The 60,948-nt window shown below is 40.7% G+C and overlaps 2 protein-coding genes across 4 annotated transcripts; both read left to right on the top strand.

Moving 5' to 3' along the window:
- The first annotated feature begins 255 nt into the window (after nt 1-255).
- On the top strand, nt 256-39,341 carry LOC115423447 (proteoglycan 4-like). Of its 3 annotated transcripts, none has more exons than XM_030140267.1 (5): nt 256-612; nt 24,375-25,071; nt 25,498-25,585; nt 38,720-38,940; nt 39,126-39,341. In XM_030140267.1, the coding sequence occupies exons 2-5, from the start codon at nt 24,465-24,467 to the stop codon at nt 39,200-39,202; spliced, it is 993 nt and encodes a 330-aa protein (XP_029996127.1). In that variant the 5' UTR covers nt 256-612; nt 24,375-24,464; the 3' UTR covers nt 39,203-39,341. The 3 variants fall into 3 exon arrangements, with proteins under 3 accessions (XP_029996127.1, XP_029996129.1, XP_029996128.1); XM_030140269.1 differs by having other exon boundaries at nt 259-612; nt 38,723-38,940; XM_030140268.1 differs by lacking the exon at nt 256-612 and adding an exon at nt 7,535-7,638.
- A 136-nt stretch (nt 39,342-39,477) lies between these two features.
- LOC115423422 (dentin sialophosphoprotein-like) lies at nt 39,478-47,393 on the top strand. Its single transcript, XM_030140216.1, has 2 exons — nt 39,478-41,970; nt 45,563-47,393. Exons 1-2 carry the CDS (start codon nt 39,912-39,914, stop codon nt 46,561-46,563), a joined length of 3,060 nt encoding a protein of 1,019 aa, XP_029996076.1. The 5' UTR covers nt 39,478-39,911; the 3' UTR covers nt 46,564-47,393.
- The last annotated feature ends 13,555 nt before the right edge of the window (nt 47,394-60,948 follow it).

The raw sequence follows: 60,948 nt of genomic DNA, 5'->3' as shown, positions 1-60,948 counted from the left end.
ACTTTTGTGTTTTGTGCATTGTGTGCCACTGATGGGCCAGTTGCTCTCTTAACCCATTTGACTGTGCTACACTGGCTGTATGTCTCTACTTTTCTGCATGTAGTGAATAATGTAATGTGGGTAATGTCATTAATGTCTCATAAGTATCATTAACCACGCATTTACTTTTATACTAGCCACGGCAGTGATGTCCTCTCTTACTGCCTACATTCCGACATTTCTCTTAGTCCGTGAAAGCGGCGCAGCGCTGTGCTCTCCTCCGCCGTCCATCCATCCGTTCACCGGTCTACCACCGTGTGTGTGTGTGTGTGTGAGAGAGAGAGAGAGTGTGTGTGTCAGAGTGTGAACTGAAGCGTCATTCTCCTCCTTTCTTCCTTTCAGGGAACGCGCATCACTTGTGAAAAACGGCGCTTTGGAAGACGCAGAAGTTTCCTCGTCTGGCCGAACGGCTCAACTCGTTTTACTTTGCCCTCCCGCGATTTCGTCCCCGGTTTCATCGAGTCCACATCTTCACTTTCTCTTTTTATCTGACTCGAGGATTCAGTCAGGGTGTACTGGCTAACACTGGGCGTAGCTGGAGAGGATTTTGCTAGCTCGCCGCTGCACTGACTGGTAAGGGCGAGATTGTTTTAGCCTTAGCTAGCATGCTAACGTCAGTTCGTGAGTAGTGTTTTGCTAATTATCGTTAATACAACTCATAATACTTGAAAAACTGACGTCATGTCTATAGACGATTACAGACTCAGTTGTTCTAAGCATGTTAATACTAAAAGTAGTTCTTCATTTTGCTACTAATCTGTATCGGAATTACGGCAGCTCTTTGTGTGAATGAATATATACGGTAAATATGCTGTAGAAAACGTCTAATGAGCGGTGTTTTAGTGTCAGCTCAGTTTTGCGGTTGTGTTTATCGTTCAGTTTGGTTCGTGGGCAGATGGGTTTGATGGGGCGGTGGCAGCCTGGAAGGCAGCTTGGAGTGCACATGTGACACGTAAAGCTAACCTAAAACAGATAAACTGGTTTTTAATTTGTCTTCCAGATCTTTTTAAGAGATTTGTCTCCCATTCTGTGGCCATTTTGTTGCCTTTTTACTCCCTAAACTTTTTTTTTTCTTATCTCTCCTCCTTCTCCATCCTCCATCGCGGATGTCCATTGTTCTATGATGGGCCAAGTGGTGCGAGCGTTTGAGAAATGCCTCATTGGCCTCAGGGGGAAATGCCGGCAATTTAATGGTAATAATTTGCTAGATGCCTTCATAGTTTTTTTTATCAGCTAGGAGAAGAACACAGTGGCATGTTAAAGCAAAAAAAAAAAAAATCTCCTTGGGCCTTGGAGGGTATTTTAGTTGAAAATATCTGTGAGAGGCTTGTGCACAGACTGTAGCTGGCATGTATCAGAGGTGATTAATGCCACCCCCCAAAAGTGATCAGCTATTGTGGTGTGAGAGTTAAGGCTGCAGGGGCCCAGAGCTGCTCCTTCGCTCAGGTCCTTTCTGGTGAGTGAGTGCAACAAGACAGATTACACTCCCCTCTGTAAGAACAATGGGGAGGAGAAAACACTGCCAGTTTTCCCAAAGCCTGGCCAAGAGCATTTAATAAACTGCAAATATGCAAGCATTTTAAAATTTTTACCCCCAGCCCACAACTCCTATTCTCTTCCCTTGAGGTCCAGTAGACAGTGGCATAAATTGTCTGAAGCTTTGTGGCGACATTGGGCATGGTTTGCTCAATAAATGTGTTGGCGACTGACCATGAGGTATTGATGTCATCCTGAGTAAATGGCATCCCAGGGCGACTGATATGAGTTCTTTTAAAGGCTCTGCCATGCAAAACTTGAGATACTCCAGGATTCTGAAGTCAGAGGTGGGCAAAGACATCAGCTTGTCCACCCCCCCCCCCCCAGCCAACCCCCTCCCGGTGTATGGATGAAAGAATGGCTGACTCACAGTGTTGGTGGATGAGGCAGGGAAATGGAGGATAGACAGACAGACAAGCCTGCAGATAGACCAGAGCCTAATGCAATCATGTGAAATTAAATTTAGCTGCCATTCAAAAGCACACTCTGTTTTTATTAACTTATTTAAGATGGCTTTAGAAAGATTATTAGTTGCAGCATGTGGATTACTGCCAGAGGCACTCTGCACAGAGAGGATTTGTCAGAAGGAATATTGGAATAAATAAATCTGATTATTGTAATGGCTGGAAAAAATATATTTTCGGAAATTGGTATCAAGACTGATTTTCTTTGTTGGAAGACATTTGGAGTTTTTGTATTGTATAAGGATACGTAGCTGACTTAAAGGGTAATTAATTAAAGGGAGGGTGAGAACATAATGGGTCAGCTAGCCCTTGAAATAAAAATGAGAACACACTGCCAATCACACTTTCATACCTAGACTTAAAAATAATCGTGCTGATCCATCCTGCTTATGTTATGCGAATACATACATTAAGAATGTCACACGTCACTTTTTAAATCAATAGTTTCTAATAATAAGCATTTTTATAAAGAAATACAATTCTAATATTGTTATTTCTCTTTAGTATGATGATAAACTGTAGCATAATAATTATGATACTAGCTTTGCGCGGGGATCATTTCTGGAAATGGTGACATGACTGCTGAGCATCAGTATGATGGGATCCGTAACTACCATGTCAAATTTGTCCACTGCCACATTTTGTGTTTTTGTTAGTTGTTATTGTTTTAGATCCACAATACTAACATTTATGAATAAGAGGATAATTAGCAGTAGTAAGTATATAAGGTTTATTACTAATAAAGTACTGGTACTGACCAAATCATCATGGGTAATGTCGCGTCCATCCACCAGCAAAGGTTTCACATACACGTGCTATTCAAAATCCAATATTTCTGAAAATATAGCTTCCACTGTCAAACAATATCAGTAGTCAGTGCACAAATGTATTAGCATTATTTCAACACAGTTCTATGCATTCTTACACTTTTTTTTTTTTTTGACAAAATGGCCACTCATTTGACCCCCTAAGTAAATTTAGCCGCTAAGCAGTTGAATTGGTTCCATAAAAGTGTCAAAGTCTTAAGGGTGATATTATCCAACAATCACATGTGTTTCAGAGGGTTATGTGATCAAGAAGCCCAACCATGAAATACAATGGCCCAGATCTGGTCCAGCTGGGGACCTGTTTTTGATGTCATTCACTTTTCCCATTCCAGTATGTATATTAAAAAGAAAAAAAAAGGCAACAAAACTGGTCAGTTTGCAGTTTATTATGGTGGGAAAAAATACCTTGCTCTTCCAATGCTGACTTAATTTCTTTAAATTATTTAATATTGGTCATAATGGCAACTATTTTCATTTTAAAGCTGCGTATGACTTTCCTCACCAATTATTCATCAGATTTGTAAAACCAAGTCATAGCCTAAGTATCACGAATCCGGAAGTCTTTCCGTGATTACGCACCTGAATCTCTTCCCTCACAGTGAACAGTTTCTAAGTGTACGCCACCATAAACAATCCATTTGTTTACAAACACAGCTGGTAGGTAATTGGAGCATTTTTGGAAATTTGTCACGATGTACATTGTGGGAACCGGAGCTCCATGATGCCGCATTATGGCCGCCTCTTGCTACTGCAGCTGCATGGAGCGCTCCTTCCCACAATGCATGTCTGAAAATGCCCAAGTGACCTACCGGCTGTGTTTTTAAACAAATGGATTCTTTACGGTGGCGTACACTCAGAAATTGTTCACCGTGAATGAAGAGATTCAGGTGTGTAGTCACAGAAAGACTTACAGATTGTTGATACTTAGGCTATGACTCGGGTTTTACAGATTTGATGAAAAATTGGTGATAGTCATATACAGCTTTAAGTCAATCTGACAACCTTTTTCTCTATTAAATCAGTAATTTTACAGAAACAAATACTTGAAGTGCATTGTAATTTCTTAGTGATATGCTTTTATTTAATTATTTATTCTTATAAACCATGAATCAGAACCCAGTTATATTTCACTGAGTCTCATATGAATCAAACCATCAAAATGATATTTTAATGGTGTTCAGACATAATTTAGATTTTCATTATTTCACCACTTAATGTTGTCAGCGGTCCATTAAATAAGTCAGACATTACTGCAAGTTCTTAACACAAGGATGAGAGCTGCTGTAATAACTCATAGATGCATAGGTACGCCGGCAGAAATTGCCATGGGATACCCTCACATGAAATGTCTTTGAGAGGCTTGTATTTTGGGGTAATTTAAATTTTAATGGCCTATTTTGCTCCCAGCTGGCCTCTCGACCCATGCCCACAGTCCTTAGAGGGGAGATGATTGTTGCATTAATAGACTTGTGTGTCAGCTTGCCCTTAGCCTCAGGAGTGGTGTTGGGGTTGGGTGTGTGACTCAGAAAAAAAAAACCTCCAGCTCTGAACTTCTCGTCAATGACGAGGGCAAGCCTTTGCCTCTGGTCATCAGGCTTTTTTCAGCCTGAACCCATGACCCTTGGTTTTCTTGGCATCATGAAAAACTACCACCATCATTTGTAGCTTTCCTTTAAGCCATGTAAACAACAGCAGCACAATAGTTTCTTGTTCTGGGATTATCAAAACCATGAACAGAAACTGGATATTTGGCCAAACCTCCCTCTCTGTTTACTGGATGATTAGGTTTCGTAAGGAAACAGGCACTATGGTAAATTAGCGCAGTAAAGAGATAAACTGTTGTCTGTACTCTGACAGATAGCGGCCTTGGGTTGACGGTGTCTGTCACAGTTGTCCATGCATGCAGTTGGCGACTGGTGGCGAGGTTTTGAGGCTGTATTTGCCAGCAGCTGCAGTAATTTGCTGTGTTTGGACACTCTGAATTCCTCTGGTGGGAGGATGGATAATGGACATGGTTCAGAGCACTGTTGCTAGGCTTCAAATCCAAAAATTTTATGGGACAAAGCGTTACGCTTGTCTGGTTGTTTGATGCAATATAGCCTTAAACACTAAAAACAAAAATTTTATGTTTCGTGTTCTACCACTTGTAACTCACAGATGCTGGTGTCAGTGCGCCCCTCTTTACATTAACACTGTTGCCCTTCAGGCAGATTTTGGTGTGATTAGGTCAGATGGACCCTCCCTGACCTCACCATAACTGTATGTGGACTGATGGGCATCTGTGCCCCATGCAGGTGCTCAAAGAATGATAGACTTATTTTACCATGGGCAGCTGAGGCCAGTTTATTCCTCTGTCATATCAGTTTCACTTTTTCAAAGTCAAAAACATTGTGGTTCCCTGTTGTAATGTTTCAGGAAAAAGTAGAAAATATCTCCTCTAAATCTAATGGCAGTACAAGTTATAGTCAGTTCTGCATTTCTGAAAAATATGAAAAAATGTTGGCGATGGGATTTTTATCAAACAACTAAGTTTGCTTATGTGTGGGGAGTATATGGGGCAGACAGACTGAATAATTGGTGCACATAGGATGTTTAAGAAGCTATTTGTCGGCAAAATATTACTCTGATAGACGCCATTGTGTAATATCAGCTCTCTCAACTAGAACTGCTTACTTTGAGGTAAAATAATAACTAAAAGAAGTAGAAGTGGGAGATTCATTGATTCAGTAGTTGGAGTTGGAGGTTCAGTGATCCAACTTTTTCTTTATTCATTTGGCTATTTCGTTGTCTTGGATGTTCAGTTCAACAGTTAGTTCAAAAATCTGAAAAAAGTACTTTTTTAACAATGCTGAATTGTTTTCACAGATATATCAGATTAGATGATTAATCTGGTATTGGCTATTTCCTGATGGTGTTGAAGAATGGGCTTTTAAAAATCCTTCTATTAGTCAATGTCTAATGTGTGTGCTGGAGTGTCTTTGAACAGAGTTATTCATATATAATGGTATGTTGTGACAAATTTATCAAAAAATTAACTGATGGATTATCTATATATTGCATATGGCCATATCACAATTTCAAAATTATTTTGTTTGATCAGCTGTAATAAATATGGTACCATCAACACATGCTTTACTGGACACGAGAATTTTCTGGCAGACTTTTGGCAGATCTGGTGTTGTGAGGCATGCAGTCTGTGATTAGAAAGCTGTAGTTAGTAGGTGCGGATCTGGTCAACCACCCAACCTGTTAGCCTTTCTGCGAGGGATCAAATTCCATCTGTAACGTGCCTTGTTCCACTTCAAACAGAAGGACATAATCCTCTTATGAACAGTCGTTCCACTTGTACTTTGCGTGTGTGTGTCCATGTCCCGTGCGAAATCTCGAGAGAGCGCAGAGGCCTGACGGGGTGTATTTGTGCCTTCCTGTCCAGATGCCCTGGCGCTGCCCTCTTGCCTCCATCTTCTGTATCTCGCTCTATCTGGTGTCATTGATCCAAAGCCACCAGCTGGTCCTGGGCTGGCCTGATCTCATTTGCCCCTAGAGAGGAGCTTGTTTGTGGGCAGACGGCCCATTATGGAGATGATCCAGCAGCTCTTCAAGTTACAAATTAGCCCTAGTTTCTCTGTTGCCTCTCTGTCGGGTCCTCAGCGTCTAGCCCTGTCTTGCTGTTTCTTGCTTACTCTGCCCCCCCAACACACACACACCTCCTTTATGGCACTCTCCTAAAACCTTGTCCCTACCATCCTCTTATCTCCCTGGGGAGACACTAACAGCATCAGAGGAACACCCGCCTGCTAATGCACTTCCTCTGTCCGTCTCTTTTCTTTTGGTCTTGCCCATCTGTGGGGGCTGGGAACCTGCCTCCCCACTTTCTCTATGTGATCAATATCCACACAGTTGCATTTTGCGCTGCCCTGCTGCTCATCCCTGCAGGCGGCGGAGCCCCAGCCAGGATGCAGTCGGGTCTACACCGTTGGGGCCTTGTTTGTAGTCAGTCCTCTGTCTGTCTACCCCTTATTGTTTGGGGCTGACAGACCCTCTAGCCCTGCCTCCCCACAGCATTGTCTAGTTTCTGGGACATACTGTGGCCTCTGTTATGGCCATGTATCCCTCCCTCATTCTTCTCATGTTTCTTGGGCATCTCTCTCTCCGAGTCTGCGCACTGTTTGAGGACATTTGAGGCTGACTGTACAGATTAGCATCTCTCTTTGTCCAGGGTTAACAAGCTCTGTCATGTGTTAATCTGGCTGTCCCCAGGGGGCCAAGTTTCTCCAAGCGTGGATGCATCATGGGAAGGACACTGTTTGTATGTATGCATCAAATTGTTGAGTGTTTGTGGGAAGAAGGGGGTGGAGTGGGGGGGCTTAGCTGTGACAAGCATCGGTATTCTTTGCCATTTGTGGCAGCTGATTTTATTCATTGTCTCATTAACGATGGTGAACTGAATTAATCAATTCTGTCTATGTTGTTTCCTAATCTCTCACAATAACAAATATCTTTTTCATTCCTGGTATGTACTTTAGTACTTTGTAATACCTCAGTGTGAGCCACCAGAGAACCCAGAGGATTAGTGCCAGTCTTCTGATCACATGTTTCAGTGATCCAGGTGTCTGTCACACAATCTGCCTGCTCTTCACACTAGATAGCAGCCAAGTAAACATAAGGAAACACACAAAAAGACAAAGTTCCTTCCTCTCAGCAGGATCAGGTTTGTTCTGGGTCGACTCTTGATGATCACAGTAGTTCACTGATCCACTGGAAATTAGTTGGTAGGGATTACTTTATATAGCACCACTGAGGAGTTCATTATCAGTCTGCAAAGAGGAGATTGGTATGATGTTTGTCGTGGCTCAGCTGTCTATAAGAAGAAAGTACATTATAATGACTAATGGGAAAAATATCTGTTGGACTTTTAATATACTGGCTCTCACTATAGCCAACATTTGATGGAAGCGTTCGTTTTTCTCCCCTTCTCTGTTGGATGCTTCCTCACTCTGCCTCCCCAACTCTTCCTCACCCTGCTTGCTCAGCCCTCCCACAGTGAGTGGGGGAATGCTGTGGAGAGCAGCAGGCTTTGTTTGGAGTTTATTTGTGTTCAAGACAGAGGCGGTTTCCTGACCTCAGGTCGGAGGTGTTTTGGGGAATGTGTGAGCTGTGATTAGTGTCATGTTGATAGAAGCCACAACAGTAGTGGGAAGCCCCAACTGAATCACACCTTTCATCCCACAAAGACATGCATCACTTCCTTTCCCTATCCATACTTCTGCACATCCATAATTACCTTTTAATATATGGATGGCTTCAACAAGGCGTCCGTGTGTTCTTTGGGCTGGCAGTGAGCCAAAGTGATATGAAGCTGAGGAAAGGCAGTGGGGTCATCTGACTAGTTACAATAATTTCCTCATGCCAATAACAACATCGACCCAATGAGAAAACTTTGTTTAGAGGTGGGCTCACTGATATTGTGCAGCCTTATTATAGAAATGGTTATATTAATTGTGGAAATATGTTGTGGTTTTGGAGTGTTTTATCATTGTCTTGGTGACAGAGCGATTAATCTACAGCAGTGTTTCCCAACCTTTTGAGCCATGGCACATATTTTACATTAGAAAAATCATAAGGCACACCACCAAACAAAAATATCACAGAAAGTATATTTATTGAAATATAATGCAAATGTAGTCCCAGTTGACACACAGAAACTTCCTCAACAGCTCCGAGTCTTTCACTTTTTTTTTGGGGGGGGGGGGACACGTCCGAGTGCATGGGAGACACTGTCACGGGGTGTTTGGAACAAGAAAGCTGAGAGGGGTGCGTCAGCGACCTTCAGACGACCCCTGGATTGAGGTCCATTGTATAATAGTATGGGAGACATATCACCCCCACCCCAACCCGATACCTGGGGTTTGCGGGTAACTTGCTAAACCACGCATCACTAGTGAGGGGGGATTTTATCAACAGAATGCACCGCATCGGGGCTGGTTCACTTTCACTTTATTTGACAAAGGGAAAGGGGAGACTGTTGTTGTAGAGTGGATCATTGGTGCGTGCTGTCATATGTATCTAGGGCTGCAGCTATCGAATATTTTAGTATTCGAGAATTCTACTGAAAATTTCTTCAATTGAGTAATTGGTTAAAACTTATTTTTGCTTGGTTACAGAGCAATTATAAATACACAAGAGGAAATAAGGTATTTCACTTAATAATGAAGGACCAGTTGGTTTCCTTTTTTTCTTTTTGATAATTTACAGTTTTGTTACATTCATATTGTGCATACGCAACAAAAATGTATTTTCTTGACTAGAAACATTTCCAGCGAGGCAATTGCAAATACAGATGAAAATAAATACAATTTAATTACTGTCAACTTAATATTTCTTGTAAGTATCAAAAATATAACACATCAATAATTTAAAAAAAAGGCATAAACATTGCCTTTTTGATGTGCAACTTAACTTTGGCAGCAGTAAGTTTCAGAATTTACAGTTTAGACATAACAGGAATGCGTTGTAGCATATAAGAACAAGAACTTTTGAATGGGAACTTGGAACGAGTCCATGCATGAACAGTTTTACACATTTCTGCTATTTTCAGGAGAATCAAGGTAATGGCCACCCCACCTTACCTGTCTCTCTCTTAACCTAGAAACCCCCCCCCCCCCCCCAACACACATGTCCAGTTAATTGAGGGTTCACTTCATTTTAGCAAAAAATAGTTGGATTTTGCAAAATTCGGCCGTGACAAGGTAGAGAAAGCTTTGAGCAAGCCGTGCACCAGTTTTGGCCGTGCTTTTGGGAATTAACCGTGCAAATCACGGGTGCACGGCTCGCTGCCTAAATCTATGCTGGTCACAATCATAATAAACTAGCCATACATTCAACAGTAGCCACAATTAAAAGAAACCTAGCCCTCCACAGGCAAACATTATGTTAGTAAGGTACATTAATGTTAATCTCATGGATTTCCCCTATGTTAATTTTATTTTATCTTGGGTCCTCCGCTCCATTCTGGGTGTCTTATGAGAAGATGCTACATCGAAGATGTGCTGTTGTGGTATGGAAGGGCCGTGTTACAATGGATACATGTCACGGTGTTTACCTTGCCGTTCAATCTGAAATGCTTCCACACTTTTGACATTTTCTGCCTTTTTTATTGTGTTTTTTGTCTTTCGTCATTGTTGTATTAACTCGCCTCTTCCATTTTCCCGCTGCTTCAACTGAACACTTCTGCATCCTCCGTCATCTTCCTTTGCGTGAGTGACGTAAGCGTGTTGTGTCGCATTAAGTAGTCCATGCAAAATGCCGTGCTTTGAGCTTTACAATTAAATTAGTGATTCCTCGAGGCAGAGAAGATTCCTCAATCATTTTTTGTAATTGAGGTACACGAATTACTTAAGGAATCATTTCACCCCTATATGTATCTATATGACACTGCTCGCTGATAGTACCAGTCAGGTGAAATTGGATTATTTTCCATGGCACACCTGATGACTTCTCGTGGCATACTTATGTGACACTGATCTACAGCACCAGTCAGTTTTATGGACTATTGTTTGAACTTGATTCACATTGGGATCATTGGTTAATATTAGGCTACATCCACAAGTGTTGTCTGTTTTATACAGTTTTACAATGAAAAAGGGTTTCCATCCACTTCCATCCACAGCTTTTGGCAACATTTCCAAAGTAATGGCAGAACATTCAAACATGCAAACATGGACATGGGATCACAAGGTACTCAAATAACCACTTACCAGTTAGTATGATAATACGTCGAATGTAGGGCTGGGTGATAAAACAATATCGATATATATTGCGAAATAACTTTTCCTCAATAGAAATGTGAGGCATGCTCAATATAATTTCAATAGCATTCATTTGTCCATGTTTTGATAGACATAAGAACAAACAGTCATAATTAAGTAGCACAGCACGGAACCAATCATGCTAGAGTCACGTCAAGTTAGGTTGATGCACACAGCATAGGTGTAAGAGCCAGCTGCAGCACACAGCTAATGTTTGGTCTGCAGCGGAGAGACTGTTCCCTCAGGAGAAAATTTGACCAAGAACTCGGGTGTCCTGGGTCGCTGAAAAGTAGGGATGTAATGATGTACTTGTTTGTACCGAACTGTTTCGGTTTGGGGTCTTCAGTACAATATGGAGGTGTACCCAGTGAATACATGTAGTGTGAAGAACGGGAGCCAGCCGCTCAAAGTGTTCAGTTTCAATTTCAGTTTATACCAGCCCATGTATATACCCCAGGCATTGTTTTGTGAGGACTGGGTATTTCTTGTAATGTCAAATTTCATAATGCATTTAGGACCCACACAGTAGTATAAAAACTTCAGTTGTAGAGTGACCTTAATTGTTCAGAATATATTATAAGTTTTTACCTCATTTATACATTTGACATTGACAAGACAATTTATTTGTCCATTTTGTTTCTGTTCTCCTGTTGAACTGGAAAGCTTACGATTTATTTTGGAATGAAGATTTCATGTATTTGGAGTTGACCAATAAATTTAATGGTCTTTTCTGTTTGTGTTCTCTTTAAAACTTGAAAGCTTTTTCCTGCTGGTCAGACTTTTAGTTTAGTTTTAAATATATGTGCCTGTTTTATTTATCTGAAACAGTTGTATGTGTTCTTCAGCACATCTGTCATGTTCAACCTCTGACAGAACTAAATCAAAAATAACCTTCTGATGTCTTCACATCTAACTTATGAGTAATGGAAAATTTAAGCTTGACAAAAATAGTGATTTGATTAATATGATACAGATCGATACGGTCTGATATGAAAAAAATCATCATGATATGATTTTTTTTCCATATCACCCAGCCCTAATCCAGCGGCTGGTTATTAGGGGCCACATCTTGTTATTTTGTTAAAATGGTCACATGAAAGAAGAGAAGGATGCATAGTAGGGTTGGGGATTTTAGTTGTAAGGCCGATAAGATACGCATCTCGACACAGCATTTCCGATCCGATATATTAAAGATACATGTGTGGCACCTCATGATACGATCCAGTTCACACCCAAATCACGATACAGAGCACATTTGGATTCAACAAATTCATTCTGTTTAAAAAAAAAATATGCAGTGCAATTCAATGAGCTTGATTATTTATTTATAAAATTAAACAATGACTTTTTACAAAGCGGCTTTTGTATAATTTCACAACACGTCCCTCACATACAGTCAGTGAAAAAATTTGAACTGTGTTTCCAAAGTCATTTCTCTGTATGTTTCTAACACTCAACTTCTTGCTCCCTTGCTGAATCAATTTGTAATGTATTTGTAATGTAGGTATACAGAAAAGGCTCTGTCACTTTAAAAGACATCTGTGCAAGGTATTCTGGGATGCGCTGTTAGATATGTATGTCACTGTTTAAGGAAGTATCTCCGGTATGTACGGCAGTATTCAATGCAGTTGATATAGTAAAAAGTACACGCTAAGAAACCACACGTCATCACCTCCCTTCTAAGTCTTGTCAGATTCAGATATAGACATTACAGTATTCATTTGGTGGCGCTTGTGCCACAGTCCATCCGCGGAGCTCAGACTTTTAAATGCAAGTAAAAATATATTCTACTGAATGAGTCGAATTTTATCAATACAAACATTCAATTACTGATGCATTGCAGTAATCATTCCAAACTTTTCATTTACTCGCAGCTTCTCTACCGGTGCACTTGGATCGTGCACGTGCGTGTTGGCGTACCTACGCATCGGATAATCTTCCCATCCCTAATGCATAGTGAATAATAGAACCAATCAGAACAGGGAATGTGGGGGTCTGGGCGTTGTTTCCATGGGGTTTCTAAACTAAAATAGTGATGGTAGTCAAGTGTTGACACTACATGTATAGCAGAAGTTACAAAAATGCATGACTGAACAGTTACAGTGTGGTCTTAGACTTCTCAATTGGTATTACTGACTGTGAGGGAAAGTTGTATATCAAGAAGTAGATTAAAAAATCACTTGGACTTTTATTGTTAACTTGATAATCAATACCAGATTTATTGATTAACTTACTCTAATGTTAGTGATTTAGAGTCATTGATGCTTTCATTATTCTTTTATTACCTTGACTTGGAAGTTAACCTAAGTTCAGTTGTTCAATTTCTAATAAAGTCAATAATGACTAATTTCCATAGTGATGTATTGTCTTAAGGGGCAGTTTACAATGCAAATAAAATCCGCTTTTTTGCTCCAGGCTATTGACATCTTCCTCAGTTAGCTCTGCTTACAAATGCTATGGCCCCAACCATTTTTTGTACTTCATGATGAATGTGAAATTGTTTCAATCTGAAACTCTTTTAATGTTGAGTTCCACCATTATCCTTTCGGTATTTTTTTTTCAAGATTCAAAGAGTTTTTATTGTCATATTTTATTGTCCTATTGTTTATTGTCAACTGGATGCACAAGACATACTGAGAAACTGTTTCTCTCTCATCTTGCTATTAAATGCCATGCAATTTGGAAAAAAGAAGTAAAAATAGAATAAGAATAAATAGGTGGTATAAAAGATAAACTATAAACAATGATATTTCTGATTATATTACCAAGTGGTGCCAGGCACAACAAACCCCGCCCCTCGCACATATTGTAGCTTATTTTGGCATCGATCCAGCTGTCATCATGTCTATGCATGTGGTGATGTCAGCATATCAGTTGCTATGTGCTAAATTTGAAGTAAATTGAAACAAAATTGATGTTTTTATAGACATGGCTCAGATGGTAGATTGGGTCGTCCAATAACCGAAGAGTTGGTGGTTCGAATCCTGCTCTATCCCAGTCATGTGCTGTTGTGTCCTTGGGCAAGACACTTCACCCTCCTTGCCTCCAGTACTATTACTCCTACTGGTGTATGAATGCCTGTGATCAGAGAGGCCGTAGGCGCAGATTGGCAGCCACGTTTTTGTCAGTCTGCCCCAGGGCAGCTGTGGCTACAAATGTAGTTTACCACCACCACAGTGTGAATGTGTGAGTGAATGAATAATGGATCCACTGTATGCGCTTTGAATATGCGTTCATAGAAAAGCTCAATATAAATCTAATTCATTATTATTATTATTACATTTGAAATTTCACCCATAATAAGTAAATGGGGGGGAAAAAAAAAAAAAAAGATTTTTAAAATTCATAAAAAATTGAAACTTTGACCTACTTCTCCCAAAATGTAATGACATCTTCTGGGTTACTGGCAATCTATAGGCTAAACCCAATTTGGTATGAATTCAACCAATGGTTTTGTTGCTACAGTGTTAACAAACAAACAAACCGAACCAAAACAATATCCCTCCCTTCGGGGGTGGGGTAATAAACTACATATGTGAAAGGCAACTGGTAGCACTTACTGTACTTGAAGTTAAGTCTGATTTTGAGTTGGATTCATATCAGCATTTTCCATAAGTTTGTGTAAGGTACAGGTGCATCAGTTTGAACCCTAGAGCTACTCATAAAGAAAGATCACCCAATAAACTAAAGAGGAAACTTGCTAAAAACATGTTTCAGGAATGAAGTACATGTATTGTCTTGGAAAAGTCATTTAGTTTTCATGCTCTCCTTGTTTGATTTGATTAACATGGCTTCACTGATGCTCAAAATGACATTGGTCCTACCTTTTAAAGCCTTCTAATAAAAGGGATACATTTCCGTCCTATTTGGCAGCTCTTTCTGTTTCAAAGTGCAGTTTTAATCTTCACTACTAATCAGTTTCCATTACTGAATCTGATGGCTGTTCCAAACCATGCTTGAATAACTGAGGACACATTTGGAATAAATTATTTTTTCCTTTTCTTTATCAGATTGATGAGCGATATGAAGCCTATGTGTCTAAGCCACCCTAATGGGAGTGTAGAGTTCACTGAGACCACTGTTGTGATTTAGAGTAGGTTGAATGAACAATCTCAGGCCCAACGTCAGCATTCAAAACTCTAATGTGCAAACTGGACATTCTTCGTCAAACAGGGATGGAACGATAGACACCCGCAAACAAAAAAGCATGCACTTTCCTGCTTATTCAGTGATTCTGAGCTCAAGTAAAAGTGCAATAAATCTAGAGCCATTCCCTTAATATAGATGACAATTAGAATATATAGGTCAATGATGTGATGTCTATATTTTCTGTCCGACTGTGTTTTTTTTTAAGGTACAAATTTAACTGTATAAAAGGATACCATGTAATCACTTTAAATATTCCAAAAAAGCATTAGCTATTTGGAGTATTTCTGTTATTTCAAGTGCTCTGAATAGTATTCTTCTTAAACGTTATTGTAGTTTCATTTGATTTACAGCAGAAATGCATTTAAAAAATTTTTTTTTACTCCATTTAAATATGTAGTTTAAAATTATGGTGATCTCATTGGCATATGAGATTATAAACAGAAAATTAATTCAGAGTTTGTTTCAAAACATTTTATTATTACTATATTAATTTTTAATGCAGGCTAATTATTTAACTTAATCACAGTCACATTGCGTGACTTTAAAGCCCCTGCTAAATCATCTATATGAATACAGTTGGTGATCATCATACATCACTGACCTATATGCATTCATGAGACACTAGTATGATTAATAATCATGTGACAAACACCAGAAAAACAGTTATGTTTGTCTTGTATGGAGAGCTACAGTGTAAACTTTGTGCATAAAGTATCAGTTTGGTTCACGGTCTGAATGTTTTAAAATCCATCCCACGATGTGTCAGAAGAAGGATGAATGGTTTATTAGCAGGGTCAAAGAGCTCAGCATCTTCTGTTTTGCTGCTTGTGAAGATAAAAGCATGTCAATTACAGGGTCAGAGGCCACTGAATGCTCGTTAAAAGCACCTTCCCAGCCAGAACCTACCCAGTAACATTCCCTCCCCACACTGCATCCATCTTCACTAGAACCTTCTATCCTCTTACAGAATACTTATGTCTTGAGTAATTCTGTCAAGCTCATGTGAGTTCATGTCAGCCTTAGCAGAGGGTTACATTGGCCACAAAAGCTCACTTTCTTTTTGCTTCTTTTCTGACGCTTCCCCTTGCCCTACCCCCACCAATGTTGCTTATGCTTCCTTCCCCCACAATCCCTCTCTTTGACTACTATTTAGAGTAGGGCCTGGGGATAGAAGAAGGCTCACATAATGTGTGTGTGTGTGTGTGTACACAGTTGTGTGCTGTGAGAGCAGGGCTGACTTTACCACAGCGATTCATGCACACTTTTGGATGGTCGGCTGGCTAAAGTGATTTCAGCCTTTGTGTAGTCTCTCGTTTCTAACTGACACTGGTCCTGATGAGACATGAACAAACACGGCAGCCTTAGAGAAGACTTGACATTAACTTAACATTTAGCCCAATAACCCCACTCTGCAGCTGCTTAATGCAAATCTGCATAATGAATTGCAGCTATCCATAGTACTGATTTCTTAAAAAGATTGTGTATTTTCCTGTGAGCACATTGGAAATTTAACCTCCTGCCGTATGCAAAACAGTCATGGTTTGTACACTCATACCCCCCGCACACACAGTAGTAGATTGTACTTGATGCAAAAAAGGGGGTCAAAGTAGCTGTATTTCTGTTTGAATATGCTGATGACCTCATTATTCAAGATGTTTGTGTCTAGACAGAAAAGCTTAGATCTCCCAGCGCTCCTGGATGCCCTCCAGTTATTGACGCTATTGGCCTAAACATTGTAGTGGTGCCTTGTAAGTGTGAAATATGCACACATTTTGTTTACTCCCCATTGTGGGTATTAGGAAGGGATGATGCCTAGGAGGATGATCTCACTGCAGAGCTGGCTTGGCCGTCATTAGCTATTGCTTGAGGCGTATTAAGTGTAATAATTATACAGTAATAACAGAAATAAATAGCATTTGTCAAAAGAGCTCAAATGACCCAAGACTTGTTCACACTGTCACATCAGTCTACATTTTACTGTTTTGATTGAGAGATCCCTAGTGACAGAAATTAGAAAAAGTGCATTCAAGGGCATGCGCCAAATCGTGGGAGTTTTAAAATTGTAAATGTGGCCAGCTCACGCATATGATGCATATGGCAACTGAAACAATGTAAACACTGCAAGCTTCACCTTTGGTCTAATATTTGTGTGGGTTTCCTGTGGCCCCATTTACTGTGTAGCTCATCACTGAGGCTTGAAGGGAATTTAGAGTGGGATGCTAGTTACATGACACTGTAGCCACATGACTTGGGCACATTATGAAGGCCAACACACATTTTTGCAAAGTCAACTACGTTCAGGAGACAGAATAAGAAATTTGCTGTGAAAATGATCCAAGGCAACTGGAATTTGAGGCATCTCCACTTCCATTCCACTTTGTCCTGTCTCCCACGTTTGTGTGTGTATGTGGTTGTGTGTGTGATGGACGCCATCCTGCTGACAGGTCTGGCCAGAAGTTCAGGTTAAGCCATTTAAACTTTGAGACTGTACACTGTGCTGAAATTAAACATGATTTGAATTGAGCCTGATGGAGCTGACATCACCATCTGTCTAGAGTCCGCTGCTGGAAATGTTTGCTTGTTCAGAGGCTATTTTGTCTCAGGTCATTGAATGTTCGTGGTCCCTAATGGGTTAAAAATGCCAGTTGGTGTATTACTGCCTGGTTTGTAGCCTAGGCAGTGTCATAGATGATGCTAGAGAGGATTTCCCAGAGCCTCCCTGTGTTAAGAAGGTTACTTCTGCTTTAATTCGTTTTTTTAAATGTAGTTTGGTCAACTTAAGGGGAAATAGACTGAGACTTGGGGAAAGTAATGTAATGTAATCCCACTGTAAGCCCCTTTGGTTGTTTAAAACCTCTTCCTCAGCTTCAGTTTAGGTGCCAGACTAGTGAACCAGCAAAACACTTAATCCTCAGTTGCTTTTGTGAAAAGTACAGTTGGACCAGAAAGCTCTATGGTCCAAGTTTGTATAATTGTATGAATGTGCAGACAGGGGTGGAAAATAGAATTTCTTACCAAAAGCTTCCATAGATAAATACAAAGAAATGATTGTAGAGGAATCTAACTTGTAAATGGAAATGGCGTGATGCAGCTTTAGGGCGTTTCACACTGCGTACCCAAGTACGTTGGACCCCAAACTCCACTTAATTTTATCAGTATCAATGCAAACATTCCATGTGCAAGTACTGTACCCAAGTCCAGCTGAGAAGGTAGTCCTGGGTACAGACTGCAGTGTCGGACTCCAGTACGGTACATTGCAGTGTGAAAGTGATCCATGCCCGAGAACGGAAGTGACTTAATCACCACAAGACCATAAATGGTGCTCCTGTTGTCTCCTGAAAAAGCCTTGGATCCTTGCGGCACGGGCTTACCTAATCGACTGAACTAGGGATGCAAATTATCGATTAATCCATTAATCATTAGTTGGATGACCTTATCGATTAACGATTAACTGATAAACGGCGATTTTCCTGAGAACCTGAATTTCTTTTTCAATACAGTCTATAAAAATAAAAGCTAAATATTATTTATATACTTCATGAAAAAAGCATGTCATATTCCTTAATGATTGATTTATTGAACCATTGGATACAGTCAGTGTTTCCTGTGGAATTCGTCTGTTGGTGTGGCGGTGTGTAATGGGGAGGTGCACGTGCGTGTGTTTCGGTCGGTGAGGGTGTGCGCGCTTGTCGGTGTGGGGGTGGGTACTCGTCCTCATGCACGCCGGGGACGTGTGTGTTGGTTGGTAACTGTGCGCATGCATGCATGACTTTCCGTTCTACTTATACTATGGGGGTGCGGGGCAGTGCAGTCGGTGAAACTTTTAGTTTATTTATCTTTTACCTACCTCCTGAAGCTTCGCAAACTTTAATTGCCCCCCCCCCCCCGCGCCTTTTCCCGTGTCCACCAGGTGACCACAGGACATAATGCTCGGCATACCTGTGGCCCAGATCAGGAGCCTGAGGGATGTTTTCAGCTTCTGTCTCACTGACCGTGGACTAGACGAACCTCCAGGGAAAACGCTCTGATACTGACCCTGCATTTGTGCTTGTATTTAGTCGGGGGTGCCCTGCTCCCACAAACAGACGGGTCGGTCTGTGTTTGGCTCCACCATGTCCATAAAGACATTCTAACACATCAACGCCATGATCTGGTTCGATGACCAGCTATCCCAGCCGTGGAGTTGCAGCGCGGACAAACCGGCAGCCTTCAGACAGGTGTGGACAGGTGGACAAGGGCACTTAACTGACAATTAATATTTAATCGAGCAAATTCTTATCGATAATTAATCGTTAATCGATTAATTGTTTACATCCCTAGACCGAACCACTCGTGATATATCGGGGACAATGAAGGTCGCTCCTCTTCACTTTGCCTCAAAACAGGCTAACAGATAAAAAGTATTGCCGCTATTGTAGACAAATGAACAGAACAGTTGCTCGTTGATGATGTCAGGGTTTGTCTTCTGACTTACAGTTTTGTCTTCTTCTGACTTCCGCGTTTGTTGGATAGCGACAGAATTCCTTCCACCCTGCCACCTACTGTTTCAACCCTGTAACACCCACTTGTACTCAGGCATGGGCCGCGGTACATGCTTGTGAACACATCTGCAGGGAATGTGTGAGCATATCCAGGTTACGGCATGGATCCAGATAGCCAGTGTGAAAATACCCTTACAGTGGTCAGTTGCATTGCCAATTAAACAGTTTCAGAGCCTCATGGCCTTCACTTCTATTTCCTGTGTGCATTTCTTTAAAATCCGTGAATAAACACAATACATGATACATGAGTCCTGAAGGATTAAAGATGACTGTATGATCCTCTCACTTGTAACAAATTTAAAAGAATATTAGGCAAGTGTTTGGTGTTCTTGGCCAAAAATCTGATAACCTTTGCTGTAAAGCAACATGCTATTAGGGCTGCCACTAGGGAATATTTTCATTTTTAAGTTTTTTTCAATTTATTGATTGTTTGGTCTATAAAATGTAAGAAGGTGGTGAAAAAAAGAATGATCAGAGCAGGACGAAGCCCAAGATCCTCAAATGCCATATTTGGTTATTTTAACGTCATAGATGAGTAAAGAAACAAAAGCATAATATTTAATGCAATTAATTTAATGATAGAATAAAAAATATTGGACTTTGGACTTAAACAGCCAATTCTCAAATGGTTAATTCAGTGGTTTACAGTTAATCGTGCAGCTCTACATGGCAGCTTCCCTACCTGTAATATTTTGCATTCAATTTTATATAGTGGCATGAAACAGCATTGCAGCATTTATCTTTATCAATTTACCATATATCTTTACATGTATGTGAAATATATATTCTCAGGATTGACAGGACGTAGCTGAAGGTGAAGGTGTGTATTTAAAAATTTAATTTATGCCTACTGAAGCTTTGATTGGCAGTCAAAATTCTGCCACTAGAAAACAATGAAACATACGAGCTGATAGTCGTACATTATGGATTCACTACCATATTAATTCATGCATGCACAGTATCAACACCTATTTGATAGCCTATTTCTTGTTTCTCAATTGTTCAACTATTTATCTGGCTAGTTGTGTTCCATCTCTAAATTTTTGATTGATGTGAAAACACTGCAGATCAAAAAATGCAAGTCAGAAAACTTGAATGACAGACAAACATTTTGGACTCAATGTTAGGTCAAATCACACAATTTAAGCCTTTGCATAATTACTAACCGATCTCTATTTGGTTTTTAGACCAGGTGAAATGAATGCTAACAGCCAAAAAAAAAGATGACATCTTTCATATGATGATATTTGGGATTTAGAGAAAATGACCTTACCACCCAAGCAAGTAGTCTTATGCACAATATTGTCCACAAAAATCCCAATATGACGTCTCTGCCAAATTGTTGAGCCTGAGTTGGTACGTTGAAGTGATTGACAATAATGGAAGGTTTTATGTATTTTTAAACCTTCAGCAATTTCTAAAGAAAGAATTGGACTTTTGCACAAGCCTTGAGAACGGGCTAATTGATAATGCTTAATGCATGCCCTTTTAACAATAACCGTCCTCAGTCTAATTAGATTCCATTATAGAGCTGTAATGTCAGTAGGAACATCAGTCAGTTGCACAGCAAGAAAACCAGAGCAGGAGAGTGCCCTTTGTGTCATCAGCTCTCCAAACTGGAGGTACTGGGATTCAATGCAAATCAAGGTAGTTTTATTATTTCAGGTGTCAAATAAACCAAAGTCATGCTTGCTACAGAAGTAAATTTCCCCACTTGGCAATTCACCCATAACACTACAGTGACCCTGACAAAGTGTGACACCGGCCGCAAAATGGCATCCTTTATTGCGGCACCACTGCCAAATGAGACATTCTATACCACTAATGATGTCTAGGGCCGGCTGAGTGAGTGGTAGAGCCCGGGAGAAGATGTGCAATCTCACAGCTGTCTGCAGGCTCGAAGGAGAAAGAAATGTTCCTCTGGCTGTGGCCATGCAAAGATTTATCACCTCTCTCTCTCTCTCTGTCTCTCTCTGTCTCTCTCTGTCTCTCTCTGTCTCTCTCTCTCTCTCTCTGTCTCTCTCTCCTCTCTCTCCTCTCTCTCTCTCTCTCTCTCTCTCTCACACACACACACAAAGCAGCAGCAGTGTAAGTTGCTCTGGAGAGGAGCTGCAAAATGAGCAGCCTTGCCAGATGCTTAGTGTACTGTGGGAAGTTTAATAATGAGAGGAGAGAATGTGATTGAACACAGGCTTATTTCCTGGTTCACTGCTTGGTCAAATTTGGTCACAGTGGTGAGACCTTATGTTAGAGCTCTTGGACTGAGGCAAACGATCAAAGAATGGATCATCATCAAAGTTTTTCTCTCCTTACTTTCTCTTTTCTTCATTCTCACTCCAGGGACCACCGTCTCAAATACTATGACTGGTGACATTTATCATATAATTGAATTCACTCTTCACATTTGTAACTCCACTGGCATTAAAACCTCTTCCAACCAAAGGGTGCGGCATGGGTCACAGCTACCCTTCCAGCTTCTTAAATCATTGTTGGTGGCAGCCTGTTGAACTAGCTGTGTGTCCCTGCTTGTATGTGTTGTTTGAGATACACACATTTTTTTTGCAGTATTTTTTTCCCCCTCTGGCCCTGCTCAGCTGCTCTGGCCATCTGTGCAAAGGAAAACAGAGAACAGAGGGATGGAAGAAGAGTGCTAGTGGTGTTGGGGGCAAGACAGAAATCAAGGAGGGGGAAATGGATAGGAGGAACAGCAGAGAATGAAAGAGGGTCTTTTGACACGTTAGGCTCAGTATAGAGGATGAGTTAAGGATGACTGATGAAGGAAAGAAAGATGTGGAAGAGTGTACAGGGACTGTTTCTGAGAAGCTAGTGGCATAAAGATGATGTCTGTCCTCTTCCAAAAAGAGGACAGGGAGTGTGTGTGTGTATGTGGGTGCGTTTAGGTCAGTGGAAACTAGGATGACTAGTGATGTCTGGATTTCAGAGTCGGACCAGCAAATATCAACCCAGTGAGCTCATGTGATGTCTTGTTTTTTCCCTGCGTCTTTTCTTTTCTCTCTCCCACTTGGTTCTGTTTCTGTTCCCATGCTCCACAGGCCAAGCCTCTTCCTCTGGGCTGGCCTCTGCATTTGCCTTGGAGTTGTCTCTGCTTAGCTCTCTTGCACAGCCGGCTCCTTGCACTGTTTGTAAACTTTGACAAGCCCATTTCCTGCTGTTCCCCCGCTTCCCGTCGGGCTTCTCTCACCAGACCAATGATGCCAGACTTGTAAAAACCTATCCATTTCCTCCCATCATTCTATTTGAGAGCAGCTGAGAGAACAGAATATGATGCATTTGTCTAATATTGACACAGATCATGTATGACAGATCCTAGTACAGCTGGTTGTCCTTTATTCAGCTTCATGTGCCTCATACTTTTCACTTTTCGTCCTCAGTGTCCCTGACTACTTCCTGTGTTTTGTCTCCCTGTCTTTTGGTTTATTCTACAAGCTTTGACCCACTTAGCACGTCCACCCGGGCCTTTATCACATCCTGAACCTACTTTTCTATTTTAATTGACTTGCCTAGTGCTGTGATGCATTGCCTAGCTCCTTGTGTGTTGCAACACTATTACAGGTAGCATGTACAGTATGATGTGTCTGCGCTGTTTGCGTGCAGAAGCTTTTTGCCCTCCTCCAAGTGTGCTATCCCAGAAAACTAGTCTTCCACACTAGTGATTCTGATGCCATTTTACACCAAGAACAAACTAAGCCAACTCATAGCAGGAACAACTCTAGCCAAGTGTGTCACTGAGGTTTTTAGTATCACAGAGGGACACATTTGCCACTGCATTTCGGTTGGCATGGAAATCAATCAAGGCTATTTGTAGAATGAGTTGTTTTTGTGGTAGATATGTCCTCCCCTACCCCGTCTTTGTGGCCCATGAGACTTTAACACACAGCTGATCATGAAATGGGTTTATCTAATTGTTTGTGCTAGTGTCAGAGCTCTAGATATATTCTCTGTAACACCTTTGGCACCAACGAGGATTTTGTTTTTCCAAATTCAATTAAATAATAGTCTAACTTCAAAACATATTGCACAAAAGAAAAAAAAACAGCAATCACTTTAGTGTTTACTGTAAACTTTGGTCCAATTTAATTCTGTTGCACTAGTTAAAATGGGATGCAGTATTGATTTTATGCCTAAACTTGGAGACGTTTCACTTTTTAAACAGCTGCCTTTGTGAGATAACTTGAGCAAAATAATCAAGGTTGTAAAAGAATGTTGAGGGACAGATTCAACTCAACATCCTTCAGTGATGCCTTCATCTGTCAAAAACAGATGTGAAAAGCCAGTCATTGCAAGACACTCTTTTCTCCTTGCTAGGCTGTTATATATTGATTTACTCACCAAATTACAGCTTTGCTGCTGGACTGTCATGAATAGACTAAATTTTTCCATAGCTGTCAAACAATGTTATCTCTCCATAATAAATTCAGAGCAACTGAAAGGTAATGCCTTTGCTTTATAGTTACTAGGTCCTGAGAGCACACATGCATTTCATGGCCTCTCCATACTGAATGCAGTGTATTGAATTTTAAATCACATCAGTAAACCTGGATTTAATAAACATGATCATTTTGTGGAATACAGCTCTATGTAAATCTTGATTTACAAATTTAAATCTAGTTTTGCTAAACTCTGACAAATTTATTTAGATTAAATTAATCTTTGTCTGTGCAGCATAGTCTAAGTTTTACATTTTCCTAGATAGAGTTCAGTTGCCTCTTGAACTGTTCTGTACATTCTCTACACCAGTAAATTTGCACTTTTTGATCCTTTTCTGCCCTACAATGCTGCCATCAATTTTGCCTCCCTGTAGTAAAAGTTGGATGTCTGCATAATACTGTTTGTGTGGGTGCTGGATGCTGAGGCAGTTGCTTTATCTGATTCCTGCAACTAACAACATTCCTTGACTTACATCTCCTGATAGGAGGGAAGGCAGACCTTTCATGTCTGGTCTTGCAGCAGACTAACTGTCTTGTACTATATGTCATTCTGTCTCTCCAGACTAGGTCTTGCTGTTTTCAGAAAGCCTCCCGACCTGTTGCCATCCTCTTCAGCCCTGCCCTGCAGAGACGGACTACCATTGAAGGGGAGATGAAGCCGGATGGGGTTGCCACGGCAGCAATGGAGCCAATGGAAACATTGGAATCCAATCCACCGAATGAAGCTGCAGGACAGGAACCCAACCAGGCAGCCAGTTCAGTGGAGGGGGAGATGTCACAGCAGCCCGTAGGAGAGACAGGCCCAGTGGAGGCCCAGCCACAAGAGGCCAAGGGAACTCCAGCTGCCAAAACAGGCAACAAGACCTCAGGAGACTCCAAAGCCAAGACAACCAACAAGACTGCAGCCAAGACAAAACCTGGCACAGCTCCGACCAAGACGACAACTGGCTCAAGGTCCAACACATCCCAGGCTCGTCCATCAAACGGTGTGTCCAAGCCCCAGACCAACGGAGTGGCCAAGAAGACCACACCTGCTTCAGACAAAAAGACCACTCCAACCACAGCCAAAAAACCAACAGGTACAACCGGAACCCCAGCATCAAAGAGCATCACAAAAGCGGCTGAGAAGAAAACCGCAGCAGCTTCACTGGCCACCAACGGTGCAAAGTCAACAACTGGAACGACCAAGAAAACGCCATCCGGCACTGCCAATGGTGTTAAAACAAGTGCAACTGCAGCTGCTGCAAAGAAGCCCCTAGGTCTGTCGAAATATTATCACAAAATAATTGTATCAGAACAAAAACACCAGTGTAGTCCTGAAAGTGGCTGCCTGATATAAACGTGCACAGAAAGTCTACAGGGAAATCTTTCACAGCTCCTGCTCTATATGGGTACTTTTCATTGTAATGTATTGGTATATGGATAAATGCACATAGGATGGAATCGGCACACATATTAGACATGGTGAGGTGAATGCAGTTAATCTAGAAATGCATTTGCCCTAGAGCCCCATGACATACTGTACTATATGACAGAAATATCTGCTTGACCTATATCTTTGACACACTGAATGTGTAGTCTATTTTGCATGATATATGCTTCTTTTCATGCACAATGACCTCATCATGATCTCATAATCCCCTATTAACCATTTCTTCTTTTCAACTTTTTCCACTCTCCTACAGCTTCCAAACCTGCCTCTGCCACACCCAGCAAGCCAAGCTCCACTGCTTCACCCAAACCTGATAAGGCCCCTGTTTCCAAGACAACTAGGTAGGTGTGACACTTGTGTGGAACTGAACCGCCACACTTTTTCAAGGGGAGTGTTGAAGTGTGTATGTAAGAGAACAAGTATGAAAGTGATTCCTGTACACCTGTAGATAACGCAGACGGTCTTCTTCACAGATGGCCTTAAGGCAAAAGAAGTCTAAGTGGATTCTTTGTGTTAAAAGCTATTCCATTGATTTGCTAATATATCCAGAAATTTCCTCCAGTAACAGTAAATACTAGAAAGTACAAATAAAAATATCAGGGAGCACGTTGTGCATCATAAAACTCATCAGTGCTAAGTGAGAAGCAGTCAATTCAAAGGGATTAATTTGGCTGTCTGTTCAAAGAGGACCCACTGTAAGAAAAAACTCCCAGGAGGAATGATGGACAATGATCCCCCACATAGAGATTTGGAGGGGCTAGGCTAAGTAGGCCAGCTACCAGCCAAAAGGAATGCCTTGCAGGGTTTCACCAGAGCAAGCATTATACAGCATTATTAATAAAACAAGTTTTGGGAGGGGAGGAGGGAATGGAATTAACTGAGCGAATGCTCTTAATATGTAATTTTCCTCTAAGCGAGCGCTCGTCAACATCTCCAGGCACCGGCATATGTTGAGAATGTGTTTGTGTGTGGAATCAGGTCAACATGTGTTCCTCACCTGAGTCACACTGTGTGCATCGTGTTAGGTCCTGAGGTGACTTGGCAACAGACCAGCAGAGGAGGCTAAAGGAGGCCTTTGTCTGAGACTGTGAGCAGATAGAGCCTAAAGGAATCAGAGCGGTCTTTTAACAGGATTCTGTTTCCCTGCCTCTTGTTCTTGTTTGTTTGTTAAAGCAATGGCTGCTTTCATCTTGTTGTGTTACCAGCATGATGTATGGCATGACATAGGGATCAGCATTTCAAGCTAAAGTGCTATTCGATATTCATTGGGAACTATTCAACCATTCCTTACCGATTTTCCCCCCAGCAGAGTTTGAGATGCCTCATTTTCAACACAGAACTTCTTAAAGGCTTTTGGGCACGAAATTTTTCTCTTCATGTAATAGCATCCAAGTTCACAGTGCCACAAACATTTTGCCAGTGTTGGGAATGACAGTTTTGCTAGATAGTTTATTTATTTATTTTTCTTTAACCTATATTTAACCAGGTAAGTTAGTTGAGAACTGATTCTTATTTACAGTAATGACCTGGCCAAGAGGCAGCACACAAACAGAATGAGTAGCAGCACAGGTTGCATGTATAAATGACAGAACAGATTAAGTACACAACAAACATCAAACCAACTAGTGGTTAGTGGTACTAACATGTTCCTTTACTACTGTTAGTGCTGGTGTAAATTGTCTGGGTATCACAAATTTTGCTGAATGTCAGTCAGGCTCTACACAAGTCCAATCCCTAGTTGGACCAGGTGTCTTGCTGGTTTCCAGTTAACAACATTAAAGAAATAATCCATTTGTGTGTTTTAATATCTAGTATCACAGTCAAAATTTATGATGAGCATTTGTGTGTGCTTCATACACTGATGCTTATAACATTTAATACTTGCATACAAAATTTGATATCAAACATTAACAAATATATAGATTTGATATTCCAAAATATGAGCTATATATATTTGACTATATATACTAATATCTGACTATATCATGTAATAATTAATTAATGCTAACTTTGGGTAATGTTGCAAAATTATGTTAACAGGCTTGTTGTATTTAAGTGTAGATAAACTTTGATGGTTTGACCACAACTACTTCAAAGCTGTCAGGAAAACATAATTTTCTACATTGGACTGCAGGAAAGTCAGGTGTCATTCACACCTGTTGGAAACACTGTAGATATCAATGCCGTGAGCACTGTAAATTATTTGGTTCTTACCAAAATAAAAAAAACTTAAATTAACTAACACTTCTAAATTACAATGGCATGTTAGGGCCACATAAGAAAATAAAAATGCTTGCCACTACAAGAATAAAGTCGTTATATTTCGAGAATAAAGTCATTATTTAACAAGACTAAAGTCATAGTTTTAAAAATCTCATTATTTAACTAGAATAAAGTCATTTTATTTCGAGAATAAAGTCATTATTTAATAAGAATCAAGTCAGAATATAATGTGAATAAAGCCGTACCCACTCATCGAATAATGTAGAACTTCGAACATTTTGTGAAGTTATACTTTCATTTGGGGTTTACACACAAAGGCCAAATACTGAGCCTATCCCCCCATCAACACATTGCTGCTTCGCTTGTTGCCTTCACTGTAAAACCAGAAAATCTGTAGAATTTTCAAAAAATTACGACTTTAATCTCATAAAAATACAACTTTATTCTCATTAAATGAGTTTTTTTTTAAAAATACAACTTTATTCTCATTAAATAATGACTTTATTCTGAAAATATAATTCTTTTTAAATAATGAGTGTTTTTTTAAAACTACGACTTTATTCTCATTAAATAATGACTTTATTCTCGAAATATAATGACTTTATTCTCGTTAAATGAGTTTTTTTTAAATTACGACTTTATTCTTGTTAAATAATGACTTTATTCTCAAAATATAATGACTTTATTCTTGCAGTGACAAGCGTTTTTTTTTTTCTTATGTGGCCCTAATACACCGTCATACTAAATCTATCTTGTTTTAAGAGTTGATTTCTTATTTTAAGTGTTCAGCTTTACGCTATAATCTTTAGTCAAGCACAACCTCATCTTTTTTGTCTCAAATAGGCAGGAAATCTTAAAATGAGGTAAATAACTGTTAAAATAAGATAATATTACATCTTTCCCCCAGAGTCTCATCAAAATAAATCTTGTTTTAAGATTCAGTAACGAAGTCAAGTTGCTAGATTCAAGTCACACAAAAAGCATCTGAAAGAAACAGTTTATTATTGCTCTGACTTCAAGCATGCACTGCAAAAAATGAATCTTAAGAAATGACCAACTAACTTTTTTTTAGCGATTTATTGTTATTTACAGACTTAAAACATGACAAAAATGATAAAACAGTTTAACATGACCCTTGACTTATTTGAAAAATGACTGAAAAATTCCTACGACCAGAAGGAATGTTGTAGAGACATGAAACCAAAGCCGAATTTTTCGTCTCATTCACTTATTTTCTGTCACTAACATGTTTGACAAACTCCATGTTCCCACAGTCACTGCTTGTTCAGTTCTGACTTTTTTTCCCCACATATTTAGGTGGCTGCATATATATATATATATATATATATATATATATATATATATGAAAAACAAAAAACAAAAAAAAAAACCTAACCCTAAAAAAAATTCTAACAAAAGGTTCTCAGCTGTTTTTTGTAGTATTAGGTGTCCTTAATAACATACTAAAAGTTTACCAAAGTTTGACCACTAGAAAGGTATGTTTTTCAAGATGGCGTCCAAGATGGGCAGGAAGGCCTTAAAATATCTTAGCTCCTTCATTATTTGACCTAGCCAAGTAATCTTGGTGTCTAACCCCATGTTTTCTGGGTCTATGAATATTTTGGACTTGTCTAAATTGCACTGACATGATTACATACTAAAATATTGAACATTTTAGATCAGTAGATGGTTTTTGGTTGCCGGTGGAGGTTTGGATCTTTATGGGTTAATAATGATAATAACAAGTTACATCATATTTTTGAGATAAGAAAAATAAATTCAGTATTTACCCATAAAAAACCAAACAGCAGCTCAGTCACCAGGGAGGAGCTTGGAGTAGAGCCACTGTTCCTCCTTACTGAGAGGGGCCAGCTGAGGTGACTCGGGCATCTATTTCAGATGATTCCTGGATGCCTCTGATGCCGATTTTTTTACAATAAAATTTTTATTTAAATCTGGAGTCATTATTTATAGGTTATTATGCTATTGTGCTATTGTTTTACTTCAGATCAAAATTTGGCTGAATATGAAACCTGAACTAAAACAAGTGTGACACCTTTGACTTTTAATAACTTTAGTATAATTTTGCAAATTCATACTGTGGGCCAAACATTTTACTAATTCCTCTAAGCCTCCCGCTAGTGTGTAGCTAATTTTCCTTTTCCCTACCTCTGGAAACTTTAATTTGAGGGGACAGGACGTTTGTTTACCCCCCGCCCCCAGACCAGATCTACCCGGTCTTGTGACAAATCCGATCCAATCTGATCGGATAGGGACATCCCTCCCCCTTATTTCAAGATTTAACAATCATAATTTAAGAAATCTTATCAAGTGAAATTATCTTGCTGCATGAACAGATAATTTCACTTGAGTACCTTTTCCTCAGATTTAGTATTTTTGTCTTGTTTTTAGACACCATTTTTTTTGCAGTGAGCCCTAATTATTCTGAGATGTACTTAATAAAACAATCATTTACAAAATACCCACCAGCGCAATTAATAGTGGAAGTAAAGCATACCTGACCATAATAACAAAGAATTGTAGTATTATGTTTTTCTTTCTAGAGCAAAGTTCGAGTTTTTCAATGGGAGGCAGTTGCAGCCAAACGCTGCAGCTCTGAGCAGTTCAAACACACACACATCCCAAAGACACACCAAATTGGTCACTTCACTCAGTGATGCAGAGCAACAAGTCTTTTATTTATTCAGGTGGAAACATGAGCAAAAAGTTAAAGTCCATCAAGTACAGGCAAAGAAGCAGTGAGAACAGTTGGATGTTTAGCCCATAGTTCATCTGACCTGTTTATGTTATGTACCACTATGCTAGCAGCCTGGAGCCTGAACATAAGTTAATTATTTAAGGTGACTGGTAGCACGATGATTGCTTCATAATGGGTCGCTTCATAAATTTATTGTGAAATGGTCAGTGTCTTCTGATCGGTCTTTCATAGATTCAGAGCCAGAGGATTTAGAGACCAAGAGGCTACAGGAAAACCACCACACTGTCCTGCATTCAGTTTGATACCTACAAATGTTGAATTGATGACCTTTTCTACAGTAAATATGTAACTATATATGATATTTGTTTCACACTTTAAAATTTTTATAAAATCTGAATCTATGGTAGTGATAATTTCAAAACAGTGATTTTGTACTTAACTAATAAAGAATATTAATTATGTAAGACTAAACTACAAATGAGAAGTTAAAACAAATAATTGTGCTCACAATTTAAACTGTGACCATAATCCTAACCTAAAAAAAAGAAGCATGGGATCGATGAGAGTAGTAGTATCGATAAAATCATAACAATACCCATCCATAGGCTTTTCCTCCATCAGAGAAGAAAAAATCAGTAGAGGACAAGAGACTCCATTTGACAATATTCATGCACTTCTCCATAATGTTTATGAAAAAAATAAAATAAAATAACCATGTTTTTTTTTTTTTTTTTTTTTTAAAGCTAACAACAAGGTGTTTCCCTTGAGGAGCCTGCAGATTTCCCCTACCCTTCCCTACCCTACCCAACCCCACCCCACCCTCCTTACTCCACCTTCCATTGGTAGCAGTTGGATCATAGAGATTATTCTGAGATTACAGCTTGAAACAATTGTTGAGGTGCTCTCATCTCATTATGAAGCATTACACAAGGACATGTTGGTAATTAACTGTGCAGCACAGAGTGTTCACTGAGCAACCTTTGTAAATAATTTGTGATTTTGTTTATAAATATAGAGAAGGTCTCCATCATGTTCATACACTGATCTGAACAGTAGCCAGGTCAGTTAAGTGAGATGAAATCCATGTGTGCCCCTGCTTTAATGATTTATTGAATTTGGGTTGTTAGTGCGTATCTGAACTAGGGATGTAAACAATTAATCGACTATCGATTAATTGTCAATAAGAATTTGCTCGATTAAATTATTAATTGTAGGTTAATTGCCATTGTCCACACCTGTCCGAAGGCTGGCGGTTTGTCCGTGCTGCGACGCTGTGGCTGGGATAGCCAGTCATTGAACCGGATCATGGCGGGGATGAGTTAGAATGTCTTTATGGACATGGAGCGAAACACAGACTGGTCCTTCTGTCTGTGGGAGCAGTGCACACCCAACTAAATACGCGTACAAATGTGGGGTTGGTATCAGATCGGAGCGTTTTCCCTGGAGGTTCGTCTAGTCCACGGTCAGTGAGACAGAAGTTGAAAACATCCACCAAGCTCCTGATTTGGGCCACAGTTATGTTGAGCATTTGCAAAGCTTCAGGAGGTAGGGAAAAGATTAATGAGCAAAAAGTTTCACTTTCATTTCTGCGTGGGGACGGACTGCACTGCTCCGTTCCCCCATAGTATTATAAGTAGGACGGAAAGTAATGCACGCACGCGCGGTTACCAACCAACACGCACGCATCCCCCGGCCGAACTGCGGCCGAGTAACCCCCAACCCCCACCACCGACGAAACGCACGCATGTGCACGCCCCCACCCACCGACAAAACGCATGCGTGCACCACCCCGTTACACACCGCCACATCAACAGATGAATTCCACAGGAACTGTATCCAGTGGTACAATAAATCAACCATTAAGAAATATGACATGCTTTTTTCATGAAGTATATAAACAATATTTAGCTTTTATTCTTATTGAGGACTTGCAGCTGACGTCACCGGTCATTTGATTGTTGTTTACACCACCATATTGGTAGGCACGCTATCTGGATCCAGAAAGTCAGAACTGTTGCTTTATATCGTGTTTTTCTTTGGACTCGTGTTTGCGTGTTTTGTTATTTGCAAGTATGTCTGCTTGTGATAAAGGCACCAAAGATGAGTTTCGGTGTTCACTAACAACAGTGATGCGTGCGTAACTCGGAGGTAAAAACACGAGTACCAGCTACCAGCCGGCTCACATCAGCCGCGTACACCTCCAGGCTCTCCCCCAGAACTTGTGAACTAGCCGATATGTTAGCTCTAAAACAGTCCATTAACTGTCTCTGTCCAAAAGCCGATCCCATCTTCTCTTTCACGGCTGCATAATTTGACTTGACCGCATCGGGAAGGCTGTCCCATAGTAGAAAAGCAGATTTGCACGGATGGGTGGGGAGTATTCTCACCAGCTCCCCGCTGAACTTACCGGTGTCATCCACTGTAGTTCCGACTGCCACTTCCAGCTGCACTATCTAGCTGAGGAAACTCTGACTGTCATTGCCGGCAAAGGGAGCAGATAGATCCACAATCACTCTCTCTCTATAGGGTTATAGGCCAGGGGAAGCCCTCCTGGTAAGTTTAAAGGGGTCTTCATCACCGTACCACATGATGACAATTCTTTATGTCCACACCACTAAGCTCAACAGACACGCAGGCTAACTATACTGAGAAGCTACGCTAATAACTATAACTAATAACTATAAACAACGGTCGGCAGAACAGAACCACCGCTGCCACCAATGGAACCAAGCGGTCTTTCTGCCTAACTTATACTTGGTGAAAGCTAAGTAATAAACGGCACACAGGAGTTTAGCAGGTCCATCGTTTAACACGCTACGAACTCGGCGTGACTTCCTCCTCCAAGACTTAATGTGTCCATACGTCACACAAAACTCATCTATTGCAATTAACCGCAACACATGTGGTTACCATGATCACACTGCTTACAGCTTTACGTTATTGTAGATCTTCACAGGAGAAAGATAAATATCACCAACAATGGGCAATTGTACGATCCAAGGAAAGCTTGCCTACCAATATGGCATCGTAAACAGAAAAGCACGTGATCATGTGACATGTGTGCAAAACCTCAATAGACCGTATTGAAAGAGAAATTCAGGTTCTCAGGAAAATTGCCGCTTATCAATTAATCATTAATTGATTGATAAGGTCAACCAACTAATGATTAATGGATTAATCGATAATTTGCATCCCTAATCTGAACAGGCAGACCTAAATATGAACCCTCATCAGGTGTAATTGTTACTGACCCCTCTAACAATACAAAATGCCCTTGTAGGCATACTTGATATGTGTTTGTATGCATGTCAGCGCTTGTGTCTGTGATATGCTTTAACAGGGCCATACATTTCATGCTTTAATTAGATTTTACCCTTTTCCTTATTCAATGCTTCATCTAGTCTGGCTATCAGCAGAGCAGTGGACAGAGAACATTAATTCCCACATCAGACACACCCTGCTTCTCCTGTTGCTGTCACGCACACTCACACACCAGCAGTGGGTCTCTCAATTTACTCAGTTACTCTAAAACTCAATTGATTTAATTCCATCTACAGCAAGTTCCAGTTATCAGCCAAATAAAAGTGCAGAGCAAATGCAGGTCCACTGAATGGCATCAATCTAATTTAAGGTTACTAGAGTAATGTTTTGGTGCTTCTATTCCACTGCAGGTTTTAGCTAAATTAAATTAGCTTAAAGCTGTTACTGCCACTCTGCTCATTCTTTGTCTGGGTGCTTTTTTTTTAATCCACAGCAGATCTTTCAACAGACTCAAACCCAGTTTTAAAGCTCATGTGTATCTGTGAGAGACAAGCTCTCTCACAGTCCACTTCATCTGCAACCAAAGCAGCAGTAGGTCAGAGAATGCGCTACATGTCCTAACTGTGCAGTCAAGCATATACAATAAACTGGAGATGTTGACATGTCTACATGTGTTGAATGCGATGGATGGATTTGTTTGATCATTTACCTTTCTTTTTTGGCTTACTTTAGCACATATTCAAGTTGGTGTGCATTTTATCAATGAGTTCAGGGCTTGGTCTTATCTTTTCTGTTCTGTCTCCACATAAATTTTTATAACACACTTAACTCTCAATAGCAGCCTAAAGTCTTTGTATATGCAAAAATTAATAGGTGTTCACTGACAGCAGTAGAGACAAGAAACATGCTAGCAAAACTGTTTAATTTAATATTTTCCAGCAGATTCATCAATCCTTCTTTTTAATGGTCACAATTATTATTTTTTTTAAACCTGTTTTTAATTATTAAAGCTAAATATCCTGTAGCCTCTACTTTTACAGATGTTCAGAAAACCTTAATTTAATTTGAAGTTGTATTCAATGTACACTTGCAGATGCTAAGATGTAAGATAGATGAATACTTTATTCAGTAATACAAATTGCCATTGCTACTGGGTGGACTCAATCCTCCGACCTTTTGGATAACAGTGAATTGCACAAACCATTTGTGCCACAGAGGTAACTGTTGTTAATTAGTTTTTAGTATGAATGTGCATCTGCAGGTGTAAGCTGCTTGCATATAACATACAGCTTGTGAAAGGAAACACTGTGCTTGATTAGTGCATAAATGTTTAAAGATGAGGTCATTACAGGTTGTTTATACTACAAAGAATATTTGTGTCTTGTTATATGTTGATAACTGGGAAGTGGTATCCAGTACGCAAACTGCCCAACAGGGCAGTGCAGCATTCTGTGCTGTGTTATAGAGGTGCTATAGTATGTGTGCTGCATGCGCTGTTCATGTGGGATGTAATTAGGATGCATAGCATGTGTTCATTTGCTGGTATATTACACAGTATGATGTGGAGGTAAAGGGGGAAGGGAGGCATACATACTGCCATACCGAACACGTGGTATGCACGCACGTGCTGCTAAGCCACTTTCTTCTACTGCTGTCTGCATATGCAGTCCAGTGAAATAAAAAGGAAAATGGTAGCAGCGGAGTATGGAGGCTATGTGGCTGAATAAGTTATGTGTCCCTGCTGAGCTCCCATCATGCTGCCAGAGATGGCAAAGAGAGTCAGAGTAGGTAGTGTGGATGAATTTATTTGTGACAAACAGATAGGGAAGGTGTGAGGGTTCGTGAAGGTCAAGAGAAGAACTCTGAAACCATCCCTACTGATGATCAGTGGACACAATAAGAATACTGTGTGCTCAGATGATGGATAAGGTGGATTATTGGTGGGCAATCAGGTGGTTTTGCATCAATTTCCTGCCATCCACGCAGCCACCCATGTTCTCACATTAGTCGTGCTGTTTTTCTCATTTATCATCCCACAGGGATGATAAATTTTTATTGCACAAGATTGAATTCAGCCATCCTCATGATCTAACAAATTGCTGGTGATGTAATGGTCTGACAAGTGTGTGTATGTGGTAAGCAGTAGTCTGGGTCATTTTACCCCAGATGCTGTGCAGCATGAAGAAGACAACGTGTTGGCCAGGCTGTAAATCCTTCTTCCTTCTTTGGGTGTGGCCAGTGACTGCAGTTGAAGACCCAATTACCAAATGGATATGGTGGGAACAGTCAGAGGGAGGAATGGAAAGATTGACAGAAGGAGGCATATATCTCAGCAGTCAGTCCATACTGATGCCCAGTGACAGCCATAGGAATAGGAAACACGAACCTTAAGTTTCATCTGATTTGTCTACTATCCTGGCAACATAATATTAAATCTTGTCTTATCTGTAGCTCTTCTTTATAATGTGTTCATTAATGATAGAACAGCTTGAAAACCTCCTAGACTTCAGCAAAATCTAAAATACACAAAATGAGTGATATAAAATGACCCCCTTGCCCTGGCATACTGATTGCATTTTTAGGGAACAGCACTACTTACATACACTTTGGAGTAAACTGGCCTCTACCACTAAAAGCCAACATCCTACCTTCACATTTCTGATGCTTAATTAACTCAGCATCATCTTTAATTAATCTTTGCCTTGTTGCAGGGATGAGCTCTGCCTGCATGCTTACTCATATACCCCTATCATGGTGCATCTCATATTTAAATCATAGCCTGACTCTTGTCATCACAAAGTAGCACCGGCAGGCACCCATATTTCTACACACTGAGGCATTCTGTCTGAGCTCCGCTGATCGAGATACATGTGTTGCTACTATAAAGCTGAATTGTTATCAGTGATCTGCAGGCAACTAAGAAGAACACTTTGCTGTATGCTTCAGTGCGCCCATAGCAACTAACTGCAACAGTCATCTGATTTTTCAGCTCCAATGCATTTCTGGGCATTCCTTGTGTTAACCCCAATTTGAAGTGTTTTGTCTCTCAGCAAAGCCTGTGGTGAAATATAGACAATAAACAAGCCCATTAAGTTAAATGTAGACACAGAGTGGGATGATTCTGAAACAATAACCCTCATAGTCTTCTCTGTTATTTAGCGGACAATGATCTTAATTACAGACCGAAAGCTTGAAATACATGATGGAAGCACAATAATCTCAGAACACACTAACCTATGTAAAGTTCTATAGCTGTAACATAGTCTGGACTTTAATACTCAAGCATACCTTCTTTGAGCAGCAGAAAGAAACCACCAATATAAATTGTGTAATCATACAGAAATAAATAAGTCCCTTCCTTCCACTTCCACCTTTCTTGGTGGCTGGTTAATTCCAGTGCTCTAAAAAGTAGCCCTGTCTTTATGGATTACCCATATTCCTTTCATCAGATAGATGAATGTGAATGCTTTGTCATCCCCTTCGGCAGACTCCATCTCCTTCATAATCTTTCTATTCTTCATCATCTGTAATTCCTTTCTTATCTTTGGGTCCTAGCAATTCAGGCGCCACAGTGTGAAAGTTTATAGATGTGCTTTCATTTCACCTTTTAACATCTTGTTCAATTTGAAGCTTAAAATTTTACCATCATTTATATTCATACTTGTGACTCAGACCTTTGCTGTAGATACAGTTTGAGAGATTTAGTCTTGAGTGAAATTTATTGCTTAGGCTAAATTTGCTTGGCTCAGAAAGGTTTTGTTTTGAGTCATCAGCCAAGGATCTGATGCAACCTTAGGCTCTGCCAGTTTCTGATCATTTTACTCTATTCAGTTACTTTATCCCCATCTGTGTCTTTTATACTGTCTCAGTTACAGAATTATGAGAAGACTTGGTTTGCTCAAGAATGCTCATGCTAATTTTTTATCAGTACATTCAGCTATGTCAGATTTTCCAGTAAACACAATCTGCTCCAAATTGAGCAAGTTAATGTATCATGAATTATTCTCAGTGGTTTTGCATTGTCAGGAAGGTTTTACATTTCTTAAACTGCTCTGACATGACTAACACACCTTTTACTATCCTACAGCCAATCAGGCTTAGATGTGGATGACTGTTTGAACTAATTACATGACCACACATTTATTTTGCTCCTGGGCTTTCATCTTATTTCATGTTACCAAACCATATTCCATACATGGGCCAGATTGGTGATAGAACACACCAGTTCATTGCCCCTACACAATGAACATGCTTTTTAGTGCAGCCCACAGTTACAGCTGGGGGATTTGGAGAAGTTATTTTCATTCTCCTTTCAGTATTAAAATTACATGGCCGCAGCCATGTTCTTTCTCCCTCTACCTCCCTCCGTTGCCTGTTTCTCTTTCTGCCAGTACTAGCTAGTTCTTTATTTAGAAGCAGTTAGTGTAGCATGGGCCCCCAGAGATTGCACACCACAGCCTTGTCAGGACTACTCGATGTAGGTTACTTTGCTCAGACCTGTCATAGAAGGGAGCTTCTGGGTCAGGCTGACTGTTAAAGCAGGCAGGGCAGGCTGATGCGCATTGTGTCCATGTGTCATTCCCTAGTGAGGAGGGGATAGTCAGGAGAGGAGGGCTGACCGGGGTCTGTGGCATCTCTGTGGTGCTCTGTGACTATACTTTAAAGGCCCTCGGGGGAGTTTGTCATGGGGGTTTTTGAAAGGGTGAGCCTGGGCCTGTTGTTGCATCTGATAAATCAAAGAAAGTACAGTTGGAGTAGGATTTGATTGGATAAAAGTCAGTTAGGCTTATTTTTAAATAGCAGAGTACTGAATAGATCAGTTTAGTGTGTGAACCTGTTGACATTTACTCAGTAAATTTGGGCTCATGCTAAATCTGCAAAAGGTTATTTAGGACAGGGCCTTGGCAGATAATGCACTTATTAAGTATCTCCTCTCCTTAGAGTCCATTGTAATGTTGAAGTTTTTCAGTCTTGCAAGAATGTATGTTGTTTTCATGGAGTTTCTCAGTGATGGAAAAGATGGTGAAAGGTGAGAGTTTTGCTGCCTGTCTCCATTCAGGCAGACCTGATGTTTGTGGCATGCCAGTAGCCTTCCTTTCTCTATTAAGTAACAGGAAAACACCATCTCATCTATGCTTCTCATAGGGTTATTGATCTTTAGGTCATTTCCATGTAAACTTGAATAGCTGTCTGCACTACAGCCACACTACCTCAGCTCATCTGCTCCAGTACCTGAAAGTATCTGTCAACTTTGTTCTTTGTCATGTTTTGCCAGGACTGCACCTGCAGGAGCAACTCGACCAGCTTCAGGCTCTACCAGACCCTCTAATTCCAACGCAGCCAAAAGTTCCCCAGCAGCTTCCAAACCTCCAACCCCAAAAACCTCCACCACTAGTACAAAGCCGGCTGCCTCCAAACCAACCTCCACTACCCCCTCTGGTGGCAAACCTCCAGCATCACAGACATCCAAAAACACCACCCCTTTGAAAAAAGGTAAAACATGATATTTATAAGCAGGCATTAGCAGGCATTTTTACTTTGTTAGATTTGTTTAATCCCCATTTATTTAAAAAAACAAAAACAAAAAACCTTTAATACTTCAGTTCTTTAATTAAGGGGCCATATTATTGTGTACATTATAATATTCATTCTGTTTTTTCTTTTTTTTTTCTTCCCAGATGTTACCAAACCAGGAACCCCAGCAGCCAAAAAGTCTGCAGAATCTCCCCGCCCTGCCTCCACAGCAAGTCTGTAAAACCTGAGACCCCCAAATCAACTTCAAATCAGATGTCGCCTCCAAAAAGCCTACACCTAGTAAGGTTACAGATACAAAGACATCCCAAACCATCCAAACCACAAGAAAGTAGGCCCACTGCTTCCAAGACCCCTGCCTCCAAACAGCGGCACCTAAGGCCTCTAGTCCTAAGAAGACAGTGGGTAGCAGCACCCCAACTCCTGTGAAACGTGGCCCTAAAGCAGTTGCTGAATCTGAAAAAGAAATCGCTGTTGCTGCTGTAGCTAGTGCTGCAGCTATTGGTACTGCAGCAGCTGCCAGTGTCAGGCCTGATGAACCAGAACTTGCAGTTGAAGCAGCCATTGAGTTGAACACAGCAGAAGACACATCTAGCCAGATTAAATCGATTGAGGCAGTACAAGAAAAACTTCTGGAATTTTCGCCAGAACCTGTAAGAGAACCCACACCAGAACCCGTTAGAGAACCCACACCAGAACCGTTAGAGAACCAGCACCAGAACCCATTAGAGAACCAACACCAGAACCCATAAGGGAACCAACACCTGAACCAATACGAGAGCCAACACCTGAACCTGTCAGAGAACCAACGCCGGAACAGTTAGATGAAATGTCTCACAAGCCCCTTGTAAAAACACTGCCATCAGCAGAGCCAGAACAGTCCTCCATTGGTCAGTTGTCAGCACAGATGGACCTTTTCAAATTTGAAGAGAATGAAGCTGTTCCTTCCCTGGGAACTACTGTCATGTCTCCTCCTTGTTCCCCACCAGGGCCTGTTTCTCCTGTCAGGGAACCACAGAATGCCTCATCTCTGCTGGACATGCACTTCCAGTCTGATATGGACCCAGACAGAGGTACAGGAGAGAAGAGCTGAAGAGGAGGAGGAAGAGGAGAAAGAAAACCTGTTTATGTCTACCTCCACACCTCCATCTGCAGAGGCCTTTAATTTGATGGCACAACCTCAGTTGGGTGCCTCACCCTTAGATGATTTCATTTCCAGGCACTTGATCTCTCCGCATGAAAAAGAGGTGGCAGTGGAAAAGGCAGATGAAGAGATCAATGAGGATGATGATGAGGATGAAGAAGATGAAGATGAGGAACAGAGGATGAGAATCACTGACATGAGCACATCTCAACCCTCTGAGGAGTTTCAAGTCAGGTCTTCAGCTTTTGGTGGCTCAGCGGGCTGGCATGGTGACGACCTGCTGTCTGGAATGGACTCTGAAGATATGAGCAGCTGCACCAGCAGTCGGCAGCAGGGTGTGTCTGATATCAGTAGCACCCAGCATACGGCAATACTGGAAGGCACTCAGAGCTCAGACGCCCTGGTTGACTCAAGCTTCCGTGGCTCTGAGGGAGATGGGAACCTCATGGGCTCCCCCAACGTGGAAACCCTTGCCAATGAGGAAGAGGAAGATGAGGATGAAGAGGATGAGCGGGTGGATGATATGGACCTGAGTTCAGAGAGAGTAGAGGAGCATCACAAAGTCCTCCAACATCAAGAACAAGATGAGGATGAAGATGTCGAGATGCACAGTGAAGGAGTGACCGAGAGCTGTGAGAATGTAGATGAAGATGACTTTAATGAGGAGGAGCGTTTAGACAACCTTAATCGCTCTGGCCTTCCTGCCTCCTCCTGGGGTCAGACAAACCCATTCTCTGATACCTGGGCTCAGCCAACCTCACTGCTCTCTGTCTCCTCCCCCAGCCCTCTCTCTGATCATGGTGCAGCTGAGTCTGAAACACCAACCCAGTCTCCAGCCCAAACATGCTTGGACAGCAGCGCCCCCTCCTTTGCTCCTCAGTCAGAACAGGAGCCCCAGAAGCATGACTTGGCTCCTGAGGAGGCTCATGACCTGCTTGCCACCCCTGGTGTAGGCATGTCCCAATCCAGCACTCTGGCCCCACACAGCCACAGTGAAACAAGCACACCAGAGGAGCTACGTGATTACGACAGCAGCTCTGGGGTGGAGTCTCGCTCTGACAAACAGCAGACTCCGGTACCAGCTCCAGTTCAACCTGACATGGAGCAGGACTTGGGCATACACTTGGAGAAAGGCGATGGTGAGGAAGAGGAGGCTGAGACTCTCCCTGCAGATGAGGTTCTGGGAACAGGACCCCCAACTGCACCAGCATCCGCCCCATCTTCTGCATCCACCTCAGGAGATGAGGCCAGTGACACGGAGGGTGAGATGCAGATAAATGATCCCGATGCACCCATGTTGATGGATGAGACCACTGGATTCGAAAGCCCAACTCCCACCTGCAACCTTCCTGCTCTTGAGGAAGATGAGGAGGCGGCACAAGTAGGCGAGGGTGAAGAAGATGGAGGTGGTACCACCCCTCAGTCAGCCAATTCAGTAGCGTCTTACGGTTTTGACTGTACCACCTCCAACTCCAATGCCCACTCAATGGCTGAGAGCTGTGGAAAGAGCCCAGGGATCTTCTCCCTGGAGAATGAAGAGCAGCTGCCGGAGGAGGCCAAAGACCCATCCCTCATCAAGGAGCTGACTCTGCCATCAGCAGCTGCTGCACAGGCAGAGGACCTGCTGGGCAAGCCTGTGGACCTGATGCCTTTGGGCCATCCAGTAGACATCCAACCCAGTCTAGATGAGCACCACTACATGCTGGGGGGAAAGATTGCTGCTGACCACCTGGAGGAGGTCGACCCACTGGAGCCCCGTCTCGGGACCCAGGAATCTGATGACACCGGTGACAGCCAGCCACCCTACTACTCTACCATATGTGATAAGACTGATAGTTTTCTGGCAGGTAACGTATAAGTCCCTCCTATTAACCCCTGGAATGCACCTTTTCCCCGCAACTCCCCCCCCCCCCCCCCCGTACCTGTTGTTTGTTTTCTCTCCACTTGGGTTAGATGGCTTAGAAGAAAGAAGGAGAGCCAGATTGTAGGAAAAGATTTTAAAAAATGAACAAAGGAGATGGAAAAAAAATGACTGTAGCAATTTTTAAATGAAGCCTCCCTCTTTCATACTGTTATGGTCATGGTTATGAGTGTATGGCTTAAACTTCTTTATGTACAATAGCTACTACCATTTTCTAGTAGAATGTTCTTTTTAAGTAACACTGCATATTCTGTAGCCCCAGATGGGGTATTGACTGATTGGTCCAATGTGACTACGCTTTTAAACCGAGGAAAACAAAACAAAACAAAAAAAAAAACAAAAAACAGATTGAATGAAATGGACTCATTGTGTATTTATCCTACTGTTTTTACCGATCAAATGTCAATGATTTTATTTTGTATTTGCTTATTTGTTATTTTTTCATTTGTTTTTTTTTTTTCTGTTGAAACCTGGTCCTCTTTACCCTGTGTACACACACACCATGTTCAACAGCACCATAGCGATAGTTACATGCTCCTTTTGAAAGGTTTGTATTCTTGTTTCAAGACTCTTTAGCTATCAAAATAAAAAAGGCTAGATATTAACACGGCTCTGTGGCCTTGCAGATTTGTTTGAGGTAGGTGTGGGAGCAGTAGGTTGCAGTTGGTAAAGTGTTTTTAATGTGTGCTTTAAGAGGTTCTACGCTCTTTGCATAGGTTGTTAAGGTATATAACGTGCAGTCACGTACAGTATGTGTTGCAGGCATTTGGTTTTAAGTGGCTAAAGCTTCAAGCCTCAGTTAGCTGACCATTTGTTTCAGAAGAGACTAACAACTAGCCTATTTTTGTGATGAGACTGTTGTCCTACATTGCTTTCACAGTTAAGCTTTTCACTTTGCTGAAATGTTTTCATAGTGGGCGTTTGGTTTACTATTTCAACAGTATATTGCATGTTTAACTAACAGAAAGACTGTGTACTACCTGATGAATTTGAAACAACTCTACACTAGACATGTTCATAATTGAATGGTTCACAGTAGGTTATCTTTCAAAATTCCATTAAAACATCATTGCAAGGCATTTTGCTCCTGTTTCTTATTTTCCCTATGGGTCCAGCATGCCTGAACTTACTGTCTTGTGTTCGACTGACTGTGTTTGTATGTTTACACGATTCATTTTCCCATGCCGTCTCCTACTCCTCACCATGGGAATGACTGGTAAACAGGAAAGGATGCAACACAATACAATGGTGTTGTATCGAAAAATGGAATTTTGGTCAAATCTAAGAGGTGATCCAAATGGTGTCCCGGTGTCCCAGTGTCCTGCTTTTCCAGCATGTTGAACTTTATACCTTGATGACAAGTTCATATTGACCAGTGTCACAGTCCTTGAGTAGCAGTGCTAACAGTCCAATAGTTAGGCTGTAAATGCACCATACATATCTTTTTTCCTCAACAATTTGATGTACAAGTGTTTTAATCCCTCAGATCTGTCTGCATCCACCTCAGTGTTCCTTTCACACACTCATACACTCAAGGACGTCCCCTTCTTTGTACAAGCCACATGAATGGCCACATGAATGTATCTCAGTGTCTGAATTCTGAAGCTCTCCTTTTCCTGCCTTTATCCTCTGACCTGCCTGCTCCTGCTCATCGAGACCCTGATGGAAGCACTCCAGACCCCTGTATCAAATCAAACACACTCCTTTTGTCAGCCTGGACCACCTCCAAACTTAAGATCATTAGAATATTGAAATTTGAGTTAATCCTTTTTCATACACAAACACTGCAATTAACTGTATTAACTCCATGTCACCACTGTAATATAAGTCTAATAATAGTTTAAGTGTGTGCATACACCTTATTTTGGTACAGATGTCTTTGAAAGGTGTAAAATGAAAATGCATTTGCTTTTGTTAATATAAATTACACATGGCAGACTTAACTATGCAAATCCTTGCGTATTTCAGCCAAGTTACTGAGGATTTGGTAAAACGATGACCTAAAACGGGTATTCAAATCTGGTTCTCAAGGCCCGGTATCCTGCATGTTTTAGAGATTTCCTTCTTCCAGCACACCTGGAAGCCATTACATCATTATCAGACTTCTGCAGAGCTTGATGATGAGCTGATCATTAATTGAACCAGGTGTGCTGGAAGAGGGGAACATCAAAAACATGCAAGATGCTGGCCCTCGAGGACTGGATTTGAATACCCCTGAGTTAAAAGGATCAGAACTGAAAAGTAAATTGGGCGCATGTAACTTAAACATACAATGCTATTACTGAAATTTTAGACTATTGATCAAAATAAACTACATGTGCCAGTTAATTGTGTCAAATGATGGCAGAAATTTTAAAGTATGTCATAAGTGAATCAAGATGATTATTTGAAATGATCTCTATAATTAACCACTGTAATAATAATCATTATATGGTTATTCTCTAATAACTATGACAGGCCTATCCAACCTTGTATATTGTAGGTTATGAAAGCATAGTCACAGGTTTGTCTTCTGGGACACCATCGTAGTCAGTTTGAAAATGTACACTGATACCCACAGAAAAACTAAAATAAGGAAGTCAGCTGTTTTTAATAATGACCTAACATACATACAGTCATACTGTATCGTGCACCATACAGTAATATGTTTCTGATCAAATGTTTTTTTTTTTTGTCAATTTATCTCCCATGTCTGTCTGTTCAAATGCCCATCTGTATTGCACTGTGGATATCTCATCGCTGTCTTGCATGATAAATACAGGATTACTGCAGGTCCTTGAACATGGTTTAAGACTTGACTTGATCATTGGTATTAAGTCTTAAGTATTTCTACTATAACACTTATTTTTATTATGTTGGATGGATTCCAATCTTGGATCTAAATGTGTTTTTAGGAAAAATGGTACTAATCACAATATAGTTAAACAACATGAATCAGACACTAGAACAGCTGCACATTTTACAGATGAATCCTGCCGAAAATAAAGCACCTTGTGCAAGAAAACACCGAAGGAGAATGTGGAATGTCATTCATACTTTTGTGCTAGTATGGACTTGAAGTAGCCCTTACACTGTTCAGAATGGTCTAAATTTTTTAAGAATAACTGGATGAAACCTGCAGAAACTCTGTAAATAATATGTAAAGCCAAAGCTGAAAGCAGTGAAATCCTTCAGAATGAAACCAAATGCGTACAGACATGAAAAGCATTGAAGTGTAAAATGTAGTGTGCTACTGATGAGCATTACTGCAATGTTCACAGTTTTTATTAATGATTCTCTTCTGAGATTTAAGAGTGAAGTGTTTTGCTTTAGATTACTTGGTTTGTAGCTACTGTGCATAGTTTTCCTGTGTTGTGGATGTCACTGTGTTTTTCAGCCCTTTTCCTTTTGAGTTACACCTTTGTTCTCGTGTCAAATCTTTCCTGAACCCTCTTGATCCCAGTCCCTGTTGTACCACCCGTTCTGTTTGATGCATGCATCTCTGGTGGATGCACCAAGTGACCTTAACTGTCTCACAGGAGACGAGAAGAGGGATGAGGTGGCTGAAGATCACAGGCTGCAAACACACTCACAGGAAGACAACCAGAACCACAACCACACTAAACCTGTTCCTATTGCTAATGGTCATTATTTGGCATTGGTGCCAGGAAATAGGAGGCCCATCGATCCCACTCTTGCAGCACATTTTGCAAAAATTGCACCCCCTCCACTTTTGATAGAGCCTGGTGCTGATGGTCGTACTGGTGGTGAACAGTTGAGGAGGTTAGAGCAGCACCAGGAGAAGTTGAGAGAGATGCAGCACCGCCAGGAGCAGGAGAGGCAGAAGAGGCAGTGGTTGGAGGAGGAGAGGCTCAGGCTGGAGCAGCAGAAGCAGCTGGAGAAGCAGCGACGGGAGCTTCTCCAGCTGCAGCTGCAACAGCAGCAGCAGGAACACCGACACCGCAGGCAGGTCCTGCAGTGGCAGCTGGAGCTGGAGCAGCAGTACCGCATGCAACAGAAGCAGATCCTGCAGCAGCAGCAGCTCAGGAGGAGCCCCACTGGAGTCATGATCTCCCCATCATCAGGCCTCTGCACTATTTACGAAGCCATGGAGACCAGTGACGAGGAGGACGAGGCAAGAGGAGAGCACAACAGGAACACACAGAGGGGGGTGGAGGTGTTTGGGAGGATGGTTCCCTGCAGCCAGAGTGTTACCCAGAATCTCCAGAGGCAAATGCGTCCAGTGCCTCCGCAGGAGCTGGAATGGAACAAGAAGGTGGACATGGTGCAGCAGCTCATCAACCAGACCTTAATGCTGTCTGGAGATGGAGGCTGCCCACCTCTGCTCCTCCTTCCTGTAGGTACAGGGGGCACCCTGAGCCCTTGGAAAGCAGCATGTGGCCTAACATGCTGCCCCAGTTCAGCCCTCCTGCTGCGACTGTCACCTCTGTCAGCAGCTACTCCCCAGACAGCCGGGGCAGCTCCCCACCTGGAGACTGGACTGTGGTGGAGGTGGAGACCCAGCACTGAGGTCAAATAATCAACCTGTCAATATGCATCTGAATAATCAATACATTTATTAATCATGGATGTGCAATAAGCTAAAACTGCTGTATAACATCACTATTTTATATACATCTCCAGTATAGATCGCCATTAGTAAAACATCACATACAGTTTTTCACATATAGTTTAACTGAAGCTGTTATAACCTTATTTCTGTTAGCTTACTGTAAAGATTAGAGCAGGGATACTCAACTTGCATTGCCAGTGATAAACTATATTTATCAGGTAAAATAAATAAAGAAAAATCCCAGTTATGATTACGATGATTGAGATTAGTTCAAAGAAGTACAGATAACCTGGAGAGATTTTTTTCTCTATAGTAAAATAACGGGCTGAGCCAGGTCTTTCTGAGAGAAATCCAGAATTCGACCTTTTTTTATGGACTCTGGGCTGGAGTAACAGAAATTGTTGTCACTCATGGCAGCTAATCGCTGTTCAGATGCAATTCTTCTTCTCTGCTACATGGATCGACACAGAAGTTTGGAAAATACTTTCAATTTTGCAGCATGAAACAGTGTCAGAAGATTGGGTTTTATATTTAGCCTTTAGATTTGGATGCAGAGGACAGAGCTACTTAAAGAAGGTGTGTATTTTCAAATTCCGTTGTTTTTCCCCCTGATTTTTACTCCCGCACCTTTAAAAGTTGGCTACATCAAAACTAATTTTAAAGAAATTGGATTCATGTCTGACCTGTTCACTTAAGTGTCTTTTGCTTCCTTAAACATTTTTGAAAAGTTGAGAATACGCATGAAATACATCTCCGGAAATGCACCAAATGCCTTTCTTCAGCTCCTCTAAACCTAAGCACAAGATATGCCAAAAATATTACATATTGAACCTTTAAATGAAGTATAAGAACTGGCATATGGTTGTTTTGTCAGATAAATCTGATATATTTGTATGTGCTGTAGCTTCAACTGCATGTAGTTACAAAAGTTGTGATTGGGTCTACACATTGTGTTATATTCTGGAATTTGAAATCTAAATTATATATGAAACAGTTTTCCAAAAATCCTAGTGTGAATCCATTTATTTTCATTGTGAATGACAAAACGACCACTGGGTGTGCTGGTGTTCTGGTCTGCAGGCTGTAAGTGAAGTATCCCTGGATAAAACAATCATGGATCTTTCAGTTCGATCACAAGTCATATCATCATATGACTGCACAAACTTATTTAAAATTGATATTTGATCAACACCCTTATTTCAGATGGAATCGATGCTCCGTGTTATTGATTACTGTCCCAAAGGCATGCATATCACATAGTGTAGCCTCACATTAAAGCATGTTTCCCATCCAGAAGCACTTAATAACGGCATTACTCTGATGTGCACTGTAGCTGCTTTCAAAGCACTGTCGTCACATGTTCAGTGTGGCTTCTATGGATTGTGTCTTTTGTGTGTATATATACATATATATATATATATATATATATATATATATATATATATATGTGTGTGTGAGAGAGAGAGAGACCAACCTCTCAAATGAGGAACTGAGCTATGACAAATTGCACTTGTTTCTTCCCTGTATGACTTTTGTTTAGGCCAAATTGTATGTACAGGTAAGTTTGAGTAGATTTCTATGTTTGTACATACTCATAGTGAAGTGTACGGGAACTAAAAAAATTTAGCTGAAACAAATCATTGCGTGTGTCAAATAGGATTATTTGTGAGTGTGAAAAAGCCTACGGGATATGATGCTGTGATGAAGCCCCCCTCACACACCCCCGCACTCCCTCACACACTCTCCCTTTATATCGTACATTGTCTGGTCAGTAAATGTTACTGTGACTTCACTGGACAGGCAGATTTTCATGGACTTAATAGACTCATCAGTCATGGAGGAAGAAGAAGGGGGCGTGAGAGAAGAGGACAAGAAGGCCTTGTTCTGCCAAAGAGAGGGAGGTGGGAGACGGGAAGAGGGTGCTGCTTCTAGGGGTGAGGGTGCTGTGGGTGGTGGGCGGTGGGTGGGTGTTGAAGAGTTGAGGGGAGAGAGTTGTTGTCTTCACTCTCACATTCCAAAGTTGTAACCTCACTTCCTGGGTCGGTTGGTGCTTGGGGAGTCTCCGGGGTTACCACTGATGTCATGGAGAGAGAGAGAGGGACAGAGAGAGAGTTTCTGAGATGAGACAATGTACAGCGGGAGTGGGGGGGTGAAGGGGGTGGGAGTACACCCATGTTAAACAGTTGTTATCATGTGTTCACTTCAACACAAGGCTGCTTATGTCTGAATTTTGACACATTTGTCAAATACATGGTGCGGTTGTGTTACTTATTTTATTTTTACCACATATCAGAGACATGATGATACACTTACTTGTAACAGAAAAAAATCTGGTAATCATAAAGCTGTCATATTCACAGGGTTCCTGCACAGGTACAGGTTTTGAAAGGTCTGGAATTAAGTCACCTTTTGGCAAAACTGTCCTTTTTCAGTTCAATTTTAAATTACAGTAGTTATGCCTATGAGACTCATGCAGATCTGTGGAGAAAACTTCTTTTGAAACCATGATAAATTATGACATTAGTAATAATATTGCATATTCATAACAAATAATTTTAAAGTTAAAAGTAAATTTAACATTCAAAACAAGTGTGTATCTACAGCCACAGTTACAGAATATCTGTGGTGAAAAACTGAGATTCAGTTCACATGCATTCAGAATCTCTACTATGACGCAACTTTTCCTCTTGAATTTCCCCCTGGAACTGCCATGGGGGTTTACATCGTTAGGGATAATGACAGAAATTTTAAAACAATGCAGTAGAGCTCAGGTGTTTCTTTGGTTTGTGATTTTTTGGTACTAGAATGCCTTTTTTTTTTTTTTAATCTTTACTCTAACAAAACACAACCTATTTTTTAATAGTCTGATTCTATGGCAGCTCTTAAAATACCCTATCAACTTGACATTACAACAAAGAGACTAAGAAATAGTAGGGGAAAATGAAATAATTATAAATAATCTAAGGTGGGGTTTTCTCTACTTTGATGCAAAAAATCACTATGATCCATGTTGAAGAGCTGATATTCTTTATGGAGGGCATAATACCAGACCCCCAGGGGCTTTGGAATCTTGACTCCTTCACCACCACCACCACCCCAAAAAAAAGGCTTTTTTGTGCCTTTGTTGGACTAAAACAATGCATTTTTGCATAATGTTGAATCTATATTATTACAAACCTTGGAAAACAGCTTATAGCTTAACCTTTTAACCTCCACTCCACTCTTGACAGACTTTATTTAAAAGGGAACATCTACTATTTTTGGTGTTCAACATCTGAAACACAACCTAAACTACATAATTTAGACTTGGTTCAATGCATTGACACTGAAATGAATGGGTTACCAGTGATCAGGTAGATATTAGGCCTATTTAATTTCGTATAGTATTCAACTGAAAGACACCTCCGTTCATGTTATGGAAATTATATCATTGTTCCTTTAAAATAGAAAAGAAAGTAAAAATGTGTGGGAATCCTGTTTATGTACTGTCTGAAAACCTGTGGTGAAAAAAGTCTTTTGTGCAGAGAAAAGGCACTTGTGTTTGTGTTTGTGTCTGTGTGGTTGGTGAAGTAAGTCTGACAGCGTAGAAATGATAAAAAATAAAATGAAAACAACACTGCCACCTGTTGGCTGCATGAGTGAGACGCCACTGTTGAGCTTAGGCTGCAAGTTGTCACAATGACGTTGATTTACAATAAATCTAAGATATGTCTTTTATATTTATATCTGTCATATACCCTTTAAACATACACTCTGCTAATGCAAAGTTTATATGAAACTGAAGTCTTACATGAAACCCAATGAATATTTATGACTTTGAAAGCAGCATGTACAAGTATAGTTTTGTAAACCATTTAACAGTTTATACTGAAAATGCATGTTTGTGTAAAACGATAGGTACTGCTGCTGTTTGCTGCTAATTCTGTTACATTATCATATCACCAGAGTGTTTATTAATTTATATCCTTACATATGAATATGCACAACTAACATTACAATGCATGCATCTATGGGAGTGGGCCTACTGTTTATGTGCACCTTTATCATTTATGTTATGGTCGACAGTGCCTCAACATCCGAGTCGTTTATACTTTGTGTAATTATTCTGTGCAATATAATCAATATGTAATGGTTTGTGTTTTCTGAAAATATATGATCTTCTTGTTTTGCATATCAGTTTCTTCTTGTGTTTGATGTTGATGTGCCAGTGGCCAAATTGTTTTCAGTATTAAATGTCCTAAAATCACTGAGTATTTCAATAAAACTGTGTGAAGTCAGTTGGAGTAAGACTCATTTTATAAGGATGAACACCAAAGGATGATGATAAATGGGAGTCAGCACCACTGAATCAGGCTGGACACTGTAAAAACGATGAACATTCATTACCTGGAAATAAAAACTCTGAAAACAAAGTGGTTCATAATATTGAATATATTAAATTCGGATTTAAAGCCACACTTAATGCAGTCAAAGTATTAACATGACCAAATTAAGTACATTTCAACTTCTAAGATATTTGGCCAAACTTTATTTAGATTTACTAAATCTGCTACTACCTTCAGCTGCTCCCTTTAGATGTTGCCTCAGCAAATCCTCTGCTACCATCTGACCCTGTCTGACCAACTACCTGCATGTCCTACTTCACCACATCTATAAATCTCCTATTTGCCTCATGCCTAGTAGCTCTATCTTCATCATTTTTCTACTAAAATACTCACTATTCCTCCTCTGCACGTCTGAACCATCTCAGTCTGTCCTCTCTCTCCCTTCGTCCAACCTGAGCTGTCCCTCTGATATGCTTGTTCCTAAGCCTGTCCATCCTTGTCTCTTCCAGAGAAAATCTCTACATCTTCATCTCTGCCACTTTCAGCTCTGCCTCCCTTCTTTTCATTAGAGCAGTCGCCTCTAAACTGTGCAACACGGCTGGTCTCACTACTGTCCTGTTTACATTTCCTTTAACTATTACAGATCCTCTTTTATCACACATCACTCTCGACACTTTTCTCCACCCTGCCTGTACTCTCCTCTTTGCCTCAAATCAGAATCAGAATCAGAGTGCTTTATTAATCCCAGGGGGAAATTATTGGATCTTATAGTTGTTCCATCCAGTATAACGAAAAAGTAGCAGGAAAGAATTTATCATTACAATACAAATACCTAGGTGTGAATATCGACAACGACTTAAAGTGGCACACGCAAGTGGCAAGTGTCTATGCATCGAATCCACCAGCACTTGCATTTCCTCTGTCGACTCAGGCTTTTTGGTGTCTGTAAAAATACAGAGTAACAATTGAGTGTGTGTATGGAATTACCAGATGGTTTGGAAATCTGACTGTGAAGTCAAAAGCTCATATACTTCATCTGTTAAAGACAGCTGGGAAAGTCATCGGTAGTCTAGCACCTCTAACCCCCCAAGACCTGTTTGAACAAATGACCCTCAGACAGGCAGACAATATTTTATCAAATACCCCTCATGCACTGCAACCGGAATAAATTCTTAACTCAGGAAGAAGGTACAGGGATCCACTATGTAAGCACAAAGGTACAAACTCTCATTCATCCCTTTGTCAGTGAAGCTCATTAATGAGCATATTACCCGAGATGAACAGAAAGACAGGAAGCCAGTAAGGTCATCCAGATAACCATGTGCATAACAGTGTAAGGGATGTGTTCTGTTCTGTATTATTTTTATACATAATGCTGAATTTGCACATTGCACTTTTGTTCTTAACCAATGTGATAATGCATTGCACTTTTTTTTCCACTTATTTATTTTTTTCTGGATGTTTGTTATTTTCATTGTTGTATGAGTGATATGTGTTGTCTGTGCAGTGGCCCTCCTCTGTCCCAGATAAATTTCTCGCAAGGGAGACTAATAAAGACACCTTGACCTTGAAATACCTAAAATGTTTAATAACTGTTGATCCACTAAATCTATCAATACATGTAAATAATTGCTTTAAAATGCAGTTTGTCGTCTTTTCATGCTCATCAGATATGACCCATTTGGACGTTCAGAGGCTTCGTAGTGAACATGGAAACACCGTCACCTTCTACAACATTGATTCAACAGTAAAACCCATGGAGTTGGATAAAAGACAGTGGTTGGAGACACTTGTTTTTATGTTCAGTTAATGATATATTTTGTTGAAAAAAATAATAATTTTTTCTACACTTTTGACCACACACCTTTGAGTTTACTCTGAGCTTATGAACATATTTACAGTCATTAAATTAAAATATAAGAAACCAATTGCTAAACACTGAAAATGCAGAGAATAAAATAATATAGATAAATCACACAGGAAAGGTTCAATGTGGAGAAAAATTTATTTTGTGGTTGTTACAAAAATGGTTTGTGGTCTTTAAGAGTGAAATATCAATGTTCCTCAATGGAAAATAGTAATGAATTTGGATATTTCAGCCTCTACAGTGCTGAAACATTCGAAGAATCTAAATGTATTCCTGTGTGGAAATGGTTATGGTTAAAGTCTAAGCTGAACACTGTGATTACTCAACACCGCATTAACAACTTTTATCTATGGCTGGTAAAAACACATGGCTCAGGATTACCGTAGAGAACCTCTGCAGTATGGAGTTACAGACACTAATGCAAATTCAGTCTTTACTGATCAGAAAGAAAGTCTTATGTGAACTATCCACATCACCATGATCTACTTCAGCCTCATCATTTATTTCTGCAACACAGAAATCTGCAATGCAGTGGATTGTCCAAACCCCTTCCACATTGTTCTTAAACAGTTCAATATTTTTTTCCTGCATTTATTGTCAAACTGGACACAATTGCCCTGTTTTTATTCATTAAGGTCTAGACCTTTCCTGAATGCCTGCTCACGTCACACTGTTCTTTCATTACTTGTCCTTAATTGCTCCTGTTCTGACTTTTTCTTGAATGTTCTGCATCTTCAGTGTGAGGAATGGATGTAAATTTACAAATGAATGCATGTTTGAATTGTCTACAATGAAATACAAGCATATTTTAATACTGCTGAATCATTTCCCACACTCTTCCATTTATTTCTAATTTGTGATTGTTGTCACATCTGTCCCCAGACGTTAGTCTGGTTTTGTCTGTCTTGTTCGTCTTGTCTGTCATTTCCTGTTTTATTTTGTTAAGTTCTCCTCGTGTGTCATGTCTGGTGTCTTTGCTTCCTGTCCCTAATCTGTGTTACCTGTGTGATTACCTGTCCCCGCCCTGATTGTTCCACCTGTGTCTCCATTGTCTTCCCTCCTCTTGTGTATTTAAGCCCTGTGTTTTCCCCTGTTTGTTGCCAGTTTGTATTTGCCTCTGTGCCTGTACTTACCAGCGTTTTTTGGATCCTGTCTGTCCGTCCGTCCGTCCGTCTGTTTGTTTTTGACCCGGTTTGTAGTGATGGGTTGATGAGACCTCATGAAGCGTGTCGACACAACGACACACTGTGTTGATACTGTGTCAATGAATACTGACACCTGCTGGACCTTAAAAATCCCTACAGGCAACCTAGTGTACAGACTCAACTGACACTGATTTAATGACCTAGTATATACAATAATATAATTTAAGTCATTGTATTTTATATTGTATTATTTCATATCTTCATTTAAATTTAAAATATCTTTGATATTTTTAGATACAGTCAATAAATAATGTGAACATGTATCATAACATGAAAATCTAAGTGAACGTGTTGTGAATGAGGATGCTTGTGGACTGGGATTTTTTATTTATTTATTTTTTTTTTTTTTTACAAATTCTTATTCAAAAAAATAAGCCTTTCCAAAGTTTTGGCCTTCAGCCGATTTTGCTTTTTTGATGCAATTTCTCCGGCTTTAGAAAATAATCGTTCACATGGCACCGTGGAGGCTGGTGTGCAAAAGAAACTGTAAAGAGAGCTGAAACAGGTGAGGGCAATTTCTTCTTTGACTGTCCAGTATTTCAGTGGATCACTGGAACAGGGGATGTGTCCTTCTGACATGTATCTCTGGACCTCAATTATTGCATCTGCTCTGGTGTTGGTGGTTTGCCTGCCGACTTCATTGTCCAGATATTGCCACAGGTTGTCTAAGAAACAACAGATGGGTATTTTAGTACATGATTTGCAAACAATTAAATGCACAAATAAACAGATAAGGCTGAATAACATGCCTGAAGTTGTTGCCGAGGAAGGTCCAGGCTGTGGCTCAGTTGATGTGTGGCCCATTAAAGCAGCACATTCAGCTCTCAGTCTACTTATTGCTTCGCTACATTTGTTGGAACTTTGGAAACCGAGTGATTTAAATCTTGGATCAAGAAGTGTTGATAGTGTCAACACAGTCAGTGACTCCAGATTGGAAGCAGTGTCAGTGACACGACGCCTAAGGTGTTCATGTAGTTGTATTCCGTCAGGTGTGTGCAAATTTGAAGCATTATGCTCAAGTGCATGATAAAGCATTTTCATCATTGGGATGACCTTGGACCCAGAAACTCTCTTCTCTTCTGACAACTCCACTGTGGCCTGATAGAAAGGAGCAAGCACAAGCAGTGTCTCTGCTCTGACTGTGCACTCGTCTGCCGTCAGTGGAGTAATGTTAGTGCTGAGCGAGGCAAGAGATACCCACACTGGTTCCTTCTCATCATGTAGCCTTGATAGCATCTGATGTGTGCTGTTCCAGCGTGTTGGTACCTCATTGATGAGTTTTAGGGTTGGCCGTCCCATCTGTTGCTGCACTTGAGCAAGCTTCTCTTTTGCTGTAGCGCTTGATCTAAAGTAGGAAACAATTTGCCTGGATTTGTTTCTTATTGCTGTAAGTGTTGGTATTTGATCGCATGACTTTTTTACTAATAAATTAAGTGTGTACGATGCAGATTGAATGGCAGATGTTTAGGCTTCTTGTTGATGCTATCATGTTTGGCGCTGCATCGGTCACTAGACACTTTACTTTATCAGTTATGGCCCAGTCATCCATCATGCCCATTTTGACTTGGGCCAAATTGTCAGCAGTGTGACTTTGTGGAAAGTGCTGCACTCCTAACACAGATGTACACAACTGCATATTTTCATTAATGTAGTGACAGGTAAGAGCCAAGTAAGCCTCCATGTTCACAGATGTCCACATGTCAGCTGTAATACTCACTGCCACAGCTTGCTGTACTTCCCTTCTCACTCGGTCCCGTTCCTCTCCATATTTTTGAGCAACCATTTCTTTCACAGTCTGAAAATAAAACCAAGTTTTAAAAGAAAATCAATATATTGAAATTATTCCCTAGACATTTGCTGTACAAACCTTTCTGGTTGGCAAAACATATGAAGGCTCAAGGACCTGAAGGAGTTCCCTGAACCCCTCACTTTCCACAATGCTGAGAGGTTGGCAGTCCTTTAAGATAAAATTCAGTACAGCCTCGTCCAAGATCTGTTTCCTGGAGGCTTGGTGGTAAAAAAAAAAAAAAAAAAAAGAAGTAATACAAACATAATATGCATAAATTACCAATACAGCGACCACAGAGAAGTTGTAAAATGCCTGTATAGGCCTACCTGTGTTCATTCCTGGTGCAGGCCGGTTTGTGTCCTCATTTTCATGAAGTGCTCTGTAGTGCCTGAGCATTGAAGATGTGCTTTTGTTTGTGTATGATAGTTCTGTTTGACAGATGCGACATTTAACCTGCAGTAAAAATGAAATGAATGAATAAAACTTACTTTAATTCACTGAATTAATGGTAACTTTGAAATGGATTTTAATTCTGACAGATCCAGTGGAAACTGAGGATCAGATGAAACAAAGAAATAGAAACAAATAACTTTGTTGGCGAATAAGATCAAGTGATCCCACACGGCTGAAACCTTTCTTTTCCTGCTGGGCTCCATAGTGACAGATAGAGGAAAAAAAAAAAGCGCTACAAAATGTTGGCAGTCATTTGGGATACATCCCGTGACAGATGCGCTTCCCTTTAAACACAGTTTGGCGCCACAGTGACACAGCGACACAGCAACTGTATCGGTGACTTCTTAAAGCGATACGCGCACCGACACGGGGTTTGCTCCATGAGCTCGACGCATGTGCCGACGCATCGGTGTTGCCGGACCCATCACTACTGGTTTGCCTTCTCTGACTCCTGCTTTTTGCCTTACCCTTGTCTGTGCCTCTGCCTCCAACGATTCTATGTGTGTTCGACCTACTCGCCTGTTTTACGGTACGTGAGCTAGCCTGATCCCTATGTCCTGTTGCCTTTCCGTCTGCCTGCACGTGTATGACCTGGTTCTGCTACTGACTTCCCTCTGCTTCCCCCTAGTCGGACTCCCGACGTGCTTTACCGGTCCAGACTGTGGGGTTTCGCCTCCGGTCCGCTTCACTAACCCTGAGAAGAACCCGGGGTACTGTGTTCTCAAGATTCTGTTCATTATCACTATCAGAGAATTGTCAGTTAACTTCGTGTTTAATAAACACTGAACTTTAACGTCGGTCTCTGGGTCTTGCATGTGGGTTCAGTTTTCATACTCAGACCATCACAATTGTATTTCAAGTAGCATTTACATTTATATACCAAAGCCCCTCAGGAAATTCCCACCAGTCTCAGTTATAACAGTGTATTGGACATCTAAAATACACTGTAACTGGAAGCTGTTTACCTGAGGTGATATATGTAACAAGTGAGGTGGTGGTGGGAGGGAGGGAGGGAGGTGTTCTCTGGGTGTTTCTGTACCTCACATATCACATAACATCAGTATCTCCTCCTGTTAGTCCTGTTTACTTCAGTTACATTTTCCATATCAGTCCTGTTCCCCATCCTTCAGAGCTGCCCTTTTTTTAAAAATCCATTTTAGTTCAATTTTAGCTAAATTATACAGTGAAGGACTTTGTAAATCTACCATCGGTTTATATGCAGCAGGAGGAATTCCTATAGTACATGTAAACATTTGGGTTTCTCTCTGTGTTGATTTGCCAACAGCAGCTTAGTGTTACTTGACACAGCACAAAAGAATACATGCAAAAATATTTTATGATGGCATTAGTGACACTATTAATCTGTTTATTCATCATTTAATGCCACTAATTTTCCAAGAATATTTATGTTCCATCTGCTTAGGTGCATCATCACAGGAACATTGGAAAGATTTTGCTACATTTTTGCTCAAAAATATTTTCTGTTTGGCAAACAAGTCACGGAGGACATATAACATTATAACCACTGACAGGAGAAGAGATAATAATACTGATTATTTCATCACAATAACACCTTTCTCTGGGTTGGATATATTAGGCAGCAAGTGAATATTTAGTCCTCAAAGCTGATGTGTTGGAAGCAGCAAAATAAGCAACATGAGGAAATGAGAGAGTTTAATAAGGGTCATATTGTAATGGTGATAACTGGGTCAGAGCATCTCCACAACCTCAGATCTTGTTGGGTGTTCTTGGTCTGCAGTGGTTGCTACCGACCAAAATGGACCAAGGAAGGACATCCGATCTTCAACTCAAAACAGCACCAGACTGGACTCCCTGGTTGTTAAAAGAGTGGTCCGTTCAGTGTTCAGTGGGGTGGACTATCAGACCCTGCCTCTTCAACCTGCAGGAAATTTGTACAAAAAGTTGGTGGTTAAGGGCTCAGAAGATCCAGAAACCCTAGAGACTATCCACTCAGCAACAATGGTCTCTCTTGTTCCTGCTGCCACTGTCTGAGGACAAAAACTGAGAAGCTTAAGAAGAGTTTTTACCCCCAAACCATCCACCTGCTAAACTCTGAGCCTTAACAGGACAATGTAAGAAATTTACCATGCACTTTATTGACACAGCTGCAAGACTGCAAATATATGTGTATATCAGAGGCAATTTCTCAAAGACTGCAAGGGAAGCTCAGCTTCTCCTAAAATTACAAAAATTAAATGGTCAAATATGTACGGTTGTGTTGACATTTCATTGACTACAAACGTGTAAGAACATGTTCATCTCAAAGACGAGCTCGTTCAGAATCAGCTTTATCATAAATCAACGGACTTGATGTTGTTGACTTCTCATACATTCCCGTTGCGCTGTTTTCTCATACAATCTATGGTCAATGCATTTGCCCGTAGAAGCTCAGCGTCCAAGCACTTCAATGGGACTTCATGAAAACAGTTTTTTCATTGCCTCAAAACTGGATGGTAATTGGATAAATGCCACGATGTTGTCCCCGTCCCCGGACACTCAGCGTCTCTGGGGTGAATGGAGCTGTGGGCAGACCTCGGCTGGGCTGGACACTGAGCTTCCACATGCTGATTGGAGGATCAGTCGAAAGGCTGAATTCCGTTTGATTGACAGCTATTTTGAGATATACTCCTTCACTTGACAGAGTTCAGTTTAATACCGTCGTGCATTCTGCTTGTGAAATCGAGAGTTACCACTATGAAATTACCGGTTCATTTCTTGCCCTGTAAATAAAACACACTCATTGTACTTCCTTGTTTCAATTTAACATAATTTCAACATTTTCTTGTTTCAGTTACATAATTTAATCATTTCTTGTTCGAGTTTCATATCGTTTTGTAAATAGTTAAATCCAGTGGCGTCATTAGGCCTATTTTAGGGGGGCTGAAGCCCCCCTAAAATATTCTTAAGCCCCCCTAAATAATTTGGTGCTTCTTATTAATTTTTTTTTTTTTTTTTTTTTTTTTTTACAAAAAAGTTCTGACAAGTTCAATATAATGTGGCCAGAATATGAGTTTAAATAAATAATCATATAAACTGTCATTATTAACTTAAATATGATCAAAAATCTGTCAGTTTCCCTTCACTTAGGTAGAAACCCTTCAGTGCGTCCTTATCCAGTACATTCCACCTGTCCGTATTGACCCTTTGCACATTACGTCACGCTCTGTTCGCGCCGCAAACAAGCGCCATGACGGACAGCGGAAGTGCCGGACTGCACACTGGACGGCAAACTGGCTAATATAGAATTTGATCTGAACGTTCGCGTTTATGTTTGTTTTTTAACCCTGCTTTACACGTACAGTGGTCGCACACAACAGTTCCATGCTTCTTCAAAGACATCCATGGTTTCAGCTAGTTTGCAGACAGAGCCTGGCTCTGATGGACCTGATATTAAAGATAGAGCAGGCTCTGTTATTGTTGATAGCACATTAGCACCACCAAATGCTAGCTAGGTGGCTAGACTGGGTTAACTACTATGAGCTACTATGTTCCAGTGGCTGTCATAAGTAGCCTTCAATATTAGCTCTGCTGTTTTAGTGGCTGCCTTTCTATCAACTACACTACGTTATATGATATACTGTTATTGTACTTATGCTGCGCCATATGTTCAAGTGGTGGAAATTCACATATTACTGTGTGTAGATAGTAGAAAGGTAGACATTTCAACAACAGAGTTAAGATTGTACGCTACTTATGACAGCCACTAACATTATTACACAATGTTAGTTAATTAGAGCGGCTTTTGGTTACAGTCTATTTGAGTTTTGATGGCATGCTGGGGTAAACATGTTAAAAACATACACAGCTAGCTAGCTAACGTTAGCTGTATCTTTCCTTTACCATTTTGAGATACATTCCTCTGCCGTGAGCGCAGTTCAGCAACTTGGCAATCTAACCTGAGACTAAGAACTGTTAAGCATCCAGCCTTCTGTGTGCTTTAAGATCAGCACCTGTGTATGGGGATGCTCCATTTATAACAGAATTGTACAGATCATGTGCATTAAACTCCGGTAGACTGGAGGACTTTGCTAGATCCATTAATACATCAGGAGGGAGAAGGTATGGGTCGGTAGCTAGCCCTGCTATCACTAGTTTCTCCAAATAGTGTTCTTTGTGCCGTCCAGTAAGGTGAGTCACTTCGCAGGACGACTCCAAAACATTATTGTCAGTGCTGGTAGCCATAGTCCGTCGCTCAGTCATTTGTTTGCTGTGTCGCTCTTGCCGTCCACCATGGCGCTGCACCCCTAGTCACGTGATAACTATGACGCTGATGCAAAGGGTCAGTAGAGTATGCCCACATCATTGAAAATCCAGTCCACATTTTCCCTGCAACCCTGCTTGCAGTCGTCCACCTTTGTAGCACAGATACCACTTTTCTACCAAACTGGGTCAGAGCCGGTGCCTGAATTAGCACCAGTTCTTTGTGCCCAAGCACCGGCGAAACCGGTGCCAAACAGGTTTCAGGCAGGTACTAACGTTGAGCTGGGCTAAGCTGGGGCCAAACAGCCAGCCGAAAAGAATCCCACATTGGACATGCTGGACTGGGTTTTAGGGGACAGGCCGGTTAATTTGACTACCGGTGCACTGGGACACAGCAGACACAGACTGGAGGCTTTGGGTTGTGGACGAGTCTGTTGTTCAAACAGCGGCAAGCGAAACTGGTAAGTTTTGTTTCTCAAACGCATGGTTAAT

This window comes from Sphaeramia orbicularis, chromosome 8 (genome assembly GCF_902148855.1).
Source record: "Sphaeramia orbicularis chromosome 8, fSphaOr1.1, whole genome shotgun sequence".
In the NCBI taxonomy this organism is placed as follows: domain Eukaryota; kingdom Metazoa; phylum Chordata; class Actinopteri; order Kurtiformes; family Apogonidae; genus Sphaeramia; species Sphaeramia orbicularis.
The sequence above is the reverse complement of the archived record's forward strand: the minus strand, read 5'-3'. Positions and strand labels throughout refer to the sequence as shown.

What these genes read in the sequence shown, in the direction of transcription:
- LOC115423447 (XM_030140267.1), top strand. Translation starts at nt 24,465, where the DNA reads ATGAAGCCGGATGGGGTTGCCACGGCAGCAATGGAGCCAATGGAAACA. An exon ending in TGCTGCAAAGAAGCCCCTAG is followed by an intron (nt 25,072 to 25,497) that starts GTCTGTCGAAAT and finishes ACTCTCCTACAG; the next exon opens with CTTCCAAACCTGCCTCTGCC. An exon ending in CCTGTTTCCAAGACAACTAG is followed by an intron (nt 25,586 to 38,719) that starts GTAGGTGTGACA and finishes GTCATGTTTTGC; the next exon opens with CAGGACTGCACCTGCAGGAG.
- LOC115423422 (XM_030140216.1), top strand. Translation starts at nt 39,912, where the DNA reads ATGAAGCTGTTCCTTCCCTGGGAACTACTGTCATGTCTCCTCCTTGTT. An exon ending in GACTGATAGTTTTCTGGCAG is followed by an intron (nt 41,971 to 45,562) that starts GTAACGTATAAG and finishes ACTGTCTCACAG; the next exon opens with GAGACGAGAAGAGGGATGAG.